Here is a 72,089-nt window from a genome sequence, read left to right as displayed (position 1 = left end):
AATATATTTTACGGAATTTGCTCACGGACATCCCCGACCTGTGCTGTTGAAGAAGATCGATTCTTATCGCCTGCTGTGAATATTCCTTGAAAACAACCATATTAACCGTAAGCAGAGATACGTCTCTGCTGTAAGTAAGCAAAAAAATGGTTTCTTTTATCTTCAAAGTCTATTGTAACTGCGTGACTTGATTTACAGTGTATTTAGTGTATGGCGGCTCATGAATCCTTCTCGACATGACGTAAGCGTACAGAACACTGTACGTGCGAGTTGGCGCCATGATAAGAAGCTAGTCTGGGGGCTTGGTTTGAATTATCAACTAACACCACTTATAAACAAACAAAACTTACAAACAGAACATCAATTTTGCTTTAATCCTTGTCGTTGTGGCAAGATCGTCTTAATATATCACATCATTTTACCTCATTAGACGTCACAAAATTGGACTGTTCGTCCAACGCGCATACCCGCCGATATGACACTTTTTCAGGTTTTTCACACCCACCGCCATGACACTTTTTCAAGTTTTTGTAGATAAAAAGTTTGCGCTTCGTAGGCAAGGTACAATTGGTGCTCATGATTTATGAATAATATATTTTTAATACTGTACTGATCATGATGTTGACTTTGTTATAACATATATTTTTTGTCTTTTAGTTTTATTTGATGAAGGTTGATTGTGCTGATTTCTCTAGGTTTGTTAATGTGTATCAAAGTTCCTTGAAATGAAAATATTCCTTCAAACAAAACGCGTATTAAAAAATTCATGTCTATGATTATCAATTACCTGGAACGAAATATTTCCATAACATATTTATTCATTTTGCGTGTCATGGTGACATTATCTAATGCATTTGAGATTAGAAATATTAGTAGCTATAGTGAAAATATTGTAAATTTTGTATATATACGGAAGTGTAGTTTAATCTCAAAGAACTATGTCTTTATAGATATAATCACTGGAATAAAAATCTAACCATGATACTTCAAGGAAGAGAGGCATGTAAATACATTTAATGTAATTATTTACACTTTTATCAATCTGAAATGCTGTGTACACCTTATCTACTTTCCTCAACTACAAATATAATTACAATAAGTAAGGGTTATTACTTTGCAATACATTCAAAATAAAGAAGTAGGTATAAAGCCCTTTCGATTTGTTTAAATCCTCATATTGATAGGATAGTAATTGCAACATCTTGGGTATTTCAAAGGTTTTATTTAGTCAACTTCATCATAGAGCTATTTATCATTTGGCTTGTTGGCGATAAATATGGTTGTGTTTATTTTGTTATTTTTTTTTAACTTATTTTGATTTATTCACATTATTGTCGTCAAATTTGAAATAAGAATTAAAGAAGATATAAAATCGCTTAAAATTAAGGAAAATAGCCTCTGGTTCTCTCATTTTAGTAATTTTTGCATTCCAAAGTGTAGGAGTTTGGGGAAAGTAATATAGTCTTGCTGTTATTTGTGAACATTTTTTTCAATACGTTTAGCCTCTCAGTACTTTCAGTACTTTGATTTAATATCATACTGGAACTTAGCATGACTTCCTGACGGTCATATCAATGTCCTCCCAGTAGATTTGTAACAATATATACAATGATTTTTAATGATGTTGTTGTCGAAAAGAAAGTCCCATACATGTATTTAAGTGACTACCTATAGCAATACACAAAGAAACATTCAGGTCGACAAGAGAGACAACTTGGTCCATAGATTGTGTAAGGAAAACAGGACCTGAAAGGGTTACTTCCCTTCGATCAGACAGGCAGTCAAATCGTGTATATCTATATTATATAATTCAAAAAAGATAAAAGCTTTGTGTATCGTATATATAGAAAATCAAAACATTAACATGGCAAATAAAATCGTTTGTAATCGCCGCTAACGTTTTCCGGCCTTGTGGCCATCTTCAGGCGTTTCCACAAGCCGGAAAACGTTAACGATTCCATACGATTTTATTTGCCATGTTAATGTTTTGATTTTCTGTATATATATATGTAGAAAATCAAAACAAAATATATGTGTGTGTGTGTGTGTGTGTGTGTGTGTGTGTGTGTGTGTGTGTGTGTGTGTGTGTGTGTGTGTGTGTGTGTGTGTGTGTGTGTGTGTGTGTGTGTGTGTGTGTGTGTGTGTGTGTGTGTGTGTGTGTGTGTGTGTGTGTGTGTGTGTGTGTGTGTGTGTGTGTGTGTGTGTGTGTGTGTGTGAGTGTGTGTGTGTGTGTGTGTGTGTGTGTGTGTGTGTGTGTGTGTGTGTGTGTGTGTGTGTGTGTGTGTGTGTGTGTGTGTGTGTGTGTGTGTGTGTGTGTGTGTGTGTGTGTGTGTGTGTGTGTGTGTGTGTGTGTGTGTGTGTGTGTGTGTGTGTGTGTGTGTGTGTGTGTGTGTGTGTGTGTGTGAGTGTGTGCGTGAGTGCGTGTGTGTGAGGGTGTGCGTGCGTGCGTGCGTGCGTGTGTATGTTGCAAGCCTGATTGGATACTAGCATTATTCGACCATACAAACACTCTCAAACTGTCTCGCGTTGAAAGTTTTTCCACTATAAATCTATATACCATTTACTCTAAATCACTATATAGAAAGAAAACAACCAGGAACGCAGTTAAATGTTGACAAATGGTTGACTAGAGAAAACCTCCAATTTATATGTAGATGTTACACAACGAGTTGTGGTGAATGGTGTTTCTTTCACCCGACTTTTTTTTCAGTTAAAAACATATGTATATGCATAACCGACAATTTCAGGAATACATGGAGATGGTTTTACTCCCTACAAATCGTTATTATACATAATTTGGTTTGTTATCTACACAGAAAAAAACAGAACAGAAATCTAAATAGAAATGATATTATCAAAAAACAAAACAAAAAACACAACAAACAACAACAACAGAAATCGCGAGGTACAAATTGTACTTATCACTCATTCTAATTCCTGGGAGTGCGTGAAACGCCCTTTCTGTCAAGGTCATCCTGCCAGCCGATCAAAACATGCTTAAATGCTATTTCACATGTTGTGTAACATGTATGTTTATACTGTAATATTCGGAAAGATTAACTGATGCCGTTTTGATCGTTCATCTAATTTTTCAACAGTAAATAAAAATACTAAGGGGGACGAAAAAAGCAATGTGTTATACATGTAGGGCTTATTTCAGCTTTCGTTCCTGATGAAACAGAAATTACAATGATACATTGCAGTAATTAAATGGATTAATACAACACATGGTACTAAAGGTAAGCGGAAGTTCGTGTTGTAGTGTTAACAGTACTTGCGAGATCAGAAGGATCTTTCCATAGCTCAACTTTACGTTAGAAAATTACGTCTCCTTCAGATGTTCCTTTCAGTGTTTGCCAGAAAAAAAATCGCAGATGGAAAAATTGTCACGTAATCTCTTTATGTGTCGCAATATGAGAGCGTGATCATCTGAAGGGCATTTTAGACCTAGAATTTCTGTCTCTAAAATGACAACGCCAATACTCATTTATATTATTGTGTTTTTATGTATATAAAACACAAGCATATCGACTTGTTTTGCTATGAGATGGACCCAAGTTTTCTGGGTACGTTGCAGGAATAATTGTATAATTACCACATCTAAGATGGCCCCATCCGTTCTATCACTAAAATGACCATGATCACTATGTAAATATTATAAACAGCATAATACATGCAAACGTGAATACTTACAATAATTTATTATTTAAGAGACAGACATTATTCATCTAGGGCTCTGTATGGCAGCCTCAGGTATCATTACAGGAGAATAGTCACAGTACCTACACATGGACTACAGGAGGATAGTCACAGTACCTACACATGGACTACAGGAGGATAGTCACAGTACCTACACACTGCCTACAGGAGAATACTCACAGTACCTACACACTGACTACAGAGGGATAGTCACAGTACCTACACATGGACTACAGGAGGATAGTCACAGTACCTACACACTGACTACAGGAGGTTAGTCACAGTACCTACACACCTACTACAGAGGGATAGTCAGAGTACCTACACCCTGACCACAGGAGGATAGTCACAGTACCTACACACTGACTACTGGAGGATAGTCACAGTACCTACACCCTGACTACAGGAGGATAGTCTCAGTACCTACACACTGACTACAGGAGAATAGTCACAGTACCTATACACTTACTATAGGAGGATAGTCACAGTACCTACAAACCGACTACAGAGGGATAGTCAGAGTACCTACACCCTGACTACTGGAGGATAGTCACACTACGTACACCCTGACTACTGGAGGATAGTCACAGTACCTACACACTTACTATAGGAGGATAGTCACATTACCTACAAACCGACTACAGAGGGATAGTCAGAGTACCTACACCCTGACTACAGGAGGATAGTCACACTACGTACACCCTGACTACAGGAGTATAGTCACAGTACCTACACCCTGACTACAGAAGGATAGTCACAGTACCTACACCCTGACCACAGCAGGATAGTCACAGTACCTACACACTTACTACCTAAGGATAGTCACAGTACCTACACCCTGACTAAAGGAGGATAGTCACAGTACCTACACCCTCACCACAGAAGGATAGTCACAGTACCCACACCCCCCTTACCACGGCAGGTTAGTCACAGCACCTACACACTGACTACAGGAGGTAGTCACAGTACCTACACCCTGACTACAGAAGGATAGCCACAGTACCTCCACACTGCATACAGGAGAATAGTCACAGTACCTACACACTAAATACAGGAGGATAGTTACAGTACCTACACACCGACTACCGCAGGATAGTCACAGTACCTACACCCTGACCACAGCAGGTTAGTCACAGTACCTACACACTGACTACAGGAGGTTAGTCACACTACGTACACCCTGACTACAGGAGGATAGTCACAGTACCTACACACTTACTATAGGAGGATAGTCACAGTACCTACAAACCGACTACAGAGGGATAGTCAGAGTACCTACACACCGACTACAGAGGGATAGTTACAGTACCTACACAATGACTACAGGAGGATAGTCACAGTACCTACACACTGAATACAGGAGGATAGTTACAGTACCTACACACCTACTACAGCAGGATAGTCACATTACCTACACACTAACTACCGGAGGATAGTCACAGTACCTACACCCTCACTACAGGAGGATAGTTACAGTGCCTACACCCTGACCACAGCAGGTTAGTCACAGTACCTACACCCTGACTACTGGAGGATAGTCACAGTACCTACACACTTACTATAGGAGGATAGTCACAGCACCTACACACTAACTACCGGAGGATAGTCACAGTACCTACACCCTCACTACAGGAGGATAGTTACAGTGCCTACACCCTGACTACTGGAGGATAGTCACAGTACCTACACACGGCCTACATGAGGATAGTCACAGTACCTACACACTTACTACAGGAGGATAGTCACAGCACCTACACCCTGACTACAGGAGGATAGTCACAGTACCTACACACTACCTACAGGAGGATAGTCACAATACCTACAAACTGACTACAGGAGGATAGTCTCATTACCTACAAACTGACTACAGGAGGACAGTCACCGTACCTACACACTGCCTACAGGAGAATAGTCACAGTACCTACACCCTGACTACAGGAGGTTAGTCACTGTACCTACACATTGACTACAGGATGATAGTCACTGTACCTACACATTGACTACAGGAGGTTAGTCACAGTACCTATACCCTGACTACAGGAGGTTAGTCACAGTACTTACACACTGACTACAGGAGAATAGTTACAGTACCTACACACTGACTACAGGAGGTTAGTCACAGTACCTACACACTGACTACAGCAGGTTAGTCACAGCACCTACACACTGACTACAGCAGGTTAGTCACGGTATATATCAACTGACTACAGGAGGATAGCCACAGTACCTACACACTGCCTACAGGAGAAAAGTCACAGTACCTACACACTGCCTACAGGAGGATAGTCTCAGTACCTACACACTGACTTCAGGAGGATAGTCACGGTACCTACACACTGACTACAGGAGGATAGTCAAAGTACCTACACACTGACTACAGGAGGATAGTCACGGTACCTACACACTGCCTACAGGAGAATAGTCACAGTACCTACACACTGACTACAGGAGGATAGTCACAGTACCTATACCCTGACTACAGGAGGTTAGTCACAGTACCTACACCCTGACTACAGGAGGTTAGTCACAGTACCTACACACTGACTATCGGAGGATAGTCACAGTACCTACACCCTCACTACAGGAGGATAACCACAGTACCTACACACTGACTACAGGAGGAGAGTCTCAATACCTACACACTGACTTCAGGAGGAAAGTCACAGTACCTACACACTGACTACAGGATGATAGTTACAGTACCTACAACCTGCCTACCGGAGGATAGTTACAGTACCTACAAACTGCCTACAGGAGGATAGTCTCAGTACCTACACACTGACTTCAGGAGGATAGTCACGGTACCTACACACTGACTACAGGAGGATAGTCAAAGTACCTACACACTGACTACACGAGGATAGTTACAGTACCTACAAACTGCCTACAGGAGGATAGTCTCAGTACCTACACACTGACCTCAGGAGGATAGTCACGGTACCTACACACTGACTACAGGAGGATAGTCAAAGTACCTACACACTGACTACAGGAGGATAGTTACAGTACCTACAAACTGCCTACAGCAGGATAGTCACAGTACCTACACACTGACTATAGGACGTTAGTCACAGTACCTATACCCTGACTACAGGTGGTTAGTCACAGTACCTACACACTGCCTACAGGAGAATAATCACAGTACCTACACACTGAATACAGGAGGCTACTTATAGTACCTACACACCGACTACAGCAGGATAGTCACATTACCTACACACTGACTACAGGAGGTCAGTCACAGTACCTAAAAACTGACTACAGGAGAATAGCGACAGTATCTACACACTGACTACAGGAGGATAGTCTCAGTACCTACACACTGACTACAGGAGAATAGTCACAGTACCTACACACTGACTACAGGAGGATAGTCACAGTACCTACACACTGCCTACAGGAGAATAGTCACAGTACCTACACACTGACTACAGGAGGATAGTCAAGGAGGATAGTCACAGTACCTACACACTGACTACAGGAGAATAGTCACAGTACCTACACACTGAATACAGGAGGATAGTCACAGTACCTACACCTTCACTACAGGAAGATAATCACAGTACCTACACCCTGACCACAGCAGGTTAGTCACAGCACCTACACACTGACTACAGGAGGTTAGTCACGGTATATACAAACTGACTACAGGAGGATAGCCACAGTACCTACACACTGACTTCAGGAGGATAGTCACGGTACCTACACATTGACTACAGGAGGATAGTCAAAGTACCTACACACTGACTACAGGAGGATAGTTACAGTACCTACAAACTGCCTACAGCAGGATAGTCACAGTACCTACACACTGACTATAGGACTTTAGTCACAGTACCTATACCCTGACTACAGGTGGTTAGTCACAGTACCTACACACTGCCTACAGGAGAATAGTCACAGTACCTACACACTGACTACAGGAGGATAGTCACAGTACCTACACACTGCCTACAGGAGAATAGTCACAGTACCTACACACTGACTACAGGAGGATAGTCACAGTACCTACACACTGCCTACAGGAGAATAGTCACAGTACCTACACACTGACTACAGGAGAATAGTCACAATACCTACACACTGCCTACAGGAGGTTAGTCACAGTACCTACACACTGCCTACAGGAGAATAATCACAGTACCTACACACTGAATACAGGAGGATAGTTATAGTACCTACACACTGACTACAGGAGGATAGTCACATTACCTACACACTGACTACAGGAGGATAACCACAGTACCTACACACTGCCTACAGGAGAACAGTCACAGTACCTACACACTGACTACAGGAGGAGAGTCTCAATACCTACACACTGACTTCAGGAGGAAAGTCACAGTACCTACACACTGAATACAGGAGGATAGTAACAGTGCCTGCACACCGACTACAGCAGGATAGTCACATTACCTACACACTGACTACAGGACGTTAGTCACAGTATCTATACCCTGACTACAGGAGAATAGCCACAGTACCTACACACTGCCTACAGGAGGATAGTTACAGTACCTACAACCTGACCACATCAGGTTAGTCACAGTACCTACACACTGACTACAGGAGGTTAGTCACAGTACCTACAAACTGACTACAGGAGAATAGCCACAGTACCTACACACTGCCTACCGGAGGATAGTTACAGTACCTACAACCTGACCACATCAGGTTAGTCACAGTACCTACACACTGACTACAGGAGGTTAGTCACAGTACCTACAAACTGACTACAGGAGAATAGCCACAGTACCTACACACTGCCTACAGGAGAATAGTCACAGTACCTACAAACTGACTACAGGAGGATAGTCTCAGTAGCTACAAACTGACTACAGGAGGATAGTCACCGTAACTACACACTGCCAACAGGAGAATAGTGACAGTACCTACACACCGACTGCAGCAGGATAGTCACATTACCTACACACTGACTATAGGAGGATAGTCACAGTACCTACACATTGAATACAGGAGGTTAGTCACGGTACCTACACACTGACTTCAGGAGGATAGTCACGGTACTTACACACTGACTACAGGAGGATAGTCACAGTACCTACACACTGACTACAGGAGGATAGTTACAGTACCTACACCCTCACTACAGGAAGATAGTTACAGTACCTACAAACTGCATACAGCAGGATAGTCACATTACCTACACACTGAATATAGGAGGATTGTCACAGTACCTACACCCTCACTACAGGAAGATAGTTACAGTACCTACAAACTGCATACAGCAGGATAGTCACATTACCTACACACTGAATACAGGAGAATTGTCACAGTACCTAAACATCGACAACAGGATGTTAGTCACAGTACATACACACTGACTAGGGGAGATTAGTCACAGTACCTACACACTGACTACAGGAGGATAGTCACAGTACCTACACACTGACTAGGGGAGATTAGTCACGGTATATACAAACTGACTACAGGATGATAGTCACAGTACCTACACACTGACTACAGGAGGTTAGTCACAGTACCTACACACTGACTACAGGAGAATAGTCACAGTACCTATACCCTGACTACAGGAGAATTGTCACAGTACCTATACACTGACTACAGGAGAATAGTCACAGTACCTACACACTGACTACATGAGGATAGTCACAGTACCTACACACTGAATACAGGAGGAGAGTCACAGTACATACAGACTGACTACAGGACGTTAGTCACAGTACCTATACCCTGACTACAGAAGGATAGTCACAGTACCTACACGTTGACTACAGGAGGTTAATCACAGTACCTATACCCTGACTACAGGAGGATAGTCACAGTACCTAATCATTGACAACAGGACGTTAGTCACAGTACATATACACTGACTTCAGGACGATAGTCACAGTACCTACACACTGACTAGGGGAGATTAGTCACAGTACCTACACACTGACTACAGGAGGTTAGTCACGGTATATACAAACTGACTACAGGAGGATAGCCACAGTACCTACACACTGCCTACAGGAGAATAGTCACAGTACCTACACACTGCCTACAGGAGAATAGTCACAGTACCTACACACTGACTTCAGGAGGATAGTCACAGTACCTACACACTGACTACAGGAGGATAGTCTCAGTACCTACACCCTGACTACAGGAGGATAGTCACAGTACCTACACACTGACTATAGGACATTAGTCACAGTACCTACACACTGACTATAGGACGTTAGTCACAGTACCTATACCCTGACTACAGGTGGTTAGTCACAGTACCTACACCCTGACTACAGGAGGTTAGTCACAGTACCTACACACTGACTACAGGAGGATAGTCACAGTACCTACACACTGAATACAGGAGGCTAGTTATAGTACCTACACACCGACTACAGCAGGATAGTCACATTACCTACACACTGACTATCGGAGGATAGTCACAGTACCTACACCCTGACCACAGCAGGTTAGTCACAGCACTTACACACAGACTACAGGAGGTTAGTGACAGTACCTACAAACTGACTACAGGAGAATAGTCTCAGTACCTACACACTGACTACAGGAGGACAGTCACTGACTACAGGAGGATAGTCACTACAGGAGGATAGTCAAAGTACCTACACGCTGACTACAGGAGGATAGTTACAGTACCTACAAACTACCTACAGCAGGATAGTCACAGTACCTACACACTGACTACAGGAGAATAGTCACAGTACCTACACATTGACTTCAGGAGGTTAGTCACATTACCTACACACTGCCTACAGGAGAATAATCACAGTACCTACACACTGAATACAGGAGGCTAGTTATAGTACCTACACACCGACTAGGGAAGATTAGTCACAGTACCTACACCCTGACTACAGGAGGATAGTCACAGTACCTACACATTGACTACAGGAAAATAGTTACAGTACCTACACCCTGACTACAGGAGGATAGTCACAGTACCTACACACTGACTACAGGAGGTTAGTCACAGTACCTACACACTGACTACAGGAGGTTAGTCACAGTACCTATACCCTGACTACAGGAGGATAGCCACAGTACCTACACACTGCCTACAGGAGAATAGTCACAGTACCTACACACTGCCTACAGGAGAATAGTCACAGTACCTACACACTGACTACAGGAGGATAGTCACAGTACCTACACACTGACTACAGGAGGATAGTCTCAGTACCTACACCCTGACTACAGGAGGATAGTCACAGTACCTACACACAGAATACAGGAGGATAGTCACAGTACCTACACACTGACTACAGGAGGATAGTCTCAGTACCTACACCCTGACTACAGGAGGATAGTCACAGTACCTACACACTGACTACAGGAGGATAGTCACAGTACCTACACCCTGACTACAGGAGGATAGTCACAGTACCTACACCCTGACCACAGCAGGTTAGTCACACCACTTACACACAGACGACAGGAGGTTAGTGACAGTACCTACAAACTGACTACAGGAGAATAGCCACAGTATCTACACACTGACTACAGGAGGATAGTCTCAGTACCTACACACTGACTTCAGGAGGATAGTTACAGTACCTACACACTGAATACAGGAGGATAGTCACATTACCTACACACTAACTACCGGAGGATAGTCACAGTACCTACACCCTCACTACAGCAGGTTAGTCACTGTATATATCACCTGCCTACAGGAGAATAGTCACAGTACCTACACACTGACTACAGGAGGATAGTCTCAGTACCTACACATTGAATACAGGAGGATAGTCTCAGTACCTACACATTGAATACAGGAGGATAGTCTCAGTACCTACACATTGAATACAGGAGGATAGTCACAGTACCTACACACTGAATACAGGAGGATAGTCACAGTACCTACACACTGACTACAGTACCAGTACACACACTGACTACAGGAGGATAGTCACAGTACCTACACACTGACTACAGGAGGATAGTCACAGTACCTACACACTGACTACAGGAGGATAGTCACAGTACCTACACACTGACTACAGGAGTTTAGTCACAGTACCTACACACTGACTACAGGAGGATAGTCACAGTACCTACAAACCGACTACAGAAGGATAGTCAGAGTACCTACACCCTGACTACTGGAGGATAGTCACACTAAGTACACCCTGACTACAGGAGGATAGTCACAGTACCTACACCCTGACTACAGGAGGTTAGTCACTGTACCTACACATTGACTACAGGACGTTAATCACAGTACCTATACCCTGACTACAGGAGGTTAGTCACAGTACTTACACATTGACTACAGGAGGTTAGTCACAGTACCTACACACTGACTACAGGAGGTTAGTCACAGTACCTACACCCTGACTACAGTAGGTTAGTCACAGTACCTACACACTGACTACAGGAGGATAGTCACAGTACCTACACACTGACTACAGGAGGATAGTCTCAGTACCTACACACTGACTACACAAGGTTAGTCACAGTACCTACACACTGACTACAGGAGGATAGTCACAGTACCTACACACTGACTACAGGAGGATAGTCACAGTACCTACACACTGACTACAGGAGGATAGTCACAGTACCTACACACTGACTACAGGAGGATAGTCACAGTACCTACACACTGACTACAGGAGGATAGTCACAGTACCTACACACTGACTACAGGAGGATAGTCACAGTACCTACACCCTGACTACAGGAGGATAGTCACAGTACCTACACACTGACTAGGGAAGATTAGTCACAGTACCTACACCCTGACTACAGGAGGATAGTCACAGTACCTACACACTGACTACAGGAGGATAGTCACAGTACCTACACACTGACTACAGGAGGATAGTCACAGTACCTACACCCTGACCACAGCAGGTTAGTCACAGTACCTACACCCTGACTATATTTGGTTAGTCAGAGTACCTACACACTGACTACAGGAGGATTGTGACAGTACCTACACACTTACTACAGGAGGTTAGTCACAGTACATATACACTGATTGCAGGAGGATAGTCACAGTACCTACACACTGACTACAGTAGGAAAGTCACAGTACCTACACCCTGACTACAGGAGGATAGTCACAGTACCTACACACTGACTAGGGGAGATTAGTCACAGTACCTACATCCTCACTACAGGAGGATAGTCACAGTACCTACATCCTCACTACAGGAGGATAGTCTCAGTACCTACATCCTCACTACAGGAGGATAGTCACAGTACCTACATCCTCACTACAGGAGGATAGTCACAGTACCTACATCCTCACTACAGGAGGATAGTCACAGTACCTACATCCTCACTACAGGAGGATAGTCAGAGTACCTACACCCTGACTACAGGACGATAGTCACAGTACCTACACAATGACTACAGGAATTTAGTCAGAGTACCTACACCCTGACCACTGGAGTTTAGTCACAGTACATACACACTGACTACAGAAGGATAGTGACAGTACCTATACCCTGACTACAGAAGGATAGTCACAGTACCTACACCCTGACTATATTTGGTTAGTCAGAGTACCTACACACTGACTACAGGAGGATAGTCACAGTACCTACACCCTGACCACAGCAGGTTAGTCACAGTACCTACACCCTGACTATATTTGGTTAGTCAGAGTACCTACACACTGACTACAGGAGGATTGTGGCAGTACCTACACACTTACTACAGGAGGTTAGTCACAGTACATATACACTGATTGCAGGAGGATAGTCACAGTACCTACACACTGACTACAGTAGGAAAGTCACAGTACCTACACCCTGACTACAGGAGGATAGTCACAGTACCTACACACTGCCTTCACGAGGATTGTGACAGTACCTACACACTTACTACAGGAGGTTAGTCACAGTACATATACACTGATTGCAGGAGGATAGTCACAGTACCTACACACTGACTACAGGAGGACAGTTACAGTACCTACACACTGCCTACAGGAGGATAGTCACAGTACCTACACACTGCCTACATGAGGATAGTCACAGTACATACACACTGACTACAAGAGGTTAGTCACAGTACCTACTCACTGACTACACCAGGTTAGTCATAGTATCTACACACTGACTACAGGAGGATAGTCACAGTACCTACACACTGACTACAGGAGTATAGTCACAGTACCTACACCCTGACCACAGGAGGATAGTCACAGTACCTACACACTTACTATAGGAGGATAGTCACAGTACCTACACACTGACTACAGGAGGACAGTCACAGTACCTACACACTGCCTACTGGAGGATAGTCACAGTACCTACACACTGCCTACATGAGGATAGTCACAGTACATACACACTGACTACACAAGGTTAGTCACAGTACCTACACACTGACTACACGAGGTTAGTCACAGTACCTACTCACTGACTACACCAGGTTAGTCATAGTACCTACACACTGACTCTGTGTATGGCACAAAGTTCGTCTACATTTTTATATTGGCGGTCTTATATGTGAAGTTTTACTGGTTCGCAGGGCTTTCACGGTTACTGTTACCAAAGCGTCCGTCGGCCAATTAAACAATGACCGAAGATCAAAAGAATCAATAAGATAAGAGATAACCCTGTGACGTAAGACAAGATTTAACTGGCCAATAACTCAAGACACTATTTAAAAAGATAATAACGAGATTAAACACTTAAGTATACACGTGACTAATGATACAGTATAGATGTTGCAATGATCTGATAGTGATTTGTAATCTAAGTTCGTAAGAGTTATCTTTCTTTGTCCTTTAGTTTTGTTATTGGCTATACTCATGTATACAACACTTATGTACAGCCTCGTTCTGAAGTAATAACAAGGATTAAAACAAAATTGATGTTCAGTTTGTAAGTTTTATTTGTTTATAAGTGCTGTTAGTTGATAATTCAAACCAAGTCCCCAGACTAGCTTCTTATCAACTCGCACGTACAGTGTTCTGTACGCTTACGTCATGTCGAGAATTCCGTAAAATATATTGTTCAAAATTTATCAATAGTTCAACCACACTGTGCTTCTTTTTTGAAATATATAGTAATCGTATTGTTATTAAAAATAAACTAATTTTGGATGCTTTTAAAATAGCGATTTGAAAGATCGCGGCATTATTTACGCAGAAAATTGCCGCTAGAGGGCTCTAACTCTTTTCGATATTTCAGCCAATGAGAAGGCCAGGATCGGTAAATTTTGTCTGAAAGTCCGTCGCAATAGGCTATACGTACTGAGTACGTTTAGTTCGCCGTTCCTTGTATGTCCTGAAAATACAAGAACAAATTATGGTGTAAGACAGCAGAAAACAAAATGAAATTGGGGTAGTTTGTAAGATAAACTATCGAACCCCCAGGTCAATATTGCCCGGAAAGGTAAAATACCCAAAACAAAGGCAAATAAACATTGTACACCCTCGTAAATGAGATAGAACATATCCGCCCAACCCCTGGAATAAGATTTTTGCTGCATCTGAGGTTACTCTCCCAGAGAAATGAGGAAAATGGGAATAATCAATGAAGCTATGTTTAGATATAGCCATGACAGAGAAAACTGAGAAAGAAAAGTGCAGTGCTTTCCTCTACCTTATAGGTCAAAATGGCCGCGAGATATATAAATATTCTCATCTAAAGAAGATGAAACAAACAAACAAACAAATTCGACGTGTTGACAAACCAGTTCTGGCAAGTTGTATTGTGCTCCGAGGGAAAACATAACGGTATGGCGTCACAGATTTCACACGCGTGCACATGGCAAGACGGAACTACGTATAATTACCAAAAATTGAAAATCTAGGGCTCTGGAAGATGAAATGTTGCGCGATCGAATTGTTTGTGGTGTGTTCTCGGAAAAGTCAAAGAAGAACTGTTGAGAGACCATAAACTTATTCTTCAAAGGGTCATAACTGCTTGCAGGGCCAGCGAGGAATCTCAACAACTGTTGATAAATCTTAACGCGGAAGAAGTCAACGCTGTAAACAAAAATACAGACAAACCAACTAATGGTACAAGGGGAGGTAACAAGACACGCCCAGTCAGGGGATACAACTCCCACAGCAGTAAATAACCTGTAAAAGAATAACTGTTCCAGTGTGGTCGTTGTGGTACCAAACATGCATTTCGAAAATACCCAGCATACGGCAAAAATGTGATTAATGTAAACGGATGAATCACTTCTCTCATCAATGTAAAGCAAAGTGGCACATGCAAATTAGGCATAGTCTCTAGAGGGACTTGATGACCTATTCATTGGTGCAGTAAACAATCCTAAAACAGAGATTGGAACTCATGAAACCTTCGCAAATCTCAGCATCAATGGAGTAAATGTCAAATTTAAATTGGACACAGGTTCTTCAGCCAATATCATATCTGACAATCTGTTTAATCGGCTTAACGTAGAATCAAGCATCAAACTGTCGGACACGACAAAGCGACTATCGAGCTACACCGACAACAAAATACCTATAAAAGGGAAGTGCAAGCTCCGATGCTCAAACGAAAACGTCGATTTCTACGTCGCAAAGGGACTCACTGTTCCATTACTCGGATTCAAATCATGTCAAGACCTTCGTCTAGAGAAGGTCACCATGATGACTGCGAAGGTCACACAGCGTCCAGGCGAAAAAATAGATCCTATCAGTGAACATCCGAAAATATTCAAAAAGGGTTATGTTGTTTTACATACACCATCAAAGTCGACAAAAGCGTAACACCGGTTGTAAATCCACCTCGCAAGATCCCTGCAAATTTACGCGACAAAGGTCACACTCGACGAAATGGAGAAAAGCGGAGTCGTGAGAAAGGTTGACGAACCAATCGACTGGGTCAGTTCCATAGTGCTCGTGGAGAAACACAAATCAGACAAGTTAAGAATATGCCTTGACCCTATGAACACTTTTTTGAGCTACTGACGATTGGGGACATTACAACACGTATGTCAGGTGCAAAAGTTTTTATCAAGCTTGACGCCAACAGTGGATACTGGCAAATACATTTGGACGAGCCGAGCCAGCTGCTGACGACGCTCAGTACTCCGTCATTTGGTATGCCCAGACCCGTCGACAAGAAAGGAGTTGAGAGACGATGTGAATTATTTAGCCAAGTGAATTCCGAACAATTCGTGAGCTGCTTCGGAAAACCCTTTGTTTGAATGGAACACAGTCAAGATGATGCCTTCCAGCAAATCGTAGACATTTTGTCGAAAGAGCCAGTACTGCGTACTATGATCCAAAGTTACCTACTATAGTGAGTATCGACGTTTCCAAATCGGGACTAGGTGTTCTACAGAAGAAGAAGCCCATTGCATTTGCCTCAAGAGCAATGACCGACACAGAGTCGAGATATGTCCAAATAGAGGAAGAACTTCTCGCGGTAACTTTCATTCTAGAACGCTTCTACAGCTACACCTATGGATCACAGGCACTAACAGTAGAAAGTGATCACAAGCCGCTTGAAGCCATACTAAAGAAATCTCTATCTCAAGCACCGCCTAGGCTACAGATGCTGCTATTACGCCTTCAACGATATGACCTTACACGCGTCTACAAGCCAGGCAAAGAGTTAATAATCGCAGACACGCTCTCACGAGCATATCTACCCAACAAGGATGGGCACCTAGACGATGATCTGAACTGTCGTGTACACACTATGCTAAACGATCTACCTGTCTCCGTTGACAAGATGGCTCGAATTCGAACTGAAACAGCGGAGGAGGAGCAACTCAGTCAAGTTAAGACACTTATCGAGAACGGGTGGCCTGACAACAAAATGCGCTAGCAAAGAACTTGCATGGGTTCTGGAAACTCAAAAACGAATTAACAGTGAATGAAGGTATAGTGCTGCAAGGAAGACAGGATCGTAATCCAAAAAGAGTCTCCAAAATGAAATTCCATCTGATATACACGTAGGTCACTTCGGTATCGAAAAAACCAAACTCGGCGCCAGAAGTGTCGTCTACTGGAATGGTATGGTCACTGATATCTCCGATATGGTGCCGAGGTGTAACAGGCGCATGGACATGTGCAATAGTAATAAAAAAAGAGCCACTGAAACCAACGTCTGTGCCAGATTGACCTTGGCAAGTTGTTGGAACCGACTTATTCTCGTGAAATCAGTCAAACTTCTTGAACTAAGATCTGTGTTACCGGTTTCCCACCAAAAGCTTAAACCGCGTGTTGTGTCCAAGGAAGATGTCCAAAGGATCAGACGAAATCGCAGCAATGTCAGAACAAGAATTTTGACGTTGGAGCCAAACACTTATCGGAACTTCGCGATGGAGACAAGATTCGTTTCAAACACAAGAGACAATGGACTCCTGGAAATGTACACCGTCGTTGTGAATATCCCAGGTCGTACACAGTGGTGACGCCTGATGGCAAGAAATTTCGAAGGACCCGTCGTGAAATCCTTCCGTCACGAGAAGAAACATCCAGGAACGTAAAACCCGTGGAGATTCCCAATTTCCTGGAGCAAGGATCCGCCACAATGTCGAAGTCTAGTGACATGACGTCACAACAGGCTTCCACTGCCACTGCGCCAACCGCCAACTCGCCAAGTATGAAAACCAGATGTGGCAGAAAGGTGAAGTTGCCAGTGCTCTTTAATGAGTAGGAGGTGTGAAGTGCTAGGGACAGAATAATCCCCTAAAGGTCATAGTTAGGTTTCAGGCAGGTAAGTCCACCTGTTCCAGGTAGTTATGATTGGTAAGATTCATCAGTAAGATCTCAAATTCACTATAATTTTAGGCCATAGCTTCTGGTGGATCAAGTTTGTCATAATTACAAAAAATCCTTATTTGCATTTTCTTGCAATTTTATTTGGTTCATTTGATTCTTAATCAAGTTGATTGCTTTTAATCATTTATTTGTGTGCTGTATCACATACAACATTGAGTAACAGTTCTGACATTTTATTTACATACATTTAAGTATAATATGAGCACTCCCTTTAATTGACTTTGAACTGTAAGTGAAAGTCCTACTTTCAAATGGGGAGTTGCAATGATCTGATAGTGATTTGTAATCTAAGCTCGTAAGAGTTATCTTTCCTTGTTCCTTTAGTTTTGTTATTGGCTATACACATGTATACAACACTTATGTACAGCCTCGTTCTGAAGTAATGAAGAAAAAACATGGAGTTCGAAAAAAGCTCGCCGTTCCTCGTCTGTCCTGAAAATACAAGAAGAAAACAGACGTAAACTAATAAACAAGATTTAACAATTACGGAGACAATACAAATGATATTTTAGTAATATATATGCAAAAACATTACCCTGACGTGGGCTGGATAGCAGGCGGATTTTGTCTGATAGATGTACTTGTTTCAATCTGCATGCCAATTAATCAACGGTGCTAACACGATCGTAAATGTTACTTTCTGCACTTAGTTAACCGCCCAGTTATATACAATTGTTCATATTAAAGTAAAAACGAGATGCCAGTAGACCACAAACCTGTTTGTGGAACCCTTACAATAGTATCCGGTTGTCCGGTCTCACCACAAAATGATTAACATGAAAATTATATATATATGCATGCTAGATATAAAAAAAAACATTTACATGTATGATCTTAAGCCACCTTCTGATATCCATAGACCTCTCATCCTTCAGTGAAATAAACGGTTGCGTACTTTTAAGTAAAATGATTTATTTAAAAAGGTGGACTGAAACAATGTGTCGGTCTTTTTCTAACGCATTATACTTGAACAATAAATCAATAGATAAGTAATAAATCAATCAATCAATAAATACTCGCTCCCATGCTTTATTGTTCCTCAAGAGCAAACTAGAGATTTATTGGCCATAGTGGTCGTATAGCATCCAGGACCTAAAAATAACGCCAGCTGACGGAAGTCTTCGGCAGTTGAAGGTTGCTGAAGACTACGGTAAAATTTAAAAGAAAAGAAAGACGAAAGTAAATATTTCCCTGTATTATATTAGATGTGTTCGATAAGAACAGTTTGTATAACGATTTTGTTGACATATATTGCAGTTCGGAGTTATCTACGGTCGGCGGTATACTTGATTTTTGTTGTTGTTTATCGTGTGCTCGTTTAGGAATGTGTGGCATTCCTAACTTCTATTGACCAATATTTATGTGAGGCATTCCTAACTTCTATTGACCAATATTTATGTGTGGCATTCCTAACTTCTATTGACCAATATTTAGGTGTGGCATTCCTAACTTCTATTGACCAATATTTAGGTGTGGCATTCCTAACTTCTATTGACCAATATTTAGGTGTGGCATTCCTAACTTCTATTGACCAATATTTAGGTGTGGCATTCCTAGCTTCTATTGACCAATATTTAGGTGTGGCATTCCTAACTTCTATTGACCAATATTTATGTGTGGCATTCCTAACTTCTATTGACCAATATTTAGGTGTGGCATTCCTAACTTCTATTGACCAATATTTAGGTGTGGCATTCCTAACTTCTATTGACCAATATTTAGGTGTGGCATTCCTAACTTCTATTGACCAATATTTAGGTGTGGCATTCCTAACTTCTATTGACCAATATTTATGTGTGGCATTCCTAACTTCTATTGACCAATATTTATGTGTGGCATTCCTAACTTCTATTGACCAATATTTATGTGTGGCATTCCTAACTTCTATTGACCAATATTTAGGTGTGGCATTCCTAACTTCTATTGACCAATATTTATGTGAGGCATTCCTAACTTCTATTGACCAATATTTATGTGTGGCATTCCTAACTTCTATTGACCAATATTTATGTGAGGCATTCCTAACTTCTATTGACCAATATTTAGATGTGGCATTCCTAACTTCTATTGACCAATATTTATGTGTGGCATTCCTAACTTCTATTGACCAATATTTATGTGTGGCATTCCTAACTTCTATTGACCAATATTTAGGTGTGGCATTCCTAACTTCTATTGACCAATATTTAGGTGTGGCATTCCTAACTTCTATTGACCAATATTTAGGTGTGGCATTCCTAACTTCTATTGACCAATATTTAGGTGTGGCATTCCTAACTTCTATTGACCAATATTTAGGTGTGGCATTCCTAACTTCTATTGACCAATATTTAGGTGTGGCATTCCTAACTTCTATTGACCAATATTTAGGTGTGGCATTCCTAACTTCTATTGACCAATATTTAGGTGTGGCATTCCTAACTTCTATTGACCAATATTTATGTGAGGCATTCCTAACTTCTATTGACCAATATTTAGGTGTGGCATTCCTAACTTCTATTGACCAATATTTATGTGAGGCATTCCTAACTTCTATTGACCAATATTTAGGTGTGGCATTCCTAACTTCTATTGACCAATATTTATGTGAGGCATTCCTAACTTCTATTGACCAATATTTAGGTGTGGCATTCCTAACTTCTATTGACCAATATTTAGGTGAGGCATTCCTAACTTCTATTGACCAATATTTATGTGAGGCATTCCTAACTTCTATTGACCAATATTTATGTGAGGCATTCCTAACTTCTATTGACCAATATTTATGTGTGGCATTCCTAACTTCTATTGACCAATATTTAGGTGTGGCATTCCTAACTTCTATTGACCAATATTTAGGTGTGGCATTCCTAACTTCTATTGACCAATATTTATGTGAGGCATTCCTAACTTCTATTGACCAATATTTAGGTGTGGCATTCCTAACTTCTATTGACCAATATTTAGGTGAGGCATTCCTAACTTCTATTGACCAATATTTAGGTGAGGCATTCCTAACTTCTATTGACCAATATTTATGTGAGGCATTCCTAACTTCTATTGACCAATATTTATGTGTGGCATTCCTAACTTCTATTGACCAATATTTAGGTGTCCAACAGTACCCAGGGGTTACATTATTATCCAACAGTACCCAGGGGTTACATTAATGTCCAACAGTACCCAGGAGTTACATTATTGTCCAACAGTACCCAGGGGTTACATTAATGTCCAACAGTACCCAGGAGTTACATTATTGTCCAACAGTGCCCAGGAGTTACATTAATGTCCAACAGTACCCTTGAGTTACATTATTGTCCAACAGTACCCTTGAGTTACATTATTGTCCAACAGTACCCAGGGTTACATTAATGTCCAACAGTACCCAGGAGTTACATTAATGTCCAATGGTACCCGGGGGTTACATTATTGTCCAACAATACCCAGGGGTTACATTAATGTCCAACGGTACCCAGGGGTTACATTATTGTCCAACAATACCAAGGAGTTACATTATTGTCCAACAGTACCCAGTTGTTACATTATTGGCATCTGGTTATTTTTGCAGCAGCTAGGAATGAATGGTGTAATAAGACTGTGAAAGCCTACTTTAAACTTAGGAAAGATTTCCTTTCTTTAAATCTATGGGTATGATCATATCATAAGCTGCTTATTACTCTCTTGGCCTGATAATCCAATAAATAAGCCATGTATTCCTCTATGGGTCTGATAACCCAATAAGCTCTGTATTACTCAATGGGTGATCTGATAACCCAATAAGCCCTGTATCACTCTATGAGTGGTCTGATAACCCAATAAGCCCTGTATCACTCTATGAGTGGTCTGATAACCCAATAAGCCCTGTATTACTCAATGGGTGGTCTGATAACCCAATAAGCCCTGTATTACTCAATGGGTGGTCTGATAACCCAATAAGCCCTGTATTACTCTATGAGTGGTCTGATAACCCAATAAGCCCCGTATTCCTCTATGAGTGGTCTGATAACCCAATAAGCCCCGTATTACTCTATGAGTGGTCTGATAACCCAATAAGCCCCGTATTCCTCTATGGGTCTGATCCTCCGTTAAGGCCTGTATTAATTTATAGGTCTAATCGTAACATAAACTCTGTATTACTTTATGGATCTGATCACCCATAATCCCCCAATCTCTTTTGGTGATAATAGTAATCATGAAAAATTGTGTATGAAGGAGTTTATGTTGTAGGACTTTTCACAGTAAAAACGCAAAACTTGGCCATTTTACAATGTATTTCATCTTGATAAAAAATGTAAGATAACTTACACGTTTCATGTGGAAAGTTTTTTTGGGGAAAATGTCCATTGATACATGAAGCTGTCAGTTAATCACAAACCAGAGATGTGCCATGAAATATGTGGTTATATACGTCTCTGCCTATGAACTATTAAGTCACAACAAAACACATCACTTAAGATCCGCGCTTGGGACATTTTCAATTATTTATTAAAAAACGTCCGAAACTATTGTATAGATAAACATCACTGCCAGAAACGCTAAAATTGGAGAAGCTTTTTAGCTACTTCAAACTTAAATGTGACTTCAGCATGGAATCTTATGTCAATCCTAGCTCTAATTTTCAACGACTAATGCATATTTGATCAAATTCTTATGATTGAAGATGATTGAGTATCAGCCGGTCCCTTGGTCAATACCACTGTGTAAATATTGCGATAGTAATACTTTTAGTTACATGTAATAAATATCGTAACTGCAGACAACAGTGGTTTCGCACCTGTAACTTAAATTCTCAGTTATTTCAATTCTTACAACGGAGGACAAATTTATTTGATTGGTAATCAATGAAGACATTTTTTAATCTAACTTCATTGTAACATATTTGAAATAAACGTGGTAATGTATTATTTGTCTACGTACATGTTACGGTGTAAGTGATACGTTAAGTGTTGTGAAAATCCCGTGAAAGTGGTTGTAAGAAACATAACTTTCAATGAATCACTTTAATTGATTACATTACATATGCATGCATATATACATAATATTAATACAAGCTATGTGCATGTCCAAAATCTGTCACCCTTGTCTAAAATTGTCTGTATATCGTCTGTGTTTCTGTGAACGATGGAATTCAATAATGAAATATCTTGTCTTATCTTGCCTCTCGCGGAAATCAAGTTAATGATTAATGCCCACTGGGTCTTTTGCGTTCGTACATATGATATCTGACAATAAATATACGACAAGAAAATAAAATTGGACTATATATGTAGTTGGTAATATGCCTAGGCCCAATCACTGAAAGGATGTTTTGTGATGATGTGGTTTCATTTTTTATCCTGTTCGAGTGGATTCAGAAGCTGGAAATTAAGGACAATGAATAGTGTTATCTTTACACCAGCTGTAGCCAACTTCACAAATTACCTAGATTCGCACAGTTTATCAATATTTGCACAACTGCCTTTATAAGCGATTCTGGCACGTATCCATAATAATGATGGGTACACAAGGGTTAACGCCGCTTTTTATATTGCTTTTACCCCTGTGGGACCCCATTTTTTGCCATTCGGAACACATTTTCATCATTCGGACAGCCTCGCCAGTAAATTCCACACGAAGAAGACACGCTGTTCATCGACTCGAAATTTCATCTTACTGTTTTGATTGGTGTAGCTTACATGGTATGCACTAAATTTACTGGTAGTTTATCGATAGCTTTTCGCATTGCATGCAGATTAAGCGAACTGTGTTTGTGTGGACTTTGATTATATATTTTTTTTTACTTAATCGCTGTTGAAAGTGAGTGACATAAAGCGCCTTGTCAACATAGAATGCATATGGGGCCTTAATTAGGGGTACTTTATTACATGAACTATGATTCGGATTTCAAAAAATAAAGCAAAAGTTGGAAATACTATACAGTAAGTGTCATTTTAAGCATTGCAGGTGTTTCTGTTAAGGTTTTGACAACATGTCAAAGATAGTAGAAATGTTGGTGATCATTCACATAGTACCAGCCTCAGGCTGATGATGGTCAGCATCCTTCTTGTTTCCTTGTTTTTCCCAAAATGTTGATGAGGTCTGAAAACCAGCTAAATGTAGCATTACTGTTAACTATCAAGTTATTAGTTAGTCTATCCTTCATGTATGTTACCTTATCCACACATACAGTGAAGTATTGATATTGAAGTATGAAAGTCTGATCATGATACATGTATGTGTACTCCACTGCCACAAGATGATTTGTAGCTGGGAGTAGTGACCAATTTCAGTGATTCTGTAAATCTCATCAATAGCCATTGAGTTATATAACATTAGGTGTTTACAGTATAAATGGCATTAACTCCGCAATGGCCAAATGATGAAGATGGCAATATTAGAGTGCATGATGTATGTGACAGTAAACATAAAACTGTCATCACCCGACACTGACTAGTATACCTTCCCAGGCTGATATACACCTGTCTGCACAAGTGTCCTCCTGTTTAGACATAGTACCTGTCCTAGTCTGAAAAGTCTGATATCACCTGTCTGCACAAGTGTCCTCCTGTTTAGACATAGTATCTGTCCTAGTCTGAAAAGTCTGATATAACCTGTCTGCACAAGTGTCCTCCTGTTTAGACATAGTATCTGTCCTAGTCTGAAAAGTCTGATATCACCTGTCTGCACAAGTGTCCCCCTGTTCAGACATAGTATCTGTCCTAGTCTGAAAAGTCTAATATCACCTGCTTGCACAAGTGTCTTTCTGTTTAGACACAGTACCTGACCTAGTCTGAAAAGTCTGATATAACCTGTCTGCACAAAAAAAAAGCATCCTGTTTCAGACACTACCTTCCCTGATATTACATGTCTGTGCTCGTCCTGTTTCAGACACAGTTCTTAGCCCAGTCTGATATCTCCTGTCTTTACAAGTGTCCCCATGTTCTAGACACAGTGCGTCCCCTTCTGTGATATCACCTGTCTTTACAAGTGTCCCCATGTTCCAGACACGGTGCCTCCCGAGTCTGATATCAGCTGTCCGTACAAGTGTCCCACTCTTTCAGACTGGTTACCTCCCTTTCCCCAGTCTGACGTCACCTGTTTGTACAAAAAAGCATCCTGTTTCAGACACTACCTTCCCTGGTATTAAATGTCTGTTCTTCCTGTTTCAGACACAGTTCTTTGCCCAGTCTGATATCAACTCCCTGTAAAAATGTTCCCCTTGTTTTAGACACAATGCCTCCCCAGTCTGATATCTCCTGTCTTTACAAGTGTTCCTATGTTCCAGACATGGTGCTTTGCCCAGTGTGATATTTCCTGTCTATATAAGTGTCCCCTTGTTCCAGAGACAGTGCTTCGCCCAGTGTGATATTTCCTGTCTATATAAGTGTCCCCTTGTTCCAGAGACAGTGCTTCGCCCGGTGTGATATTTCCTGTCTATATAAGTGTCCCCTTGTTCCAGAGACAGTGCTTAGCCCAGTGTGATATTTCCTGTCTATATAAGTGTCCCCTTGTTCCAGAGACAGTGCTTCGCCCGGTGTGATATCATCTATCTGTGCAAGTGTCCCCTGTTTCAGACACAATACCTCCCACAGTCTGATATCACCTGTCAGTACAAGTGCCCCTTGTTTAAGCCTAAAATTCTTGAGTGTATATATTTTGCCTTTTGTTGTTTGTGTTTATTGTAGTTTAAAGGAAATCCTATGTGTTGCCAGTTGTCATGTTGACATTGTTACTATATTTAAGCTCAAATATGAATAATCTATAACTTTTGGTAATAGATGGGCTTATTGTGGAACAGTCAAAGAACATTTCTACTGAACCTTGGTTAGATATAGATGAAGTACTAACATGACATGGGCTTATAGTGGAACAGTCAAAGAACATTTCTACTGAAGCTTTGTTAGATATAGATGAAGTACTAACATGACAGGGGCTTATTGTGGAACAGTCAAAGAACATTTCTACTGAAGCTTTGTTAGATATAGATGAAGTACTAACATGACAGGGGCTTATTGTGGAACAGTCAAAGAACATTTCTACTGAAGCTTTGTTAGATATAGATGAAGTACTAACATGACAGGGGCTTATTGTGGAACAGTCAAAGAACATTTCTACTGAAGCTTTGTTAGATATAGATGAAGTACTAACATGACAGGGGCTTATTGTGGAACAGTCAAAGAACATTTCTACTGAAGCTTTGTTATATAGATGAAGTACAACATGACAGGGCTTATTGTGGAACAGTCAAAGAACATTTCTACTGAAGCTTTGTTAGATATAGATGAAGTACTAACATGACAGGGGCTTATTGTGGAACAGTCAAAGAACATTTCTACTGAAGCTTTGTTAGATATAGATGAAGTACTAACATGACAGGGGCTTATTGTGGAACAGTCAAAGAACATTTCTACTGAAGCTTTGTTAGATATAGATGAAGTACTAACATGACAGGGGCTTATTGTGGAACAGTCAAAGAACATTTCTACTGAAGCTTTGTTAGATATAGATGAAGTACTAACATGACAGGGGCTTATTGTGGAACAGTCAAAGAACATTTCTAATGAAGCTTTGTTAGATATAGATGAAGTACTAACATGACAGGGGCTTATTGTGGAACAGTCAAAGAACATTTCTACTGAAGCTTTGTTAGATATAGATGAAGTACTAACATGACATGGGCTTATTGTGGAACAGTCAAAGAACATTTCTACTGAAGCTTTGTTAGATATAGATGAAGTACTAACATGACAGGGGCTTATTGTGGAACAGTCAAAGAACATTTCTACTGAAGCTTTGTTAGATATAGATGAAGTACTAACATGACAGGGGCTTATTGTGGAACATTGTGGAACAGTCAAAGAACATTTCTAACATTAGATGAAGTACTAACATGAAGCTTTGTTAGATATAGATGAAGTACTAACATGACATGGGCTTATTGTGGAACAGTCAAAGAACATTTCTACTTTGAATATAGATGAAGTACTAACTTTGTTAGATTTCTATAAGCTTTGTTAGATATAGAAGTACTAACATGACAGGGGCTTATTGTGGAACAGTCAAAGAACATTTCTACTGAAGCTTTGTTAGATATAGATGAAGTACTAACATGACAGGGGCTTATTGTGGAACAGTCAAAGAACATTTCTACTGAAGCTTTGTTAGATTAGATGAAGTACTAACATGACAGGGGCTTATTGTGGAACAGTCTTTGTTTGTTAGATATAGATGAAGTACTAACATGACAGGGGCTTATTGTGGAACAGTCAAAGAACATTTCTACTGAAGCTTTGTTAGATATAGATGAAGTACTAACATGACAGGGGCTTATTGTGGAACAGTCAAAGAACATTTCTACTGAAGCTTTTTGTTAGATATAGATGAAGTACTAACATGACAGGGGCTTATTGTGGAACAGTCAAAGAACATTTCTACTGAAGCTTTGTTAGATATAGATGAAGTACTAACATGACATGGGCTTATTGTGGAACAGTCAAAGAACATTTCTACTGAAGCTTTGTTAGATATAGATGAAGTACTAACATGACAGGGGCTTATTGTGGAACAGTCAAAGAACATTTCTACTGAAGCTTTGTTAGATATAGATGAAGTACTAACATGACAGGGGCTTATTGTGGAACAGTCAAAGAACATTTCTATGAAGCTTTGTTAGATATAGGAAGCTTGACATGGGCTTATTGTGGAACAGTCAAAGAACATTTCTACTGAAGCTTTGTTAGATATAGATGAAGTACTAACATGACAGGGGCTTATTGTGGAACAGTCAAAGAACATTTCTACTGAAGCTTTGTTAGATATAGATGAAGTACTAACATGACAGGGGCTTATTGTGGAACAGTCAAGAACATTTCTACTGAAGCTTTGTTAGATATAGATGAAGTACTAACATGACAGGGGCTTATTGTGGAACAGTCAAAGAACATTTCTACTGAAGCTTTGTTAGATATAGATGAAGTACTAACATGACAGGGGCTTATTGTGGAACAGTCAAAGAACATTTCTACTGAAGCTTTGTTAGATATAGATGAAGTACTAACATGACAGGGGCTTATTGTGGAACAGTCAAAGAACATTTCTACTGAAGCTTTGTTAGATATAGATGAAGTACTAACATGACAGGGGCTTATTGTGGAACAGTCAAAGAACATTTCTACTGAAGCTTTGTTAGATATAGATGAAGTACTAACATGACAGGGGCTTATTGTGGAACAGTCAAAGAACATTTCTACTGAAGCTTTGTTAGATATAGATGAAGTACTAACATGACAGGGGCTTATTGTGGAACAGTCAAAGAACATTTCTACTGAAGCTTTGTTAGATATAGATGAAGTACTAACATGACAGGGGCTTATTGTGGAACAGTCAAAGAACATTTCTACTGAACCTTGGTTAGACATAGATGAAGTACTAACATGACATGGGCTTATTGCTAGATAAAGGTGGGAGTAATACAGATGACTAAAAAGGTTTGTCTGCTTGCTGGGTTTATTGCCCAAAGACCAGCCAGGGGCAATTTATGGTGGCAGCACCATTGAACCACTTACAGGAGGCCCATCATATGTCATCTAGAGCAATTCAGGTAAAAACATCATGTTCAAGGACATAATCACACTAGCATTGCATGCAAAATGGCTTATTTTTCAGGTCTTGAGAAAAATAAACCATGATAGTTAGGGAGCATTGAACAATGTGCCACAGATCTTTATCTGAGGTTATCTAGGCCAATTTTCTATTGACAGAGCTATCACAGTCAGGAAAACTATTAGAGACTACAATCCAGCCACACTACATTTGTTCTGTACATCATTGGTCAAGTTTGTAGTTTTCTCAATTTCATTTTTGCTATATGATATAGGTAACTGGTTTTCTAAAAAGTCCTTAAAAATAATCTATTATCAGATTACCTTAAATTTATGTTATAGAGTGAAGATTGAGTATATGATATGTTTTCTTCACATTATACAGACGTATTATGTAATAGATTTACAGATTGCCATAAAAGAGAGGGGAAAATAGAGAAATAGCAAGAAATCTTGATTTTAGGATTAAATAGCACACTTTTAAACTAAGTGAGATAAAACAAATCACTGGCCATGGATGTTTTGTATGTATAATAAATAGAGTAATTTACAAAGGATCTGTTACATAGTCTTAACAAATGATCAGGAGTTAGAGCTGGGGTATCTTTATTGTACATTTCTAGGTCAGCTAGTCAAATTGGTTTTTTTCGCATGGACTACTGCATTTGAATAATTATAGAAGTTTAGCTATTAACTCCTGTTAACATGATCAGCTCTGAGTAGGTGTCATAGCTTTCATGTTTCTTTGTTCTAGATAAATGACCTTTTGACCTTGAATGACAATGCTTAGTCAGTGTAGAACACACTCTCAGGATTTCACATAAATAGTACGTAGTAGATCTATAAATGCATGCTAGTATTTCTAGTTGAATGGTTTCCTATTTGAATTGATCAGATGGGTTGATCTACAATAAGATTAACTATTCCTGTGATTGATCTTGGTATCGTCTTTGTTCATATTTGGAGCATTGTCAAGTGACTTGATTTATGATCATGATTTGAAATATGAATTTCAACAATAGATTACAGTTGTTTAGGTATGTGCAGTATCTTGTATACCTTTTTGTATTATATTTAATACTTTGAAGTTCATTAGTCTGTTATTGTTTGTAAATCTTTTGATTTTGATGTGATGAGCTGTTTACTTTTGTGATTCATCATCGCGATGTATAGTGTTATAAAATAAGAATTTATGTTGCTGTTTGGATAGGGATTACCTTCCCATTTTAACCTACTTGCTTATTATTAACTCTTCGATCTGAAAAAAATGAAATTATTAACACATCAACCTATAACCTGAGTTTTTGGAAAATATTGAGCCGGTTAAGAAATGTGGTGAATGACTGCATGGAAAAATACATAAATTTGATGTTGTTTTTTTCCTAGGTAGGAGCATGGTTTAATGTCCAGAGCCTGACTTCTAATTCCAAAGTCTGTGATATCCACTGCTGCCTTTCCCAGGCTGATCGCCTTAGGCCTGTAAGTATGTCCTAACCAGCATAGTCAGATCTATGACTGTGAGTACCATATCTCCCCCAGACCATTGTAATCAGATTTAGAGCTGTGAGTACCATATCTCCCCCAGACCATTGTAATCAGATTTAGAGCTGTGAGTACCATATCTCCCCCAGACCATTGTAATCAGATTTAGAGCTGTGAGTACCATATCCACCCCCCAGACTTGTGTAGTCAAATCTAGATCTTTAAATACCATTTCTCCTTCAGACCAATGTAGTCAGATCTTGACCTTGAGTACCATTTCTCATCCAGACCAATGTAGTCAGATCTTGACTTTGAGTACCATTTCTCATCCAGACCAATGTAGTCAGATCTTGACCTTGAGTACCATTTCTCCTTCAGACCAATGTAGTCAGATCTAGACCTAAACATACCATTTCTCCCCCAGACCAATGCAGTCAGATCTTGACTTTGAGTACCATTTCTCCCCCAGACCAATGTAGTCAGATCTTGACCTTGAGTACCATTTCTCCTTCAGACCAATGTAGTCAGATCTAGACCTAAACATACCATTTCTCCTCCAGACCAATGCAGTCAGATCTAGACCTATACATACCATATCTTCTTCAGACCAATGTAGTCAGATCTTGACCTTGAGTACCATTTCTCATCCAGACCAATGTAGTCAGATCTAGACCTTGAGTACCATTTCTCATCCAGACCAATGCAGTCAGATCTAGACCTATACATACCATTTCTACTTCAGACCAATGCAGTCAGATCTAGACCTTGAGTATCATTTCTCATCCAGACCAATGTAGTCAGATCTAGACCTATAAATACCATATCTTCTTCGGACCAATGTAGTCAGATCTAGACCTTGAGTACCATTTCTCATCCAGACCAATGTAGTCAGATCTTGACTTTGATTACCATTTCTCCTTCACACCAATGTAGTCAGATCTTGACCTTGAGTACCATTTCTCATCCAGACCAATGTAGTCAGATCTTGACTTTGAGTACCATTTCTCCCCCAGACCAATGCAGTCAGATCTTGACTTTGAGTACCATTTCTCCCCCAGACCAATGTAGTCAGATCTTGACCTTGAGTACCATTTCTCATCCAGACCAATGTAGTCAGATCTTGACTTTGAGTACCATTTCTCCCCCAGACCAATGCAGTCAGATCTTGACTTTAAGTACCATTTCTCCCCCAGACCAATGTAGTCAGATCTTGACCTTGAGTACCATTTCTCCTTCAGACCAATGTAGTCAGATCTAGACCTAAACATACCATTTCTCCTCCAGACCAATGCAGTCAGATCTAGACTTATACATACCATATCTTCTTCAGACCAATGTAGTCAGATCTTGACCTTAAGTACCATTTCTCCCCTAGACCTGTGTAGTCAGATTTAAATGTTAGTGCCATGTCCTAACTCCTCCCCCCTTCCCCCAGATAAGTATAGTAAGGGTTAGACAAATTGAGCTACTATGTACATGTATGAGCTTTCAACCCAAAATTATTCTCATTTCCTCATTTTGATAGTGAAATAACAGTAACCTTCAACTCTACTCAAAAGTTATTCAGAGGGAATGAATTATAAATTATTTATTTGAAAATGAAGTTATGATATTTTTTCTAAAAGAGGTGTAATGAAGTATGTTACATGTTAATACATAATAGATGTTCAACATCATGTAGACCTGTACATTGTATGTCATATACCAGGTATGCACAGTGTCATAATACATGTACTTGAACATGAAGCATTCACTGTTAATTATCACTAAGGAATGGCAGTATAGTAGTTAAAGCCTCATTGTGTCTTAACTAAGTGGTATGTACCTATGGTACACTGCAGGTGAAACTGCTGTAAACAGACACCTTTACCCTATAGATTTGGCTGTAAGCCAGCTACATCTTATACCAAAGTCGAGCATTCACATTCCTTAAATCTCATAATCCTTCACACAAATCAGGACTAGGTCATGTGTCCCCCAACTACCAAGGAGAACTGGACCGAAGATATGCATCATGAAAATCTTTATAATTGTAGTCATAGTCTACCTAGCTTCACAAATAGATACAAAAACATACTCATGTGTATAACTTAAATGGATTACTGGACATGAAAAAAAATTGTTATGATAATGCAGTTGAAGCAGACAAATAAATTAAGTATCACAATATCAGGCCTTGTGAACACAACATCAGGCCTTGTGAGAGTTCTATTTATAAGCTGTTTAAGAACTTTGAAGGTTTTTTTCTAGCAGGAGTTACTTCCCTTGTCAATTTATTCCACTTTCATTCTAATACTGTCCACATAAATTAAACAGGTATAATGTATGATATTTAAATGGAGGAGTCAGATTGTGGAGAAACTGTGTGTGCTTATCTATATTTGATCTTCACCTTTCTGGAAACTCTGAAAGGGGATATTTGTGCTTACTCATACTTTTCCTTGGCCTTGTGAAGAATCTGAGAGAGTGATATATTTGTACATATTTATACTGTACATGGACTCAGTGAAGAATCTGAGAGAGGGAATATTTGTACATATTTATACTTTACATGGACGCGGTGAAGAATCTGAGAGAGTGATATATTTGTACATATTTATACTTTACATGGACGCAGTGAAGAATCTGAGAGAGTGATATATTTGTACATATTTATACTGTACATGGACGCGGTGAAGAATCTGAGAGAGTGATATATTTGTACATATTTATACTGTACATGGACGCGGTGAAGAATCTGAGAGAGTGATGTGTTTGTGCTTATTTATACTGTACCTAAGTTTTGTGAAGAATCTGAGAGAGGAATATATTTGTGCTTAGCTTTACTTTCGCTAGGCCTTTGTGAAACATCTGAGAGAGTGGATATTTGTGTTTGTTCATTGAATTTGTTCCCAGTCTGACCGGTCCCGCCCTGAAGTTACTCAGGTGTTGTGATATTGACATAAAAACAATCTGTTTACTTCCCACTAGTTTGACACTTGACTTGATCGAGACACCACCCAGTGCCATGTACATGTATGTAGATATAGTTATGACTTTTAACATGGTATGGAGCACTTTACCCACTGATGCCAGGTACATGGCATTTGTTAAAATGTATTTTATGTTTTTCAAATGCAATTTTCGTCAGTCTTGATAATACTGAAAACATTACATTCTTACATATTTTCTTTCACCTACTTGAAAAAAGATTAGAACAGATAAATAAAAATCTCTGATTATTTCCAGCAGTAATTATCCCAACCATTATGTAATTAAACAGTTACACCTGAGGACATGAAGGATAATCTAAAGTGCTTAATGTTGTCTCATTTATATTCGATTTTCATGCATTTGGACTGATACCTTAAATGGAAAATTTGATATCTGCTTTTTAAATAGAACAAAAATAAATAGTGTATGAATAGATGTATGGTAAAGGTGTTGATTTGATTGTTGTTTATCAGTATCCCCATAACAACTGGAAAAAAATTCTTACTACAAGATGGATTTAACTTGGTGTCATGCTCATGTCAAGATTTTTTTTTAATGTCTTCATTTTTAAAAACTTCAGTGTTGTATAATACATATATCTAACTTCTGATCTCACATCAATTACAATCAGGTACTTAACATTCAGGAGATGACAAACACAATCCGGATAGTGTGGGAAAAGCTTACTCTAGTATAACTTAACACCTGATCTGGTTTATGTCTACTGGAGGTTGTACCAGATCCTATATAAGTGTATGTCTACTGAAGGTTGTACCAGATCCTATATAAGTGTATGTCTACTGGAGGTTGTACCAGATCCTATATAAGTGTATGTCTACTTTAGGTTGTACCTGATCCTATATAAGTGTATGTCTACTGGAGGTTGTACCTGATCTTATATAAGTGTATGTCTACTGGAGGTTGTACCAGATCCTATATAAGTGTATGTCTACTGAAGGTTGCACCAGATCCTATATAAGTGTATGTCTGCTGGAGGTTGTACCTGATCCTATATAAGTGTATGTCTACTGGAGGTTGTACCAGATCCTATATAAGTGTATGTCTACTGGGGGTTGTACCAGATCCTATATAAGTGTATGTCTACTGGAGGTTGTACCTGATGCTATATAAGTGTATGTCTACAGGAGGTTGTACCTGATACTATATGAGTGTATGTCTACTGGAGGTTGTACCTGATCCTATATAAGTGTATGTCTACTGGAGGTTGTACCTGATCCTATATAAGTGTATGTCTACTGGAGGTTGTACCTGATGCTATATAAGTGTATGTCTACAGGAGGTTGTACCTGATACTATATGAGTGTATGTCTACTGGAGGTTGTACCTGATCCTATATAAGTGTATGTCTGAAGGTTGTACCTGATCCTATATAAGTGTATGTCTACTGGAGGTTGTACCTGATCCTATATAAGTGTATGACTGGAGGTTGTACCTGATCCTATATAAGTGTATGTCTACTGGAGGTTGTACCAGATCCTATATAAGTGTATGTCTATTGGAGGTTGTACCTGATGCTATATAAGTGTATGTCTACTGGAGGTTGTACCAGATCCTATATAAGTGTATGTCTACTGGAGGTTGTACCTGATCCTATATAAGTGTATGTATGAAGGTTGCACCTGATCCTATATAAATGTATGTCCACTGGAGGTTGCACCTGATGCTATATAAGTGTATGTCTACTGGAGGTTGCACCAGATCCTATATAAGTGTATGTCTACTGGAGGTTGTACCTGATACTATATGAGTGTATGTCTACTGGAGGTTGCACCTGATCCTATATAAGTGTATGCCTGGAGGTTGTACTAGATCCTATATAAGTGTATGTCTACTGGAGGTTGTACCTGATCCTATATAAGTGTATGTCTATTGGAGGTTGCACCTGATCCTATATAAGTGTATGTCTGAAGGTTGTACCTGATCCTATATAAATGTATGTCCACTGGAGGTTGTACCTGATCCTATATAAGTGTATGTCTACTGGAGGTTGCACCTGATCCTATATAAGTGTATGTCTATTGGAGGTTGTACCTGATCCTATATAAGTGTATGCCTGGAGGTTGTACCTGATCCTATATAAGTGTATGTCTATTGGAGGTTGCACCTGATCCTATATAAGTGTATGTCTACTGGAGGTTGTACCAGATCCTATTTAAGTGTATGTCTATTGGAGGTTGTACCTGATCCTATATAAATGTATCCCTGGAGGTTGTACCTGATCCTATATAAGTGTATGTCTACTGGAGGTTGTACCGGATCCTATATAAGTGTATGTCTATTGGAGGTTGTACCTGATCCTGTATAAGTGTATGCCTGGAGGTTGCACCTGATCCTATATAAGTGTATGTCTACTGGAGGTTGTACCTGATCCTATATAAGTGTATGTCTACTGGAGGTTGTACCTGATCCTATATAAGTGTATGTCTACTGGAGGTTGTACCAGATCCTATATAAGTGTATGTCTACTGGAGGTTGTACCTGATACTATATGAGTGTATGTCTACTGGAGGTTGCACCTGATCCTATATAAGTGTATGCCTGGAGGTTGTACTAGATCCTATATAAGTGTATGTCTACTGGAGGTTGTACCTGATCCTATATAAGTGTATGTCTATTGGAGGTTGCACCTGATCCTATATAAGTGTATGTCTGAAGGTTGTACCTGATCCTATATAAATGTATGTCCACTGGAGGTTGTACCTGATCCTATATAAGTGTATGTCTACTGGAGGTTGCACCTGAGGTATGTCTATTGGAGGTTGTACCTCATCCTATATAAGTGTATGCCTGGAGGTTGTAATATGTCTACTGATACTATATGAGTGTATGTCTATATAAGTGTATGTCTATTGGAGGTTGCACCTGATCCTATATAAGTGTATGTCTACTGGAGGTTGTACCAGATCCTATTTAAGTGTATGTCTATTGGAGGTTGTACCTGATCCTATATAAATGTATCCCTGGAGGTTGTACCTGATCCTATATAAGTGTATGTCTACTGGAGGTTGTACCGGATCCTATATAAGTGTATGTCTATTGGAGGTTGTACCTGATCCTGTATAAGTGTATGCCTGGAGGTTGTACCTGATCCTATATAAGTGTATGTCTACTGGAGGTTGTACCTGATCCTATATAAGTGTATGTCTACTGGAGGTTGTACCTGATCCTATATAAGTGTATGTCTACTGGAGGTTGTACCAGATCCTATATAAGTGTATGTCTACTGGAGGTTGTACCAGATCCTATATAAGTGTATGTCTACTGGAGGTTGTACTTGATCCTATATAAGTGTATGTTCATTGGATGTTGTAAACGATCTGATGTAAAAGTATGTCTACCTGAACTTTTATTATTGTATGCCAGTTGGAGGTTGTATTTAATTTTTTGTAAGTATATGTGTACTGAAGGTTGTGTGTAGGTGTTGTACTTGTTACGGGTCTTTATTTTCAACATCTCACTAGTACTGTATTCCCAGTAAATTGTAGTATGTAAATCAACATCCAAACCTTATAATGCAGTCCCCCATTCGACGCAGAGTTGAGCACCATCACAATTACATGACCTACGAAGTTTGATTTTTTTACTCTGTTGCATAACGAAGACAGTGGAAAATTTGACAAAAATAAATACAGTGTATTTCAAAAATACTGTTCATTTACAACCTTATTGTATATCATACCCTAATTCTTTCGTCTGCATGTGATCAATGTTTATAATAGGGTATAAGAATGTTACCTTATCAGCATTATGTATGTAATACTTAATCCTTGGCTTCATTTCTGGATGATAATTATTACAGTTTTAGAGGATTGTTATATCTCAAGAGAGGTTGGAGTTTCAGGGTTAAAAGGTCAAGGTTGCTTATACTAATTTTACAAAATATTTGTTGGCAGTTCAGTGACTTAATTCCTTGAGGGATTAAGATCAAATTGTAAATTCATATAAATGACCAAAAAATCTTTGTCACTATTGGCTGTCTTCCTAATGGAGCCATGAGGGAATTTTTTATTGTTTTTGGTGCTTCAGTATAAGAATACTGTTCATTTATGCTCAGTAGTTTATGCATGGTTTTTTTGTTGAATCCAGGGTATCATGTCAAAAGTTTTGAGAAGTGCAGTTATGTAATGGGTTCTCAAACATTGTACAAGTCACATAAGGAAAATGTGAATCCATAATTCAAATATTAGAGTCTCAAAAATCACTGATGCTATATTACAGGTACTATATAACTTATTATATAAGAATAGAATATTCAAAAAAATACTTGTGGGTTTGTCAATTGCAAAAAATATTGTTTTAAAAAACCCTTATATAGTCCTAGGTCTTTACTTTGAAATCAGTCAAATGATACTGTTTTAGCTTGATTTATACATATGCATGTCTCAAGGACTACATATTTATAATAGAAATATTACGGTACGGGTTAAAATAATCCTCTATCTCCCTGAGGGAGCTCAGGTAATGTGAAGAAATAGGCTTTATGAATATCTATTACCCAGAGGTAATTTGTTAATCTTTTGTGGTGCCTGCTGCCAACTTTATGTTGTTTCTCATTGATCTACCTGAACTGGCAGGGTACATTGACCGTATTCATAGTCCTCACACCCAGGTAAGCCAGATGTATAGAGCTGTACACCTAACCTGCTAATACTACCCACGGCTGGACTTTTAAAGCTCACACAACACTACTACACAAATGTGGACAGTTGGAACTGTCAGCTGTATACCTGTATTTTTTACCTGTTACATTTCTACCTGGGGATATTAATAACAAATACTTAAATTTACCTGTTTAGTCCAAAGTCACACTGAGGTAAGTTCTGTTGGTGATTTGAAATATGTAATAATATAAGTTCCTACATCTACTTAACACAATGTCATGATATATATTACATGTTTGAAAGGTAATATCTACTACATGTTTGAAAGGTAATATCTACTACATGTTTGAAAGGCCATGATATGTTATCATGTTTTGAATATTGCTGTATGTATTAAATGTCTCAACTATCATTTTATAACATGGTAGAAAGTTAGCTAAGCACCAGTAATATTAATAAAAAGGTCAGTGTCATTATAACACGATCAAAAAACATTTAGTGTGAGTATGTTCAAAGTAGTGGTAAGATTTTTGTTGGAAATTGAGTGATGAAATAAAATCATCTCTTTGATGTTGTGTACATTTAAGTACAATGTTAGGGTCACACATTGATGTGTATTCTTCTGTATATAGACAGGAAAAGGCACTTGCTGTGTACTCATTAATGGAAAGGTGAGGTCAAGGACATTATAGTGATGTCTAATCTTTAAAAAGGCATTGTCAAGGTCACAGAAGTAAAAGACAAGATAGAAAGACATTTTGGTGAAATGTACTCAGTAATAAAGCACAGTCAAGGCTATAAAAGTGAAAGGCAAGGTCAAGGACAGTATGGTATTGTGTACTGTGTCAAGGTCACAAATGTGAAAGGAAAGATCATCTCCTGCTGCACCATTTGACCACCCAATCAGCGATAGATAAGGTTTTATTTTCAGAAGTATTTGTGTGTTTTTATCTGTTTGAATTTTGATACTGTTTACCATCCTGTCAACAACAGTTATGGTCATTTAAGAAAGGTCTTTTTATCTGTTTGCTTTTAGTGAACAATACAGATATAAAATAAGAAGTCCTTGGGGTGTTTGAAGGATATAATAGGTGGTAGGTAGTGTCTGTATTAATGTCAGAATGTTATAAATAAAAACAATTCATAAATATATAATTCTACCCCTAGGTGTTGCTAGGACATCTGCGCTGTTACTTGACTTGAGAATAGATTTTCATATATTCTGAAGGTTTGACATGTTGGTAGCTCAGTACAAAACAAACCCTAGTTAGGTAAAACCAAAATATCACTGTCATAAATAATTTGTTTATATAGCACTATAAAAACGTTTTAATGGGCGATGTAGATGGTTGATATACCTCAAATAAGGTAATAAGTGTTTGAAGTTCCCTGATAAAGTCAGGTAAATGTCAGAATCTTTAAATCAGTTGTTTTGTATTGGAGAACATATAATTTAGCAACTGATGTTCCTGTTTTCCCCTCAGAATTCCAATTTTAACACAAAAAATCCCCAAAAAGCTGCCAGATATTGGTTTCTTAAATGATCAGGAAAAACACTGTTAAGTTTGAATGAAATGAACAATATAATATTAATATGAATATTGTGGAGACATATTGCTTTATAAAAATGATAGAAAATGTTGATCAATTTTGTGTTAGGTTGATATATTAGTTATATATTAAGAAATGCCTTTTTAAAGACAATTCAGTAAAAAAAAAAAAAAAAAAAGCCAGGTTGACATTTTTATGTTTCTGTTTCAATAAATGAACACTTTCAAATGTAATTAACAATTCACAAGGCCATATACATATCAATACTTACATACAGGTGTAACAATATACACACAGGTCAAGGTTCTCAAATCAACATCTACTTACACATACAGGTGTTGTCATTTATACATATGTTTTAGACAATATAAAATATCATGAATTTGTAACTGTTTAATGTCTATATGATCGGCTGTTGTAACTTTTTGTCATTTTAGTTCTAATGAACCTAAAATAAATTGATCTGCATATATCTTGCTGTAGATTTGCTTTACGAGGATGATATTGTGTGAGAAGGTTTTCCTGAACAGAAATATTACTGTGTTCACTCCTAGACCAGATTCAGGGTATATTCCATTAAGGTTGGTGCCTTAGCATTACAGGTTGATTGTCTGGATTGCCCTATTGACCTGTAGTAAACCTAGTGACTGGTCCTGATCCTACCTAACCTTACAGGTACTGGTTATTTATCTAAAGTTCCCTATTGACCTGTAGTAAACCTAGTGTCTTGTCCTGATCCTACCTAACCTTACAGGTACTGGTTATTTATCTAAAGTTCCCTATTGACCTGTAGTAAACCTAGTGTCTTGTCCTGATCCTACCTAACCTTACAGGTACTGGTTATTTATCTAAAGTTCCCTATTGACCTGTAGTAAACCTAGTGACTGGTCCTGATCCTACCTAACCTTACAGGTACTGGTTATTTATCTGAAGTTCCCTATTGACCTGTAGTAAACCTAGTGACTGGTCCTGATCCTACCTTACTCTACAGGTACTGGTTATGTATCTGAAGTTCCCTATTGACCTGTAGTAAACCTAGTGACTGGTCCTGATCCTACCTAACCTTACAGGTACTGGTTATTTATCTGAAGTTCCCTATTGACCTGTAGTAAACCTAGTGACTGGTCCTGATCCTACCTTACTCTACAGGTACTGGTTATGTATCTGAAGTTCCCTATTGACCTGTAGTAAACCTAGTGTCTTGTCCTGATCCTACCTAACCTTACAGGTACTGGTTATTTATCTAAAGTTCCCTATTGACCTGTAGTAAACCTTGTCTGGACCTGATCCTACCTAACCTTACTCTACAGGTACTAGTTTTGTTGTCTGCCAGACCTTTCTCTGTAGCTTTGTCCTGGGAGTTTAATTCTGTGTCTGAAGGGTACAGATATTGGTTATTGGTCATTTCCTGTAACACCATATAACCAGTTCTACCCACTGGGCAATTTGTCACCTTGATTCAAACCATGGCTCACTGATGGTCAGTTTCCCACCTTTTTTGATCACCTTCAGTAACAACAGTCAGTTTGTATGTTTCAATGATTGCCTGATGGTCAATTTGTCACCTTGGCTGAACTGTCCTACATGTGACTGTACATGTTTGTCCTGATATCAGGACACCTTAGTTGATATGATGTGAAGGTGATATGCTATAAAATGTAAAACTTTGGATTGGGTATGATTGAACTGTGTTAACATCTGAACCATTTACCTGTATATAGACGGTTGACTATGTCTACACATGTCCAATTTTGTTTTTTCTGTAATTCTATGTCACTTCAAACATTTCTGTTTTAATAACACATTCTTCAGTGTGGGAGCAATGTATGCTTGCCATTTCCCACTATCAAGTAATTTGTTACAATGGGCTATGTGTTTCTTATTATTAGGTTCTCTGGTATGTTAGGAGGAATGAAAAAAATGCACCTTTGATAAAAAAAAATTTCTGCAGTGTTCAGACGAAAAATTATTTATCAAGGTATACCAATGGGATGCTTATCTATTGAAGAGTTCTAACATGATACAACCACAGGCATACCTTGAGTTAAGTCAATGAAAGTTTTGCTCCAATTGAGTGAATTTTGTTTCAGAGTTGTTATTGCAGTTCCTTTTGAAGTGAAATTTGTTTGGAGAGTTGATACAGGAGTTTCTGTGGAGTGAGATTTGCTCTGAGAGTTGGTATGGAACTGAGGTCATTATTTATTTCAATGCCTTTGCTAGGAATGGAACCCAGGACCCCTGGCTTACTAGTCTGATGCTGAACTGTGATCGAGCTGAAGAGAAGTTAACTCAAACCGAGCAGTGTATTATGGCTAGTATTTACCAGGGTTACATACTCCCTTCCAGAACCAACAGTTACAGGAGTTCCTATTGAGTAAGATTGGTTAGGGAATTGATAAAGAAATTCCTATTTGGAGTGAGATTGGTTGGAGAGTTAATAAAGAAATTCCTATTTGGAGTGAGATTGGTTGGAGAATTGATAAAGAAATTCCTATTTGGAGTAAGATTGATTGGAGAGTTAATAAAGAAATTTCTATTTGGAGTGAGATTGGTTGGAGAGTTGATAAAGAAATTCCTATTTGGAGTGAGATTGGTTGGAGAATTGATAAAGAAATTCCTATTTGGAGTGAGATTGATTGGAGAGTTAATAAAGAAATTTCTATTTGGAGTGAGATTGGTTGGAGAGTTGATAAAGAAATTCCTATTTGGAGTGAGATTGATTGGAGAGTTAATAAAGAAATTTCTATTTGGAGTGAGATTGGTTGGAGAATTGATAAAGAAATTCCTTTTTGGAGTGAGATTGGTTGGAGAGTTAATAAAGAAATTCCTATTTGGAGTGCGATTGGTTGGAGAGTTAATAAAGAAATTCCTATTTGGAGTGAGATTGGTTGGAGAGTTGATAAAGAAATTCCTATTTGGAGTGAGATTGGTTGGAGAGTTGATAAAGAAATTCCTATTTGGAGTGAGATTGGTTGGAGAGTTGATAAAGAAATTCCTATTTGGAGTGAGATTGGTTGGAGAATTGATAAAGAAATTCCTATTTGGAGTGAGATTGGTTGGAGAATTGATAAAGAAATTCCTATTTGGAGTAAGATTGATTGGAGAGTTAATAAAGAAATTCCTGTTTGGAGTGAGATTAGTTGGAGAGCTGATAAAGGAGTTTATATTAGAGTAAGGTCTATGTGAGAGTTGATACAAGTTCCTGTGGAGTGAAGTCTGATAGAAAATTGACAGGAGTTCCTATGGAGTGACCATGATGGTGACAGAATCAGCAATTACATCTAGTACTGCCTGCAGCCCCATATTGCCTACAGTGGGAGTAATTAGCAACACAGACACTTCCTCCCTGTGTTATACCTACATTGTGTCAGCTCATAGTTAATGACCAGCAGCTGGGTAAAGTAATCGCTAATAATTACCAACATCATATCCTCAGTTACCAGTCAGGTCCTCAAGTTTACTAGCTGAAAGGTATGTTTACAGAGTCAACATACATCTCCTTGATTAGAAATATTGTCTCTGTTAAGGTTTTCAAAAAGTGAAAATATTTGGCTTGCATCATTAGTAAATATTCTTCTTTTTATCATCTCTTTTGTAATCTAAGATTTGTATCAATAATCAGTATTTTGGGTAGAGGTAAATGTTCAGTCAATAAATCTCAATGTTTTATATCGGCAGTTTAATCAACAAAATGCTCAGTTTAGCCAAGTCCAATGTGACAAGAAATTATTCACAATAGATTGTTTTCGTAGAGTGTGTTGGGCCATTTTATAATAGTAAGATCACTAGAAGTTTGCCTGATATTATTACAACTGTAGTTATCGCTTTTTGTGGAAAGGTTTTTGCCCTTTCTTCAAATCTTCTTCGTCACAATGAAAAAGAGTTACCTCTTTAAATATGAATTAAGGCCAAATGACATTGTAACTGGCTTGTAACAGTGGCTTGTATCTAGAAAAGAGTGATAGTATCTGTTGGTTTCTCATACAGAAAAAAACACTTTGGTGAAGTAACTGAACTAAATTATAGACTTGATCAAATTTTTGTCACTTTATTTTTATGCTTATGTTTTCCTGAACCATGGGTCATTAGCTGAGTCACCATTTATAGAAAGATCCACTGCCAAAGTCAAACACATTTAATGCAGATTATAGTGTTGTGATTGTTTAACAGTGACAACCAGTAGTTTGATATTTGCCGTTATCCTTGCTTGTTAACAGAGTTGTCGCCAATAACATGTGTAAAGTTGCTTTCATTCTAAAGAGTTCCTTGTCACTATAACTACAGGACTTAAACATACATAGATGAAATTATACCTCAGGTGTTACTAGTAATGTGCTCAATTAAAATACTCCTATATTAAGATAATTGTTGAAAGGTGTAGTATCTGAGATCACAAAGGCAGTATACTGGTAATAGTAAATATAAACCTGTAAATAGCTGTTTACAAAACCAGTCCAATGTCTGTTTATCATACAGCTGTTTTAGGAGGATGATAATGCAAAATCTTTGTAAAGAGATGTAATGGTAACCTGCTTTCATATTTAAAATGAGTGTCAATTATAGTTAGAGGTAATCTAGTATTATACCCATAACAGTCATACAAATTGTGATAATTGTTGGAGATATGATAAGTTTTTATCATGATGACTTTTTACAAGCAGGGATGAAAGCGATAGTGAAACTTTATAGCTGTAAAACAGTCACCATTCAACTGTATTAATAGATTTTGTAATATTATGATCTAGTCGCTATAACAGTCCTTTTATACTTATAAGGCATGAGTCATTGTAGGAGTTTTTAAGAATTTTTCTGTTGAATAGGTATTTATTTTTGTGTCTTGTGTATACTGGTGATAATTATGTATCCAGCTGTCTGTCTGTTGTGGATTCCATCACATGCACAAAGGTCATTGTTATACTGAGCTTATGAAATTTTTACCATTGTTTGTTTCCAATGTCTGAAGGTCAAAGGTGAAGGTCAGCTGCTGTAAAAATCATTAGATGTTAATTGGTCAAATTGGCTAATCAATCCCCAGCTCCATACAGTAGTTCCTTGCTGAAAATGTTATATTGGTATTTTTTTCCACATCTGGAGGTCAAAATTAAGTCAAGGTCATGGTTGCTATGACTTATAAATTTGTTTTTAAGCAATAGCTAAATTTCTCAGGGTTATCAAGTTTGTTAAACAATTTCTTACGTAAGTGCTTCAATAAGGACAAATCTCTTGGTCCAATGGTACAGGTGTACCTGTGCTTTGACCATGTCTTATCAAAGCTCTAGTGTTCCCATATGTATTACAATCTATCATGAGTGTGATGTGGAGGTACATATGAAAGTCATCTGTCAGTAGTACAGGTGCTGTTATGTGTTGACTGTGAGAGATTTGAAATGGATTACATGTGACATGCATAGCTCTTTGTAGCCTGCATTGTGATACTTAGGTATTTGGCATTGGTCCAAACATTGAGAAAACTTTTTAAATGTTCTGTAAGATGAAAATCCCATTTCAAAAAACTTTTTTTGAAACTAAAATATACAGTGGTATGTTACCCTATTTGCTGCATATCAATTAAGGTCACAGGTAGAAAAGTACATTCTATAAAATCTCCAGATCTTTAAGATTAGTTTCTAAAGACCTAAAAGAAGAATGTTCCATAAATACTATGCAGGTTACAGGTTTTTAAGCCATTATGATTTTGATATCACTTTGTGTCCTATTTATACACCTGAAGAGCAGTAGTGAATTAATGTATAACATATGTAGAATTTGATGTGATGTGACACGCTGATTTGAGCTGATGCATCTGGAGAATACTTGAAGTTCCGTTAGGGTCTAGGAGGAACCTAGACTAATCTATTTTGAGATAATATTTTAAGTTACTGCAGGAACTAGGTAAAACCTAGGCTGATCTGTCTGGAGACTGTCTGAAGTTACTGTAGGATCTAGGAAGAAGAATCTAGGCTGATCTGTCTGGAGACTGTCTGAAGTTACTGTAGGATTTAAGACGAAGAACATTGGCTGATCTGTCTGGAGACTGTTCGAAGCTACTGTAGGATTTAGGAAGAATCTAGGCTGATCTGTATGTAGACTGTTTGAAGTTACTGTAGGATCTAGGAAGAAGAATCTAGGCTGATCTGTATGTAGACTGTTTGAAGTTACTGTAGGATTTAGGAGGAAGAATCTAGGCTGATCTGTCTGGAGACTGTTTGAAGTTACTGTAGGATTTAGGAAGAATCTAGGCTGATCTGTATGTAGACTGTTTGAAGTTACTGTAGGATCTAGGAAGAAGAATCTAGGCTGATCTGTCTGGAGACTGTTTGAAGTTACTGTAGGATTTAGGAGGAAGAACATTGGCTGATCTGTCTGGAGACTGTTCGAAGCTACTGTAGGATTTAGGAAGTAGAATCTAGGCTGATCTGTATGTAGACTGTTTGAAGTTACTGTAGGATTTAGGAAGAATCTAGGCTGATCTGTCTGGAGACTGTTTGAAGTTACTGTAGGATTTAGGAAGAATCTAGGCTGATCTGTATGTAGACTGTTTGAAGTTACTGTAGGATTTAGGAGGAAGAATCTAGGCTGATCTGTCTGGAGACTGTTTGAAGTTACTGTAGGATTTAGGAAGAATCTAGGCTGATCTGTATGTAGACTGTTTGAAGTTACTGTAGGATCTAGGAAGAAGAATCTAGGCTGATCTGTCTGGAGACTGTTTGAAGTTACTGTAGGATTTAGGAGGAAGAACATTGGCTGATCTGTCTGGAGACTGTTTGAAGTTACTGTAGGATTTAGGAGGAAGAATCTAGGCTGATCTGTCTGGAGACTGTTTGAAGTTACTGTAGGATTTAGGAAGAATCTAGGCTGATCTGTATGTAGACTGTTTGAAGTTACTGTAGGATCTAGGAAGAAGAATCTAGGCTGATCTGTATGTAGACTGTTTGAAGTTACTGTAGGATCTAGGAAGAAGAATCTAGGCTGATCTGTATGTAGACTGTTTGAAGTTACTGTAGGATCTAGGAAGAAGAATCTAGGCTGATCTGTATGTAGACTGTTTGAAGTTACTGTAGGATTTAGGAAGTAGAATCTAGGCTGATCTGTATGTAGACTGTTTGAAGTTACTGTAGGATTTAGGAGGAAGAATCTAGGCTGATCTGTATGTAGACTGTTTGAAGTTACTGTAGGATTTAGGAGGAAGAATCTAGGCTGATCTGTATGTAGACTGTTTGAAGTTACTGTATGATCTAGGAAGAAGAATCTAGGCTGATCTGTCTGGAGACTGTTTGAAGTTACTGTAGGATTTAGGAGGAAGAATCTAGGCTGATCTGTCTGGAGACTGTTCGAAGCTACTGTAGGATTTAGGAAGTAGAATCTAGGCTGATCTGTCTGGAGACTGTTTGAAAATACTGTAGGTTCAAGGAAGAGTATATGCTGATAGGAATCAAGACAGTGCTGGTAGTACAACTGGTTAAAACCATTATCAGTGATCATTACTGATTTGGCCTTCACTGTGACCACCGGTCAGTATTGATCGTAAATGAAGATTCATCAGTGTTTACAGTGAGCGTTGTTGGTGTTTGTTTATGTTTCCCACTGTGACAAGTGTAAGTGGCAAGTCAATATCTGAATATGTCGATTACCATAACTAAGTACATAAATATATAATACCGGACAATCCAAATCTCCAGTACCAACATCTTACCAAGTTCATATGTGTGTTATGGTTTAATATTTTCCAGAATTATTCAATGATATTAAATTACATTCATATTTATCCCATGTTCAAGTATTTAGAAATGAAACCAACATGCATATAATACCTTACATTGTAACATTACCATACATTGTAACAATACCTTACATTGTGACAATACCTTACACTGTAACAGTACCTTACATTGTAACAATGCCTTACATTGTAACAATACCTTACATTGTGACAATACCTTACACTGTAACAGTACCTTACATTGTAACAATACCTTACATTGTGACAATACCTTACACTGTAACAATACCTTACATTGTAACAATACCTTACATTGTATAATACCTTACATTGTAACAATATCTAACATTGTATAATACCTTACATAGTAACAATACCTTACATTGTAACAATACCTTACATTGTATAATACCTTACATTGTAACAATACCTTACATTGTATAATACCTTACATTGTAACAATATCTAACATTGTATAATACCTTACATAGTAACAATACCATACATTGTAACACTACCTTACACTGTAATAATACCTTACATTGTAACAATACTGTATAATGTAGCAATACCTTTTGTTTTTAGCAGTACCTTGTAAAACTACCTTACACTGAATTTTTGTCAATTAGAGGGGAAAATATTGGAGAATATATTCTGTCCTTGTTTACATTTGGTCAACATTCTATTCTGCAGCAGGGTTTGAAAAATGTGCCAAGTAAGCACAATTTCTTTTTCGTTCACAGATGACTGATGTATTAATATTTACAGAGGAGGAAAACAAGAGAGAATTTACAAACAATACACAAGGGTTGTTCTCACAAAGTCATTTAAATGCTGTTTTTGTACAATAGTTGTTTCTATACAATTGATAAAGTAAACATTTCGTGTATCAACAACCATTGATCAATTAAATGCTCTCATAGAAAAGCACAGACATGTGAAATTAGGCCAAATAAACGAACTGCTTTGCTAGTCATTTTAATTGTTTGGAACTTGTCAGAATAAATCTGTATCTATACATATCGACTTCAAAATCAGTCTGTAGATGTTGAAGGGATTAATGACTGTGTTTTGTATTTTTCTGTTATTGTTTTGTGTTTAGCTGGGTCCCCAGAAAAATAATGGTCCTTGCTCGGAATGATACAGGACAGGGGAATTAAGGTGTCTATTGTTTTGTGTTTTCAATTTAACAATATACAGTAAAAGACACATATGTTTGAGAGCGAACACTAACAATATAGAATCATTGAGCAGGTTATGGTTTGTTGGTGGACACTATTGTTCAGACCTGATAGAAATCATTGTTTACTTCAAGTCACAAGGCCAGTCAACTTATTTTTGAGTGTGAGATTGTTGACCTCTCCTTCGACTATTTTGTGTTAAAATTAACTCAGATATTTATTATACAAGTAACCAGGGTCTTTTTATAAGTTGATTTAGGTATTACCTGTAGAGTGAACTTTAGGTATTACCTGTAGAGTGAACTTTAGGTATTACCTGTAGAGTGAACTTTAGGTATTACCTGTAGAGTGAACTTTAGGTATTACCTGTAGAGTGAACTTTAGGTATTACCTGTAACTTTAGATTACCTGTGAACTTTAGGTATTACCTGTAGAGTGAACTTTAGGTATTACCTGTAGAGTGAACTTTAGGTATTACCTGTAGAGTGAACTTTAGGTATTACCTGTAGAGTGAACTTTAGGTATTACCTGTAGAGTGAACTTTAGGTATTACCTGTAGAGTGAACTTTAGGTATTACCTGTAGAGTGAACTTGATTATCTTCTCTAAGAGTGAAGTAAGGTATTTGAATGAATGTTTTCTTTTAGGGTTATTTTCTGTTGTTGACCTTTATTGGAGCTATGCAGGCACAGAAAGAAACTGTCATAACACCATCAGGACAAAAGTATTAAAGTCTCTGTTTACAATGAATTGTCAATAACTTACGTAACTACAATATTTTTCCAGCAGTAAACCCTTCATGCTTGATAATAGCTCTCCATAACAGTGTTGTTTGATAAAATCATCACGCAATACTACGGTACGGCTTGTAATTTTTCAGAGGTCAGAATTTTCTTTCAAAACATCAACATGATATTTAAAAGAATAAAAATTTAGCAATCTGTTTGTGAAAGGGCATCTATTAAATTGATGTCTCATCATTTCACAGATTAAATTTTCCCAATCATGTTAATGTAACGCTAAATAGTGAAAATATCCCTGCGAAAATAAGAGAGTATACAATATTTCATTGACCTGTAGTAGACTTGACATTTAGTCAGCTGTTTGGAGTTCATTTTTGTTGGCCCCTTGGGCTTATTTCAGGATAAATATGATATGTAGAGCAGTTGGTATAAAAGACAGGTTTGGCTGTTTCAGAATTCTGGTTATGTCTGGGTTACAGGTAATGTTGTAGTGGGAGGTCACATATTGCTTGGATTTTGTTTACTCTGGTAAAGCGAAAGTTGTGTTTACAGCCTTGTGTCAACATTGAAGTTTTTTGGACTACATCTGCAGGGTCAAATGTTAGGATAAATTGTACAGGTTTTATCAGAAATTTGTTTGTTAAGAAATCCAGGATATCTATATAAATATATTCAGATTCAATAGATGTGGAAATTGCATGTCAATTTTTCAGTTTCTATACATGGTCACAGTGGTGGTGGATACTGTACTGTTTATTGTGTCCACTCTCCATGTTGAGAGCCATAGGGACATGGACAGACATAATACATTTACACCATGAGTTACCCAGGGGTGTGACAATGACTTGAGTCTGTTTATATATGAAATTTTGTTTGATGATAGGACAAATGCTGTCAAAATAGGTTTTAATACCCTTTTCACAAATACCCTTATCTAAGAGTAAACGTTGGACATACATAGGAATATATAATTGGAAGGTTTGAGAGCCAGGCCTAATAACCCACAAACTTGTACATTAGTAATGTCTCTTCTTTACAACTGAATTGTTTTCTTTAATTAGTCCCTGTTTTAAATATTTTCCAAGCTTTAAGAAGAAGGAATGAAATTACTAGAAATGAATTTGTATAGTACCCATATAAAGCTGGAGGAAATGCTCATAATGGATTAGATGTTTCTGTGTTTTGGTGTCTGACATTAACTAGACAGTATAAGGAAAAGAGAATATGTTTTAGACATATATAGATAATATTTTCTCATGAAAGACTGAATAGTAACTTCTAACATGCTGTAGGAGGAACATGTCTTGGTTAATGTTACAGTGATTTTCTGTGAGTAACCTGGAATTTCTACCACATGAAGACCTTGTGTCCCTCTTCTAGGTCAATATGAGTGATAATGTTATGTTATGTTATTAGTAAGAATAAGTTGTTTTGCAGTGGTTGTAAGATTTTATGAAAATAACAAAGTATTTGGGCTCATTACTTGGGTATGTTGGTTTTTTTGTGGATGATGTCAGTGAAAAATGTCCTTGGAAAAAGTCCAGTGTTTTCTCATGAAATGTTTTTACCTAAGAAACTTTCCAGTGCCGTTACTTAATTTATTGAAGAAATAAAACAGTACTATAACAAAGTTAGATCTGCTGATTGAAAGAACATTGTGCAAAGTTAATAAAGTGTTCAGACTTTCAAAGGTCATGTGAAATTTGGTTAGATTAGAGAATACGATGCAACACAATGTGTATGTTGTACTACATTTGATATCAAGGTGTGTTTTGGAAAGATAACACCTGTACTGAACTCATTAACAATCTGATCGTCATTAGTATATCTGCTATAACTACCAGGTATCATTTGTAATTGTGGAATGCGGTACGTGAAACATGAGGCCCTGTTGACCCCTATATTGGATCAGATTTGTGCCTCTGCCAAGGATTTAATCGGCCTATCAACTTCTCAAGAACATTTTGTTTTATACTTAAACCACATATCATGCTCAGTATGAGTGGTCCCTATCAGGGTGTTGGTGTATCAGTGGAGCACGTGTACAGGTATAACAGTAATAGTCACCTTCGTCAGGCTTTGTCCTACTATACCTTTTTATAGGTATACTTTAGAAATGTAGGTTAACCATACAGGTAGGAATACTTGTGTTCTGATTACTACATTCTGTAAGGTAGTGGGAGAGTTAGGAACAGGTATGCTATAAAACCTGCTTTATTGTAATTTCTGATGTATGATATGGACACTGTATATTAGATCTTTTAAAAAAAATTCTTTGGTAATTAAATGACAAGTGAGTTTTGTGGTGATTATACAGATATATTTGGTGCATATGCTTATGTCACACAGGGGGAATATATAACCTTGCTCTGCATTTAACCATCGATTGAAGGAAAGACGTTCTAAGTTTGATTTCAGCAAGAACTTCTTGTTACCTGTACCTGTTGTTATGGAATGTCTTGTGTCAACTTAAAAATAGACATATATCAGAGTAAATCTAGAGCACAAGCTCCAGACTGCCTAAAGACTTTCTGCAGCGTCTTGAATATGTCCTGAAATGGGTTCTGAACTCTCTAGCAGGTTCTGGATAGTCTTTGATAACTATGTCTTCAAGACTTTCTGAAATAGGTTTTGTAATTATGCCATGGACTGTTGTCAGCCGACTTTCAGTCTCACTCATTAACATGTGATGTACTCTACAAAGCAGGCCTAGATTGTACTTGAAGTGTTAGGGCTAAGGCCTCATGATCAAGAGAGATTACTTCCATTCTTAGAATTCTACTGCAACAAGAATATATCAATGAAACAGTTTAGTGAACAAATGCATTTTCTCATTCCAGGACTTGTCTTTTAATCATGGCTTTGTGTGGACACTAGTTAACTATGGCCTTCAGATTCCACAGATGTGCTCGATGATGAGGAATTGAACCTCACCACTGGTCATCGTCGGAGTGGTGGTCTGGTCACTGGGACCTATGTCCCTGACTGGGGTAAAACCCAGCATGCTGGCAGTAGATGTCCTGACAGAGCAGTTGCGTGACCAGACTATCGATGAACAGGCCAAGAAAACGTCACAAATAAAGCTGGTAAGTTAAGAGAAACAAAGAGAGCTTATAGTTTTATGCTGAGAAGTCCAAAAGTAAAAGTTTGAGCTAATTTCTGAAATGAATTACATAGGTTAGAAAGTTTCGTGATCACCTAACCAAGAACCCTTCTAAACGACTGACCAACCAACCAACCAACCGACTAACCAATCTTCTAACCAACCAATCTACCAACCAGATAGTTTTCCAACCAGCCAATCTATCCACCAGCTAACCAATCTACCAACCAGATAGTTTTCCAACCAGCCAATCTATCCACCAGCTGACCAATCTACCAACCAGCCAATCTTCCTACCAACCAACCAACCAATGAAATAAATTGAAATCTTAACTATGATGTTGTCTACTCTACAAATAAACTATTCAAAGATAATTGAGTGAAATGCCTCAGAGAGAAGAAATATCAAATATAATAGAACTGGACTACTGATATGTATGTCTGAAATAAGAACACAGAACATCTCCTTCAGTATAATGAGGATTGATAAAGGTATTTTAATCTTTTTATTCGGCACTTCAGATCCAGGCTTCTGATGGGTACAAACTCAGTAAAAATGCAGAGGCGACAATTGCAGGCTCAGGTGAGTACATTGTAATAAAATAAATCATTTGTAACATTTCATTGTACACCTCAAGTAGTTTATTGGGACAAACACATTGACTTTGTGTCATTAATGGACTATGTGTCATAGAACATGATGTTAGTACACCAGTTATACTGGAGTGTAATTTAAAATCTTTGTTGTATCTCTTATGATGTCTCTCCATAGAAATATATGTCATTAATTATTTATTTATGAAATTGCTTTAGGTAAAAAGGTTTGGACAGTGCAATTAAATTCTGCAGCGGGGAAAGATCTTTTATCAGAATCACTAAGACAGGGGTTGAATACAGCCCCTCCGATAGCCAATCTTGCCTCTGACCAGTCAGGAGACCTTGGGCCACCCCAAAATGCCCCAGCACCACCTAAAAAGAGACATTGTAGGTCTCTCACAGTCCCAGTTCCACCAGAACGACCAACACCATCATCATCTTGGCAGCCACAGGAGTCGCGGCTATGGAAACCTGTGGCTGTGATATCTAGTGAGAGAACACAGTCTGAGGCCACAGTGATGCCCGTCAATTTTTGTGGTAGTGACGCAACTTTAGGGCATAGAACTTGTGAGAGTGTTGGCGGGATCCCCACAGGGATGTGTAATTGTGAACAAAGTTTTGCTGTTCCAAGTGACATATTCACCCCACCAGAATCACCAGTGCCCCGTCCATCTTCTACATCAACATGTTCTGGTCGCCATGATGGTACATTTAGTCCACTTGGTGCACCATGGCTTGAACACTGTCAACGCCGGTATGATGCTTTCCAAAGCCGGAGTCTTTCATTTGAGGATCAAATCTCATGTAGTTCGAGTTCTGGGTCCACGCCTAGTGTTCCTGGGTGTGTTCATTCCCAACAATCTCTGTCTCAACCTTACCACCCTCACCATCACCACCATCACCATCACCACCACCGTATCCCAAGATGCCGTTCACAACCGTCTATGACTCATGACAGAAAATATGGACTTAAACGTCGTAGAGACTATGATCGTCCTACTTTAAATTTTCGCAAAATGACAGAGGTAAGTTTTCAAGCTGGAGATTTTATTTAAACAGAAAGGTATTGGTCTGGCCCCCAGTTGTTCAAAGGTTCGTTAGTTATCCTGTCAATAGTGAAAAGTTCATATTGTTGCCACTAAAAGAATGTTAAAAGACAAAACTTACTCTCAAAATACATCAAACTGACCTGTCACAACAAATTTCTTACTATGAAGTGATAAAGAATGTTGATTAATGTTCCCCCATATAATCTTATTTGAAAATTTTTACGAACTGTTGACTATTTTTGATCAGCCATTGAACAACCAGGGCCTTATGTTTATATCATTTACATAGACTATGCTATCCATGGACACCAGAACCCCTTAGTATTATTATTCACCAAAACTTAACATGACATAAATAACTAATACAGATATATGGTGTATAATTTTGCTTTTTGTTGGTACCAGAGTACAAATGAGTTGGTTTGATAGTTTTATTTATAAACTAGCTATTGATTGGCATGGACTCACCTGCTGTGTAAACAGGTAGGACATACAACCAATCAGCATTGTAAATGTGTAACAAGCATGCTACATGTTGACAAAAAACTTAATATGTTCAAAGAAAAAAATATGGCAGGTTTCCAATATCAGTTTGGCAATATTTCAAGAAAATTTTTCAATAACTGTTATGATGAAGGGTTTTCCTTTGGATTTCCTTAGATCATAGTACTGGTTATAGGTCTGTAGAGAACATCCATTATGATCTAGTAGAACCGTAACCAGACTGCCTACTTTCTCTCAGAAACACCAATATTTTTAGGGGGATTTTTGTAAATAGTAGTTATTGTACTTTCTGTTTGTGGTAGTTATCAAAAAATAATGTTACACATATTATCATTAATTACTTTAAGTTAGTAGGTCTCTAAATATGTATGGAATAATTTTCTAAGGGATCAATTAGCTGACAATTTTATAGCAATACTGTTCAAAGTACTGACTGATTTTGTCTATGAATATTTACACAAATTATCTTTTGTAAACTAGAAACTTTGAAGTGAGTAAATGCCCCATGACAAGTCATTTGAACCATTTATTTTCTAAGTATGACAATTTTTGTCTCGTCATATGACTATCATGATTCTGTCATTGTGAACTTGTAGGGTAAACACAAACAATAATATAGCAAACGTAGTACTATAATAGCTCTTTGACACTGAGGTTCAATTTTACTGAAATTTTAAAAGCCTTAAAAATTTTACACCTGCAGGCTAGCTTTCTAAGTCTATAAACAATGGAGTATAATGACTGATTGAGATCTTTTTATAGCTTATTTTCATGTCAGGAATATTCTTATGAGTTTTAGTGTCTTGTGATTATAAATATTGTTAAATGTTTCCTGTTTGATTACCATCGTTATGCTGCAATAACCCCAGGGGGCCAACAATAAAGGGAATTGGGGGGGGGGGGGCAACATTAGGAAAGGAGGAGATAGAGCTGTAGATTGGATTATTACTAGGCATGGATTTTTTACCAGATATACAGAGTGTATAATTCAGATAAAACACCTGTAATAATGTTCTATCTGAACTCATTAATGTAATGAATTGTCCAATCCTTTTATGTGTTGGTAACTTTAATATGACTGTGATTTACTTTGTTCTTTTTAGTATAAACTTTATTTTACAATAAAAGTGAGAACAAGTTATCAAATTTATATTAATCACGCTTGTTGACTGAAGCACACAAGGATATTACTGTGGGAGGGAAACCTGGGGAAAACCCACAGGACAGGGCATGAAGGCGACCCCTTACGCTTTTACACATGGTCAATCAAACCTGGACATGTTGGTGAAATTCCAGTGTGTTACCACTTTGCCACCCAATCATAACAAGCCTTTACTCTACTTTCACTTAACTGTTAGTGATGGCTCTTGGGTTTCCAGTAAGATAAGTATGTTGGGGTTGTACAGTGTACCACTGAGTTTCAACATTAGAACAGGTATCTAATTATATTTGATTTTTATTAGCCCTCAAATAAATGAAGTCCAAGGTCTGTTGTCAATCCATCATCTGTCATTAAACAGTTGTGATTAACTTTTTCAAATTTAATTTTCATTTGGTCATTATATAATTAGCAGTTAAATTTGTTGACAAGTGATCATCTTTGATTGCAAGGTTGAATTTTAATGCTTTTCTGCAGAAATTGCTGGATGGATATTTTTTCAACTTTTACTTGTAAATTCCTATTTCTTCCATGTTTCATTTGAGCTCTATGGCAGCTATACAGTAACCCAAGTCTTTCGCACCTGTTCCTGGTGGAAGGTCACTTGTGACTAGCTCAGAATCTAAGTAGATTATAGGACTTACAGATTGCTTTACTAGTCACATGTGAGATCTATAATCCCTTCCTGGTCATTATTCTATCATCTGTATTGACATTTTTATCATTTCTTTTAGTATTTGTTTGTTTAAAAAATAAAGCAGCATTCACATTCACTATCTTGATTATCAGCTATGTTTTAGCGTCATACATATTTCAGCTATGTGTTATTGAGGTAAAAGTATTGTGAGCTAGCAATGTGAGACCAAATCATTATATTTGAATCCATTACGTCTGATTTGCAGACCACTGCTTATAGAGTTATTCCCCTTAATATCTTAAACACTTGTTGGTTTTTCAGCTGTTACTCTCAACTGAGAATAATTAAGAAATAATAAATAAAATATAGTTGGTTTCAGCTGACAATTTTAAGTTTTTATAACAATGATTGACTGTTATTTTAAATCACTGAAGGTCGGGGTTATATAGTAATCTTCTTGTTTGTATGTGTATACATCCATGCCTCTGTCCATGATATCCTTAAAATTTGTAAATTTTTGTAACTTAATGTCTCTTGATCTCCATGATAGTTTTAGTTCCTATTCACACTATTGAATTACACTATCAGGGTCTACATCAGATTTGATTTTGATGGTCATCGGTCAAGGTGAAATGTCAGAAGTAACTACTGACCACTTTTGAAATATATTTTGTAAAAAGCTTGAGTACAAGATATCTCATGAACTCCTTGATAGATGAATCCTTCAATGGATTTAGATCAGAAGGGAAATATTTGGGGGTAGGGGTAAATCTATGTAAGGCCCTGCTAATTTTGTTCTTATTCATATCTGAGTACAGAATAAGCTGTTGCCTATCTTGTTGTAAAAAGACTGAATTATTGATTCTACAGGGAAACCTTTTTGTTTATTTACAGACGGCATATCAACAAATACCCAGGTCTGAATCACTGTCATCCCGCCAGGGTTTGAAGGAGGTAATATAGTAATCTTTATTTGACGTTGTATAAGCTAGAATATAAACCAGTTATGAGCAGGTTATTTCTTGTTTATAACTTTATAAAAACTCCTTCAGAAAAACTGAAAATTGTATATAATATATTGTGTTAAGATTCAAGTAATCAATTATTGTAATAATTTATTGTACACTATGTATTTAAACAAAAAATTGTACAGTCTTATACGTCAAGTCCCATATGGTACAAACAGCAGCCTTATATACCTAGGGTTGTAAACTGTGTATATGTATGATACTTGAAGTCCCATATATGGTATAATGGGCTTACATCAATTACAAGGTCAGTTTTCTCAAATAATATGCCTAGATCTGAATAATCTACAACCCACACATACACATGGATATACGTCCTAACTACATCAGTCCTGTAAAACTGGTTATTTCATGAAATGTACCTTTTTTGTGTCTGATCTACATACAGGAACTGTAATTATTGTAAGATTGTTTCAATCTTTAGTTCACAATAGATAGGTATTCATGTCCAATTGCTGTATTTGAAAACGACTTGAGGTAGAAATTATGTAGGAAACAACTGATTATATGCCCTCTTTAAAAACATTAGTAGTGCATTATATTGCCTGTTTTGGCCGATGGTCTATGGACTAGGAACGTTTTTCAACCTCAGTATTTAAAATAGAAATCCAAGTGAAACAGTTTTAAGTAAAATTGAGGAGCCTCCCAAAAGTGAATGTTGACCTAGTGGTATATAGAGTATATAGATGTTCTTAGAATGAGGGTGATCTGTATAGAATTGTTCTCAGTGTTTAGGATAATCTTGGTGCTTGCTTATAATAGGCATTGATAACTATAAAAAACCCTCTTCTGATGCCACCGTACACCGGTTGGTGATACACAGAAGGTGCTAAAGCAGAGAAATAGGATTAAAATCTACCTGTACAGAAGGGACTATATACCAAAGTCTTTATAAACAAGAGAAATAGGATTAAAATCTACCTGTACAGAAGGGACTATATACCAAAGTCTTTATAAACAAAAGAAATAGGATTAAAATCTACCTGTACAGAAGGGACTATATACCAAAGTCTTTATAGACCAGAGAAATGGGATTAAAATCTACCTGTACAGAAGGGACTATATACCAAAGTCTTTTTAAACAAGAGAAATGGGATTAAAATCTACCTGTACAGAAGGGACTATATACCAAAGTCTTTATAGACAAGAGAAATGGGATTAAAATCTACCTGTACAGAAGGGACTATATACCAAAGTCTTTATAGACAAGAGAAATGGGATTAAAATCTACCTGTACAGAAGGGACTATATACCAAAGTCTTTATAAACAAGAGAAATAGGATTAAAATCTACCTGTACAGAAGGGACTATATACCAAAGTCTTTATAAACAAGAGAAAGAGGATTAAAATCTACCCATTATTACACTATGATTATAGAATGGCCTGTAGTTATTGAATAATTTAGCAAGTGTTTGTCATGTTCTGCCTCAGTGGTGTTTTTTTCATATCTTGGATATCTATAGGGATTTAATGAATGGTTCATTGACCTGCAACATTATGTTAGTCCCCTCATTATTATGCACATTCAGGGACAGAGTGTGTAAATTATGAACATATGTGTGTATTAACTATAAGGCAAACTTTTATACTTTGCTGGTACTACCTTATCTTTCTAAAAAAAAAAAGAATAGTTTGTGCCACTGTTATCATCAGCAGTTGTGGTCGTCAATCATTTCTTTGTGATGATTTTAGCTACCGTGCAAAAGTAATGGTGTAAAGTGCTGGATCTAGATTTTATTTCAGGCCTTATTTGCAAGAAATCTGTTTTTACAGGCTCATCAAAAAATTTTAAAGGAATCTATTGTAGTATGGCATTGACTTTTGTCATAAACTTTTTATTGCACAATGATACACAATAAGCCAAGTTCCTTTGTGCAAATATACATGATTCAGTGCTTCTGTTATGGGAAGGAGCTGCTTAAATTGCTTTGCATATCTGAAGATTGAAGTCCTGAGTTGCTGCTACTATAAATGGAAAGCTGGTTTCTTCACAATTGTGTTTTCATCGGTCAGCCTCCAGTATTTTAGAGAAAGTGCAATGTGTATTTCTCTTGCACCATTCAGAGGGGAAGATGGGGAGAGAGAAAATGGTTGCTTATTTGGAGTGAATTATCTGTCCTTGTTAAAACTAAGTAATGATGATAATCAGCAAAAGTAATTACGTTTCCACAACTTCCACTTATTTAATGCCCTGGAATATTCGTGACATTACAAAATAAGAGAAAAAAACTCATCTGTGGCTAACGTAATAGGTTGTTGTTGAAACATGTGTGACCACCTTTGAGTGTATCAGTAATACATTTATCACCAGGTAAGCTGGCCAAAAAAATCAAAGACGGATATTATAGTTAGGAAATGATCCGTATGTGGTATGACTGCAGGCTCCATTGACAGATCAGTTGTATGTGAGACAAGCCTATCTGTTACATTGCCTGGGTTTTGTCTCTATCTCCTGTACATAATTATATAATGACAGCCATAAACAGGCACACAAAGGACTACTTGCTGGAAACTGCTTCATCAGACGATTCTTGGCTTTGTGCGTTAGTCTAGATCTGTCGTTGGGTGTTAGAATCTCTCCTCACCTGTAAAACCTAATCATCATTGTTTCCTGGCCCCCGGCAAAAGAGCAGACTACTTCAATGTTACCTAAAGTACATGTCTTAATTTCCATGAACCCATCAATGAAGATCATAAGAATTTATAATAAATGTATCGTCTAATGATTTCCGCCTCTAAATGGTGTATTGATTTTATTAATGTTTTTTCTCACAAATGCTCTGATAGTTTCCTATTTTGATGTAGCAGCCATTCATGAAAATCAATTAGGTCAATCTGTCTGTGTGTTGCATGTAAAGGAGAAATAAAAGACAACAAGGTGAAGGTCATACCATATGTATAGGAGAAATCAAAACCAGTAAGGTGAAGGTCATACCATATGTATAGGAGAAATCAGAACCAGTAAGGTGAAGGTCATACCATATGTATAGGAGAAATCAAAACCAGTAAGGTGAAGGTTATTTCTTATATGATGAATGAGGTCACTGTATGTACCAGAACAAATACATTGCAGTTTCTATAGTAGTCAATTACAAACCAATGAATTTAAGCATTGATATTTCATTTTGTTTGCAGAAGCGTGTTTCAAAGTTTCATGAGGAGCTTGAGTCTGTCATGAGTCTGATGCCAATAGCAAGCTCTCCAATGGATACTGATCTACCAATCAAGCGGATGATGGTAGCACGGAATAGCCCAATCAGCGAAATGGACAGTGGTCGCAGTGACAGTGCTGAGTTCCTAGACAGTGAGGCCAGTGACAGTCTAGGGGAGGGGCCAGTCAAGCTTCTAGGGGAAGGATGTGAGGAATGTGAGGCTGGGGATGATGAGGTGGAAGAGATATTCACACTACCAGAGGACCTTGATCTGGAGCAGATAGAGAACCACTGATATTATACTTCCTCAGCACATGACGATGATTGTGTACTTCTTAATAAATGCATGTATACACTGATATCATATTTGTATGAACTTAGAGTTGCTTCTTGTCATAGAGATCCTGTCATTGTATATGTCATCAGCAGTATAGTGGTAATCCCCAATTATGATATTCATGACACAGTGTTTGTTACAACCAAATCCATGGTGTATTTAAAGTCTGATAACAATTTTCTGAAGATGTAACAACAACATACAGTTACTGAATCTATTAATTGATCCATAGTGAATGAAAAATGAACATGCATATCATCACAAGTATGCAAATTTCCTCACAGTGTATAAGAGATGACTATTTCATTAATGTGTATAAGATGTGAGCATTTACTCACAGTTGATATGATGTGAGAATTTCCTCATTGTTTATAAGATGTGAGAATTGTCTCACAGTTGATATGATGTGAGGATTTCCTCATGGTGTATAAGATGTGAGAATTCTCTCACAGTTGATATGATGTTAGGATTTCCTCATGGTGTATAAGATGTGAGAATTCTCTCACAGTTGATATGATGTGAGGATTTCCTCATGGTGTATAAGATGTGAGAATTCTCTCACAGTTGATATGATGTGAGGATTTCCTCATGGTGTATAAGATGTGAGAATTCTCTCACAGTTGAATATGATGTGAGGATTTCCTCATTGTTTATAAGATGTGAGAATTCTCTCACAGTTGATATGATGTGAGGATTTCCTCATGGTGTATAAGATGTGAGAATTCTCTCACAGTTGAATATGATGTGAGAATTTCCTCATTGTTTATAAGATGTGAGAATTCTCTCACTGTTGATATGATGTGAGGATTTCCTCATGGTGTATCAGATGTGAGAATTCTCTCACAGTTTATATGATGTTAGGATTTCCTCATGGTGTATAAGATGTGAGAATTCTCTCACAGTTGATATGATGTGAGGATTTCCTCATGGTGTATAAGATGTGAGAATTCTCTCACAGTTGATATGATGTGAGGATTTCCTCATGGTGTATAAGATGTGAGAATTCTCTCACAGTTGATATGATGTGAGGATTTCCTCATGGTGTATAAGATGTGAGAATTCTCTCACAGTTGATATGATGTGAGGATTTCCTCATGGTGTATAAGATGTGAGAATTCTCTCACAGTTGATATGATGTGAGAAGTTCCTCACAATGATAAAGAGGTGAGCATTTCCTTTCCGTTTTTTCCTCACTGTTTATAAGAGGTGAGGATTTCCTGGCATTGTATAGGAGGTGAGGATTTCCTCAAAGTGTGTAAAATTCAAACATTTCACTGCAGTGTAAAAGAGTTGAGCAAATTCCTACTCTGTGAGGATATAATTTTGTATATGTGGAAATATATGGTCTCATATGTGTTATTTAATTCCTAAACTCCCAACATTTTCAACAGGGTCCAATATATTTATATATCTTATTATTATATATATTATTTATTCCAATGAATTAACATTATTTGTATCCAAATTTGATTGAAAAGCACATGTGATATAAAAGGAGATCGGAACAACACAATAAATTACTAACAACACCTATATAGTGATTTTAGTTTCTTTAACAATCAAATATGCATTTGTGATGATTTTTTTTTATTTTTGGTAAAATTTCTTCAGTTTCTGGAGAAGCATGTAGTTACATCATTGTTGAATATGAGATTATCAAGCAAAGAATTGCATGGACAAATTAACTGACATGGTACAAGGGAGATAACTATAATATAAGATTTTTACTAAAACTGTTAATATAATTTTAGCAATGTGTCACATGTGTACCTTGTGTCAGTACTATTTATTGAAATATAGTTTACATTATGATAACACAATTTTTGGTGAGATTGTATGAATATATTTCAAATTTTGTGTCGAACTAGTCTTAACTGACAGAACAACCCTTTTGCTGTTGTTTTGCTTCCATCCATTTGTAATGTAACTTATACCAAGTGTGATTTAGGTGTATATAAAGTGTGTGTAGGTGAGAGTAGCTGCCTCTCAGTCATGGATACAGGTACATATTACCTGACCAATCTGAATTACTGTAGAGGTTGCTTTTTCAATGGTTCAAATTTTTTTTGGCATTTTTGCTAAGAGCCAGAATTATGTGTGGAAGTAATGAAACAGATTATGTATTTCTCTATAAATTTCATTTTTTAAAGTATTTGGTAACTGTTTTTCGTGAATTTATCCCATCTTGGAAAATAACAAAATCAGGGCCTTTTGACAATAATCTTTATGGTATATTCTATACATCAGAATTAGAAATCTGGATAATTAGGTTTGTAACATGGCGAGGCTGTTCTCAGTACAGTCGGAACCATCAGTAGACTATACAGTAAATTGTGTAAGCTTGACAGCTGTTATTGTGAACCATTTCTACTATTTTTACAAGAGTATGTTAAAAAACTAAGATATTATGTAATTCTGTTATATAGATCAAATGAGCTGAGAAAAATTAGACCAGAGTACGAGAGGGTTTCTGGTTTTGTGGTGTTTTCCTAAAGCCTTATGGTTCTATTTACTGTTCATACTTTATCCTGTGATTCCTCAGTAAGACTTCTCGAAGAACGAGCACTGTTGTATAGTATATTTATGTTAAAATTGTAAGAACATACCAAGGTTTATTATTGGCCTGCACATAAAACACGGTCTTCAAGTCACCCTAAAATGTAAGAAATTTAGATTTCAAATTCAACATCAAGCTTAAGGCCAGCCTATCAGTTTCGTCATTTTGGTAAAATAGTGAAATGAGTGAAACAGTGGCAGGTTTCCTTGCATTCAGAACCAACTGTATCGTAGGTCTGTTGATTTAAGATGGTATATATCTAAATGTCTTTATCGTTTTGATATGAAGATCACTTGTGTATTCATGAGATCAACTCTGTTTCCTTTATTTTCTTGAACTTTGATGGCACCTGTTCACCCTAATTGAAGAGAATACATGCAAATCTTTATTTTCTTGCATTGAGGCAGTACAGATGAGCTTTCATTCTCTTGAATGAGGACAGCAACAGCTCCTATGTATCTTTATTCTCTTGAATAAGCCACATGAGTTCTGATAGTAAAGGTGGTACATATGTAATATTATTATTTAGAATTAAGACAAATTAATCAAAACAGTACCTGTGTATCATTACTCTCTTGAATCAAAACACATGGGTGTCTTTATTCTCTGGAATTAGATATCACATGTATGTCTTGATTTTCTTGAATAAGACACATGAATTAAGATGGTACCTATGTAGTTTTAAAAAATTCATTGAATTAAGACAGATGAATCAAGACATCATTAGTTTATATTTTTACTCTCTTAAATTAAGATTGTACCTGATTGTATATATTGTGATGTTCTGTACATTACTTGCTCGTGTACAGATGGAGTATGTGTTGTAAAGAAAGTCTGTGTAGCTTCTGCTTCATAGGTTAGAGTGACTGATAGTAAGAATGGTAGTGAATCATATTATGAAAGGTACATTCCTGTATAGGCACACTTATAATAAATGGCATGAAATGATGAAGATATGTCTCCCTACATTTATATGTTACACTTTCTGCATAACTGTCTCGCATGGCAGGAAGAAGACAGATAGCACACTCCCTTCCTGGTTAAATGTCTAGCATGGCAGGAAGAAGACAGCTAGCACACATCCTTCCTGGATCACTGTCTAGCATGACAGGAAGTAGACAGATAGCACATTCCTTTCTGGATCACTGTCTAGCATGACAGGAAGTAGACAGATAGAACAATTCCTTTCTGGATCATTCTCTAGCATGACAGGAAGTAGACAGATAGCACACTTCCTTCCTGGATCATTCTCTAGCATGACAGGAAGTAGACAGATAGCACACTTCCTTCCTGGATCATTCTCTAGCATGACAGGAAGTAAACAGATAGCACACTTCCTTCCTGGATCATTCTCTAGCATGACAGGAAGTAGACAGATAGCACATTCCTTCCTGGATCATTCTCTAGCATGACAGGAAGTAAACAGATAGCACATTCCTTCCTGGATAATTCTCTAGCATGACAGGAAGTAGACAGATAGCACATTCCTTCCTGGATTATTCTCTAGCATGACAGGAAGTAGACGGATAGCACACTTCCTTCCTGGATTATTCTCTAGCATGACAGGAAGTAGACGGATAGCACACTTCCTTCCTGGATCATTTTCTAGCATGACAGGAAGTAAACAGATAGCACATTCCTTCCTAGATCATTCTCTAGCATGACAGGAAGTAGACAGACAGCACATTCCTTCCTGGATCACTTTCTACCATGACAGAAGTAGAAAAATGTATGTAGACCATTATCTTTGTGTGTAAATGGCATGTGTTTGTGAATCTTTGATGATGTATATGAAGCTCTGACATGTTTTAGATTTAAATAATTTAATGAATATTATATATTTTGTTGATATATTTTACCCTTGAAGTCCCATGTTTCGCTGATATGAACTCATTTTTGCTTCATCAAAGTTGCCATCATAGTCATCCCATTATAGACCTCAGTCATTGTCACGACAGAATTCCAGCACACTCCCATATAAATAACCATTTCAATTTAAGTAGTTTTAAATCTCATGTTTCAAATCACATTTATTCCTTAACAAATTTTAAAATAAATCTGTATTGTGTACAACCTGATAATTACTGGTCTACAGTTCTGAAACAGTTTAAGAATTGTTGTATTTATGTTCACTTCTTTAGCTCTATCATTACATTAATTCTTGCTACCAACTCAAATTACATATCAACACTTTCATCTGAAATCAGTATGTCTCATTGTAATATACAATACATTTTTCATAGTGAACAACTGAATGGCTGTAGTATTTCTGCTTACTTCATGTGGAAATATTCATTTTTACTGGTTATGAAATTGTCAAGAGCAAGCTTTCAAACATGAAATCCTCTTAAAGGCATCATTGTAGGTGGAATTTAATGTAGCATAATAGACTGATGTGGAGTAGTATATGACAGCTTCCAAATTACCTCAAAATTTCTGATAGAAATGTAGTTTATTTTGATATACTTGCCAGTACTCTGTCTCTGTACTTGTTCCGAATATTGTAAATCAACAAACTTTAAGATATAATAAAAGATTTCTACAATGTTCGGTAACGAAACTTTCTATTTACTTCTCATATTCGTCTCTCAATATCTGTTTTTTAAAAATTCAATAATTTTGAAATTTGCAGTACTTATTTCAGATTTGCTATTCAAATTTAAGTATTTTGTGTTCTTTGTTCAAAAGGCTTAGGGAAATTCCTGTTTTATAATGCAAAGTTTCAAACCACAGTTGTGTCAATGCAAAGTTCTGTATATTGATGTATAACCAGTCTTTAGTCAAATAAGGAGTACAATGGCTTGTAGGTCAGACTATATAGAACTATGTAACATTTAGCTGAACATTATTCATTTGAACAAAAATATCATGTTTTGATGAATAAAATACAAATTAATTCATAATATTTCTTTTGTTTTTCATTTTAAGCCCACCATTATCAGATGGGGGGCTGTTCAAATGGCCCTACATTTGTGGTCTGTCATTCCTCTGTCGGTCTGTAAACAATATTTGTAATCACTATTTCTTAAGAAGACTGATCAGAAAATAATATGGTCAACAGGCGGCCATCTTTCATATTGCTCTTGCTTGAGAAATACTGGGTAAATCTTTCTCAAATTTCATGTATATGTTCCCCTTGGTCCCTGGTTGCCCCTGCCTGATTTTGGGACTGATTGAAAAAATTAAAAGACCAGCAGTCAGCCATCTTGGATTTAGCCTAGGATAGATTGTTATTTCTATCCCTTAAGAAGTACTGAATGAAGCTCTCTCAAATTTCATAAGTATATTCCCTTTGGTCTCTATCTGTGCCGTGGGATTTTGGGACTGATTAGAAAAAATCAATGGCTTTTAGGCGACCATCCTGAATTTGGCAGGTAAAGATTATCATTGCTATTTTTGCAAAGGAATGTTCAAATTTCTTATCGTTAAGAGCAAAATCTGCAAAAAGAGAAAAGAAGGGAAAAGATCCAACTTACAAAGAGCAAATAAAGAACAAATAATGGTATTGTCTGGCCAGCTGATGCACTGAGTGAAGGGAGATAACGCAAGTGGGTAAAGGAAAATAACTTTCAGGATATAGAGACAGCACATGTAATAAGTAAGAGGAGACAACTTCAATGATAGGTAAATTACTTTCCCTAGTTGATCAAAACTTGGTTAGGGTTGACAGTGGTTAACAATAAAAATAATTATTGTGTACCTGTCTAAAAAAAATCTTCAGCTGTGAATTTATAATGAACATTCGTTTAATTCATATTTTATCTTTTTTTCAAATTCTGACAAAGCTTAAAGCATCTGGTCCTGGTTATAATGTAAGGGGAAATAATTAAGAGATATGCAGATGGTTGATTAACTGATTTAAGGGAGATAACACCAGTGATTTGTAGACAGCTGGTATATTGGATAAGTTGAGGTAGTGCCAGTTACTTTAAGACAGGCTGAGGTATTGAATAAGGGATGATAACTCAGTTGCTATGTAGATAGCTGATGTACTGCGTAAAGGGAAATAACCGAAATGATATAAAGGACAGTAAATATATTGAGTAAGAGAGCTCACTCCAGTGATATGTAGATAGCTGATGCCCGGAGCTATTCAAGTATATATATAGACCTTGCAATATTGAGTAAGTGGAGATCACTCCAGTGATATGTATGTAGTTATGTAAGAGCTATCATACTAAACATTTTTATCAAGAGTAGAGGGAGCTCATTCCGATGATATGATTACAGCTGATGAGTAAGAGGAAGAAAATAGAACATATATTTACAACTGATATACTGAGTAAGTGTAGGTAATTTTAATGATCAGGAGACAGATGATGGGTAAGGGGGTGAATTAATATAGCCCTAGTGCGATAGCCGATGTACTGGAGAGATATCTAGATAGCTGATTTGGATAAGGGGAGATGACTCCAAAGATATGTAAAATACAGTTGATGTATTGAGTAAGTGGAGATAACTCCAGTGAGACAGTCAAAAAACTGAATAAGTGGATATTAAACCAGTGGTAACTACACAACTGATGTAGACAGCTGATATATTAAGTAAATGACTGAGGGGAGATTATCCAAAAAGATATAAGATAGCTGATGTATTGAATACGTTTAGATAACTCCGATGTAGACAACTGGTGTATTAATTGATAGAGTGATATCTAACACACTAAAACCAACTTTTATTAATGGAAATAATGATATTCACTTTGGCCTCTATACCTTATAAGCAATCTCAAGCAGGTACGCCCAGTTAGTAAACACTCTTATACATTTGAGTATGAATGGGACTTGGGTTGTCGCAAGGAAACCTTTATTTATAGAACTAACGTTGAACGAAAGATGGCCATTTAAAGCTGACATAAGAACTGCTTGTTTCTTGTTTTTTGTTTTTGTTTTTGCTCTTTTTTAAACCTTGTTAGACAAGGTAAGGTCAAATGACCGACTAACTGTACACTTCATTGATTTAAGGGTGAAGGCCACACTAAATGTGATCAAAACTCTTGCACAAGTCTCCCTACTAACACATGGCAAAAAGATTCGTTCGTTTTGTGCATTCCAAATATATGTATTGTGATTCCGGTAAAACAGACCTACGAAAAGTTTCATTTTTTCATTATTAATATACAATCACAATAGGATCAGAGAATCGCTGGCTCACAGACGTTTCCAGCCAGGTCCACTTCTCTCGAGATAGTTGAACTCCAATCCGAAACGTCCCCAAGGTGGCGAGTCAACAGTTTTTTTCTAAATCACTGCCTATCTGTGAATTGCTTCCAGTTTCTGTCTTGTCTTCTTTACCATAACCAGCTGGAAGAGTTATCTGTCGTCTTTACCATAACCAGCTGGAAGATTTATCTGTCGTCTTTCATAACCAGCTGGAAGATTTATCTGTCGTCTTTCATAACCAGCTGGAAGATTTATCTGTCGTCGTTACCATAACCAGCTGGAAGATTTATCTGTCGTCTTTACCATAACCAGCTGGAAGATTTATATGTCGTCTTTCATAACCAGCTGGAAGATTTATCTGTCGTCTTTCATAACCAGCTGGAAGATTTATCTGTCGTCTTTACCATAACCAGCTGGAAGAGTTATCTGTCGTCTTCACCATAACCAGCTGGAAGATTTATCTGTCGTCTTTACCATAACCAGCTGGAAGATTTATCTGTCGTCTTTACCATAACCAGCTGGAAGATTTATCTGTCGTCTTTTCCATAACCAGCTGGAAGATTTATCTGTCGTCTTTACCATAACCAGCTGGAATTTCAAAGGTCGTGTTAGAATTCAACATTTCATTTGATAATATTCAAAATAGGTTTTATCACCTGATCTTCTAAGCATATAAAACAAATATTTATCATCACTTTTTCCGAGTTCATGTTGTTTCGAACCAGTGAGTCATTTTTGTGCGCCGTCTTGTTCACACTGGCGATAGAAAACTTTCATCCCTTGATCTGTATCAAAACTAGGTTAAAACTTAGGTAACTCGATCTGAAAAACAAGAATTTCGATCTGTTCTCTTGCTGTTTAACTACGATATAGAATTGTTGTTTTTATGCGGTGTCAACAGCTTCGCGTTGATTCCTTCGCATCCAATATAATTGCGGGTTTCTCTACTGATGTTATGCTAGGGAATTCGCCTATCGTCGGGTATGTTTCTTTCTGCATCGGTAGTCTCCAAATTTCCAGACATTTCTCCGCCCAGGTGAGATGGCGAGTCCTTGTAATTATTTCTTGAAGACTTCAATCCCTCAGCGATTTCTTAGACGTCTGTTCCATCCTGTTTTGTAATATTCTTCCCCATTTTTTTCCAGGTCTTGTGTACTAATTAAATATATCACGGCCCATTCAACTTGTTTCATATCGCATCCCCCTTGCGGTGTTTTCTGCAATATGCGCTCCCTGTCTTAATCAATGAATAAACGAATAAATCAATAATCTTGTGTGTTAAAAATCGATAGCCTTCCAGATGCTGACTTCATTCAATCATTTGGTTTTTCCTCAGTCGCCTACTAGGCTTCAAAATTAGGGAACTTTGTTATCCATTTTTGTGTCTATTGTACTAATTTTAAGATAGCAAGTGGAAGACACTGATTGTAGACTTGAAGTCCCTGAGGTTTGCCGTTACCTGTTTACCACATTTTAATTCACTCGAATAGTGGCATGGTTCAGAAAATACACATGTACTTAGTCGCCTCCTAGGTTTCAAAATTAGCAACACTGACGAGTCCTAAAAAGGACGAAACAGCTGTATGATATAGTTCAATTCATTGTCTGGCTGTACTCTTAACTCTAAATTTGTATTTATAGGTGCTATTCATATGTATGTCTTTAGAGCATAAAAAAAGAAATGATAATGAAAAATATGAACAAACTTCAAAGAAAAAAAATTACGAATGTGTGTCCTTTTATATTTCAAATTTGTCTTCCTTACTACCACCGATAGTTTCCGAAAATTCATCTTACAATCTTCGTAATGCACATAATTTTTCGCTACCAAATTTCCGACTACAATTAACAAACTCATCCTTCTTCCCCTCCTCTATTAGGCTCTGGAATCAGCTCGATTTAGAAATAAGGCAAAGTATATCATACCAATCTTTTAAAAAATCCCTTAAACACAACATAACTGTTCCAAACTTCTATTATTTCGGCGATAGGAAAAAAATATATTCCACGTTAGACTACGAAATCATGCCAGCACTCTAAACAATGACCTCTATAGAGTTAATTTGATAAATTATCGACACTGTCAATGTGGACACCCTATTGAAGACACCTTTCACTATTTCTTTGTCTGTAACAACTATGTTAATCAGAGACTTATTTTATTACGTAAATTAAATAGTTATATTCCGATTGACCTGCAACTGCTCTTATATGGTAATGACAATCTATCTGCAAATGATAATTTTAGAATAAGTCAAGTCACTCAACAGTATATTATAGACTCTAATATATTTTGATTTCCTTCTCTTTCTTATATACTTTTTTACCCCGTTTATTTATAATATTGTTGGTAAAACCAGCATATATTACCGTAGATATATAATTATAATTAATGTACATAAACATAATTATTGGTCTCTCCCGCAATGTATGGCACCAAGGGTGTGTATTCAAAAGGATTCGAAATGAAGAGGAGAAAGCACTTGAGCACGGGACGTGATGAACATTAGAAAAGTTAGAAAGCAATGTACAGTGAACAGTTCATGGTGTTGTCCTCGTCTGGGAGAGACCATATTAACTATATTATCTTTATCTTTATAAACGTCAGGTTACAATTGTGCTGTTAGCTAGCTCTCTCTCTCTTCTCTGATACATTTGTCACTTAAATATGCCACCTTGTATATTTGTTTGTACAATAGTTTTTCAGGAAAGGGCTTAATATAAGTTGTTCAACTTATGCCCAATCCCGATGTATATATTGATACAATAAAATATTTTTAAATCAAAATATTTCAAATTTCTATTTTGTCTTCAGGGACTTCTGCAGATTAGTGTTTACTAGCAAACAAAACATTCGGATTACTTCGCCGTAATGATAGTACGGGCATGAGAAAAGTCAGAGGTGTTCCGATGGCTGTCTGAAATAACCTTAATTATCATGTTGTCATCTTTTAGTGAGTAAACGGTGTTAATTTTTTTAGGAAAAGAAATGTATACTTATATCATTAAAAAAATCAAAGACTTGAAAAATAGCCGAAGAATCTTCATTCATTTCCTTACAACTAATGCAGTAATGAAATACTCATATAGTGACACTATAGTTGTATGTGATTACAAATTCTATAATGTCGGCGCGTTTTATTTTTAATGGTATAAGCGTTGTAAAAATTTAATGGCGACCGTTTGGTTTCACTAAGGACGCTAAGATGTCAAGAACTTCGAAACGACCTTCTTCTGCCAGAAGAAACATAAGGATTGAAACATTTTCACCTTTCGTTAGGTTTGTTATGAAAGAATACCGCCAATTTTACTTAAAGTTGCATTAAGATTGAATTCATCGTTGGGCATTTCGCTGTTTTCAGTTCAAGATTAAGTGCAAAGCTTTATAGATTATTTTTTTGCAGCAGTTATCAAACAAGTTAAAATGATTTTCATAGACAATCTTGTTGATCTAGATAGGAACGCCAGGTGAGTATGTTTGATAATTTTGTGATGGTTATATTTTCGGTTCTTTCGTACTCTGAGGACGTTTCGGTATCGAGGTTTTTCAGTTTTTCGGTTACTGACT

At 37.4% G+C, this 72,089-nt stretch overlaps 1 protein-coding gene across 2 annotated transcripts; it reads left to right on the top strand.

The window, feature by feature from the left end:
- Positions 1-24,015: 24,015 nt before the first annotated feature.
- LOC132553088 (protein FAM53A-like) lies at positions 24,016-66,262 on the top strand. Of its 2 annotated transcripts, XM_060217298.1 has the most exons (7): positions 24,016-24,063; positions 30,352-30,444; positions 52,077-52,322; positions 52,861-52,921; positions 53,152-53,960; positions 57,179-57,238; positions 60,449-66,262. In XM_060217298.1, exons 3-7 carry the CDS (start codon positions 52,212-52,214, stop codon positions 60,758-60,760), a joined length of 1,353 nt encoding a protein of 450 aa, XP_060073281.1. In that variant the 5' UTR covers positions 24,016-24,063; positions 30,352-30,444; positions 52,077-52,211; the 3' UTR covers positions 60,761-66,262. The 2 variants fall into 2 exon arrangements, with proteins under 2 accessions (XP_060073281.1, XP_060073282.1); XM_060217299.1 differs by lacking the exons at positions 24,016-24,063; positions 30,352-30,444 and adding an exon at positions 42,997-43,064.
- Positions 66,263-72,089: the final 5,827 nt, after the last annotated feature.

This window comes from Ylistrum balloti, unplaced genomic scaffold (assembly GCF_031769215.1).
Source record: "Ylistrum balloti isolate Yb309-2 unplaced genomic scaffold, AGI_CSIRO_Ybal_v1 Utg370296, whole genome shotgun sequence".
Lineage (NCBI taxonomy): Eukaryota > Metazoa > Mollusca > Bivalvia > Pectinida > Pectinidae > Ylistrum > Ylistrum balloti.
This window is presented reverse-complemented; position numbering and strand designations above follow the sequence as displayed.

Excerpts from the sequence above, each read along its gene's own strand:
- LOC132553088 (XM_060217298.1), top strand. The coding sequence starts at position 52,212 with ATGTCCCTGACTGGGGTAAAACCCAGCATGCTGGCAGTAGATGTCCTG. Across the intron at positions 53,961-57,178 it reads ATTTTCGCAAAATGACAGAG|ACGGCATATCAACAAATACC; the intron begins GTAAGTTTTCAA and ends GTTTATTTACAG. Across the intron at positions 57,239-60,448 it reads CCCGCCAGGGTTTGAAGGAG|AAGCGTGTTTCAAAGTTTCA; the intron begins GTAATATAGTAA and ends TTTTGTTTGCAG.